Here is a 72,089-nt window from a genome sequence, read left to right on the forward strand (position 1 = left end):
TAGCAGAACAGTCACCTTAATTGTTATTATTTCCCCTACTGCAAAACACAGTTCTCTCTGTTTTCTCTTATACCTGATGTGCTGTTGAGAATTCTGAGCAGTGTTTTTATTGAAATCTTTAGTCTCCCATGACTGGCTTTCACTGCCTCACAGTACGTGTTCTTAGATATTACTAAAGTTGCTAGTTTAGAGTATCGCTTCTTCAAACACAAAGAATAAACATAGTTTCAGTCTGAATAACCCTTTTGCGCCCAAATGACACAAAAGAAAGAGCAAAAGTAGCCCAGAAAGCACCCTGTGTTTCTTCACAATAGTAGTCTGTATAGAGTCTAACAAAGAATGATTGTGCAAAAGCTAACTGCTTGGAAAAAACAGGAACGACAATGCTGAGAGTGATGCTTAAATTAATGAACTAGACTTTCCAGTTGCCCCTCTGTTTATCAAGCAGAGAGGGCATGAGCACAATATTCTCTTACTAGTAGGTTAGGCTGCCCCATGGTAGTTCAGATCAATCAAACCTCCAATTAGGGAATGATCACAGTGAACATTTGAAAAGGCTGAACTGTAGACCTCCACAGATAAGTACACAGTGCCTACAGTTTACATTAAATTGCCAGGGTTTTCTATCAGCTTCCTGTTCCTTTAGACTGGCCTTCAGGCAGTCCTACAAGAGTCTAAGTAAAATATATTTTTCACCAAAAAAATTAATATCCAAAATATGAATGGAAATTTGCAATCTCAGTATGAAAATGAGTTGGACAGAATTAATCGCAGAGGTTTAATTTCAATTTTTTTGTTGTTGTTGTTTTTTTTTTTTTTAGTTTAATTTATTACCAGTTCTGTTAGAGATAACATTCCCTCTAAGGACTTATTTGTCACATTGTATGTCAAATATTATATCAATATTTGTGTTATAAATATTGATTTATATCACAAATACAAATATTATTAGTTTTTGTATTTATTAATCTTTTTCCTTCTAAAAGCTGTAGTAATTTTGAAGGAAATAACATATATTCAAAGCTAAATGCAATTAACATTCTCCTACTGAAAATTCAGTTATCAGTCTAATTATCACAGACATAATTAGAAGACCTGGTGCTTTTTCCCCTCCCATATTCCTGGCCTTTTTCAGGAGAAAAAAGGCAAGTTTGCTGTAAAAAGGACATTATATAAACTTAAAGTAAAATGAATCATGCACTGAAACTTTCTGCCACTCAGGGCAAAAATTCACGAAATAGTTTAAAGTTGAATTCTGCAGTGACGTTTGGGTCTGTTAGTTAAGTCTTTATGAATCTCTTCCCCATAGTATGATTCTTCACCTTCTAACAGTTGCCTTAAATGGCATCCTCAGGCAAGTAAGAATCTTCCCTAATGCTTGGAAATCCTAAGCACTGTCTGCTTGATGTGAAAGTTAATGATTTATAATCTTTTTTTTAAACTCACTGCAATAGATGAGTTCAAAGAAATTAACATAGTATGTGGGTATCTAGCTCAAAAAGTACTTCAAAGAATAATGTATTTCCTGAAAATGTGTAAAGTATGAGGTTTTGGTTTTTTTTTTAATAGTGGAAGTTTATAAACTCCCATCTTATATTTTAAAATCACCCAGAAACCAGTGGCAAACTCAGGAACAGAAATGGGATCTCATCAAACCCTGTAAAAGTTCTGCATTTCAAGATTAGTTTGAAAATAAGTTAGTTTTAAAGTAAATAGAGGGTGAAGAACTTTTCAGTAATTGTAGAAATATAATTTCCTTTAGTTTTATCTCAGTTAGCAGAATGCCCAACCCATAAAAGCATCATTTATATTATATTAATGCACAAATAATTAATAATACATGTGTATTTAGAAAGTCTAGCTGGGACTGGAATACTGCTTGCTTGCACAATATATTGACGGTAAGGGAACTCAGAGGAGACATACTTGTGATGGAATTGGTAGTCTAAGTTACATATTTTAGCAAAGTATATCTTTTCGTGCATGCAAAGCTCCTACCACAATAACGAAATATAAGATTTCAGTTCTCAGCATGCAATTTTACACATGCAGAAAGACTTGCATGGGAAAACTGCATCCACACATGGTAAGGACATCTATGCAGAGGAAATTCTAAAATCAGACACTGCAAAAATAAAACTAAAAAAAAAAGAAGAATTAAAAAGTGTTTTAAAAAACAAAATAATTTTAAAGTTTAAATTATATAAGAAATTTTGCCTCTACTTAAACTTTTTATAGAACTGAATTATGTATAAATCTTTCTAGTTTAATTTTGTCCTTGATTTTTATTAATGACCCTTTCCCTGATTTTTAGTACTTTGGTTTTGCACTATGATATTTTAAATTATGCAACTACTTGTTTGATTTAGTTGCCTTGTGTTTTGGTTTGGCTTATTTTTTTGTTTGTTTGTTTTTTTGTTTTTATTTTAATTTACTATCCCTCCCTTAAGTAGACTCATTAAGTTTTCATTCTTTTCATTCTTTCTGAGTTTTTCCAATTGCTATTCAACAAAGACATCAATCTTGTCCATAAAATGTTTATGAAGCAACATTATAATACAAAACCAGAGAATCAGGTTTCCTTATTAGAACTGGTTTCTTAGTAAGGTTTCCTTATTAGGAATTAGGTTCATGATCTGCTAGAAAGAAACTAGACTGCATGAGCCTTCAGATACTCTTATCTGCTGTGGAGATGGAAACAGGAAGAGCAATGTTATGGCCTGAATCAATAAGACTGCAGGAAAAACAGGTAAGCAATGCTGATTTACATTAAGGCTGCAGCTGGATCACTAGCATCTGCATTCTGAACCATCAGAAAAAAAGCAGAGTGGTTATCCACTCCCTTTAAAGAGACTACATTCTTTCCTCTTTCCAGCTTGCACCATCATTGGAACACAACCCGCAAATTCCACGTGGTTTTGCAGCAGCTTAATGGGATCAATGTAACAAGACCTTTTATTATACACTTACCACATCTTCTAGGCTACTTACTAAATTAATTACTCTTATCTGTACAACTACCTTTTTTAATGAAATATACATAATAAATAACCTTCCTTTCTCTGCATTTTATTTCTTCTCTGAATAAAGCTTGAAATTAGATACTTCTTTTTTCTCTTTTTTCCCTCTTAAGTTTATGACTAGAGATTTTAAGCTTCAAAAGGCAACTTTTGTGCCTACAGGTACATTGCTGATAAAAGTAAATCTCTCCTGCCTCTTTTCCCCATGTCATCTGACTTTTGTAACTATAGGAATGCATCTCATTGCATAGTATATTCTACACTCCGTTGAAATGCACTAGCCAAAGCAGATTTTTTTCTTACACTTTTCTTCTATGATGATCACTTAATGTGAACTTATTTTAGGAGTAGGTATCTAGGCCTTTGAGGTTTTTTATCCTCCATAACATACAAATACTCCTACAGAGAGAAAAATCCAAATCCCTAGAAAAGCTAGGTTTGTTTGGTTTTCTTCTTTTTTTTTTTTACTTTTTTTTTTTTTTATTTGTTTGTTGTTTCCCTCTCCTGCCCTGCACATGGATAAAACAGCTCTTGCAAAAAAAATTATGAAATGCTCTTATAGAGTATCATTTTTACATGCATTCAGTTTACTGGGGTGCCGGATACACCATGAAAATCGTCTTGTAAAAGAAAAATTCAGGTAATTTTTAGGTGCTTGAATGGAGAAGCTTGCAACTGTGGGGTGAATTTTCATGCAATTTGTACAGGGAAGTGCAAATGCAACTCAACTCCAAATCACTCTCAAGACAAAAAATACAAATCTTTCCTTTCTTAGGAGTTCCACTGGTCAGGGTCAGTTTTAATTTAAACTGGAGCCTTGACAGCAGCGCTTGAGGCAAAGACTGTCAAAAGGTATGCACTGACTGAGTACAAGCACAGACTACTCCCTCTTTCTGGATAGCACTGCCTTCTGCAATTTTTCTCAAGGTAGAGAAGTGTTCTTCTTTTGACTGTTTTGGTCTTCCCCAGAGGACTTTCTGCAGGACTTTCCTATAGTCAGATTTATGTCAGTATAGGGAAATTACAGAAAGAATATGAAAAGCCTTATAGCAAGAGATTCTCACAAATTAACAGTAAATATTTCTATTAAAGATTAGACATGTCATGAAACCACTAAACCAACACCTTAATAGGAAATTACATGGCCCAAACAGAAATGGTTTTGGTTTATAGTTATTATCTATGACCTATTTTGCAACTGCTAAGGAAAACTTAATGTCTAGCTATGAATCTATACTGAAAAATTCTAAAATGCTGAGTGCATGCTCTCTGCATACTTTTCAGACAGAACTTGCACTGACATCACTTGGAAATTGGGTATAAATCTAGGTCAAGGAGCTAAAATGCGTATCAGAAATCAATGAGAAATGATTGTCTAGCTGTTGAATTTGAGAGTTTTAATGTTCCCATTACAGCAGTATCAAACCATTTCAAGTGCCATCACAGAACAGTCTAATGCTTAAAAATACTGAGACTGGAAGGACTAGCTTCACAAGCCTTGCTTTCAGCTCCTGAGCCAACTGCAGCACCACTCACCTTGCCCACCCCACTCTCTGTGGTGTCCTTCTGCCAGCAAAACTGATGCTGCAGTCACACGGATATCTACATTAGGAAAATACATACGCACACACACATCTATATTGCTTATACATATAAGCAATATGAATCCATTCCGTTACAGGGTTTAACCTGTGACCAGACAGCAGTTCTGTTGGTGTAACATCAGAAGTGGGAGAGGTACATAAAAGGTTGGTAGAAGATGCCAGGATGAGTTATGGTTTAAAACCTAAATGTGAATCAGGTGGAGAAGAAAAAAAAACCTTATGTATTCCACATAACTGTTTCAGTAATTTTCAGCTACTGAACTATTGGATTTATTGGTGTCTTATACTGCTAGAGCTAAGAAAGTTAGACTGAAATTAATGTATTTACAGGAAATTCTTCTGTCCTAGCAAATAGACATTTTCCAGCAAAAAGCAATCTCATCAATTAGCAAATTTGGTCTTTGTCTGGAAAGGAATGTTCTGCTTGTTTTGAGATTTTCAGTTTTTCATGCTATATAATCAGAATATTTAGATTAAATAAATTTATCTGAAACTATTTTATACAAAAATGACAAGTTTAAATAAAATGACAAGTTTAAATCACACAAAAGTGAAACTTCAACAAAACCAAAGTTTAATCTTTTCCTTGTCATTTTAATAAATGTAAACAATGTAGATTATGCACATTTCTAAGTTTTTATGAATATAAAAGTGTGAAAATATTTGAGGATAAATTTAAGAATTTCTCTATATGCTTTCAGAATAATTCATTCATTTAAATGTACTTTATTATCTATGAAAAAACACTAATGTAGCTATATAAGGGAAACTGTACATAATAAAAGGCTAACAACCTTCAGGATGTCCATTCACCATAAAACTAATTTCACACCTAGTCTATTATGTAATGTGCTATGAAAATATTCTTTGCTTCAAGGTACCTTTATATGAGTTTGAACCATACAAAAGTTGTATAGTTCAATGCTATACAGATAATCCCTGGAATAATTTTTAAAACAGTGAAATATTGATTTATATCTGTTGTCTCACAAACTGTAAGCTAATGTAGTTGGCATAAATTAAAAAAGAGTGTAATAACTATTTTCCCCTTTATATCCAAATATTTACCATAATTCACAATATGCACTGAAAATATTTGTACTGTTGATTACTTTTATGGTTTGTATGCTTTGATGGATCTTTCTAAGATTGATATTACTTAATGAATGAATTTTAAACATCCTATTAATAAATGTAATCAAATGAGTGGAAGAAGACACCACTTGTTGAAGCTGACTGAAAAAGCCAGATTGTCTGAACTCTCTTTTTCTCTTAAAACTCTGTTTCACCTCAGCTGGAGAAACAAAAAATTCAAATAGCTAATGAACAGGAAACTTCAAGACCTAGTGGCTGTTTAGTCTAATAGAAATATTCCCTCTGCACCACACCCTAAAATCCAGACCATACCTGTGAATTGGAGTTGCCAAGGACAAACTACTTTTTGGATCTGCCTTCACAAAGACACGGGATACAAACACAAGCTCCAACAAAATCCAACACCCATCCAGATCAGTAAGAAGCTTTCTGCTGATTTCTTAAGGAAACCAATAACTTCTTTGACAATGTGAAGTCCAAAAGGGAGCAAACTGATGTGGAAAATGTACAACCAAATGTAGTCATTCAAGAATTCTGAATTTTAAATTGTTTTACTACTGTTACTGATGGCTATTTCAATCCATTTCAAGTAATTCTGAAATGGTGATTCATGTTTTCTCTCTTTCTGAGTCTTCATGACCAGGTAACTGGTCATGAAGAAAAGTTCAGGATACACACAAATATCTGTTGTCATAACTTGATGTTCTTAGTAATTCCATTTGCTTAAAAGGGGATACTTTAGCAGAAAGTATAGTTTAGAATGAAGATATCCATTTATAAACTAAAAAACATTTTTCCACAGCAAATAACAGTATCTCTTAACACATGATTCAAAGGAAATAAGAATTTCTTTGTAACAAATTAGCCAATAAAAAAGCAAACAGATGGAGAATATATTTATAATACTTTCAAAATCTATAATGGGTCTCTCAAACAGTGTCACTTTTTCTTCTGTCAGCCTAAAATCCTGGTATTTCTCAGTTGCTAGGATACTCCAGCTGAATAATCTTTTTTCTTTCTCAATATTTTAATTGTCCACTATTCAAATGTTTGCATTATGTACAGAAAGGAAATAGTTCAACTGCAAAGTTTTTTCCAACAGCAGCTAGTTGATAATAACAGCATACATGCGTAATAAAACATGCTTTTCAAGAACTGATTTTTATACATTCATACTATAAAAAAGCTTATGACTGACATGAAACCATTGAGCCAGCTTTTCCTTAGATATTTGCATACCCTAATATTTGTCTGAAATAAAGAACACAACAGACCTTAGCTCTTCTGAGTATTTCTAATTTAAAGAAAAAAGCTAAAACATCAAAAGCTGAAATTTATATCACATTTCATTATATTGCAAAAAAACTTAAATCTATGCCTTATCATAGGAACTTTTCAAAAGTTCCAGTAATACATATGGATCTCAAGTTACCTGGAACTGGGAACTGTAGGTGGTTTTAATGATCTGTGATAAGATAAAATGTACTACACAAGATAAGTCTTCTTTCTTAAATATTCCAAAATTAATTAATTTTCAGAAGACTTAAAAATATACATATCAGAAACTTACTTGGGGGAGAAAAAAAAATCCAAACAGAATATTTGTAACATTTTTAGCCATCACTTATAATATTTTAACAACACTAACATGTATATAACAATATACACAGAAGACATACCGAATATAAATGTTTCTGGTGATTAGTATACTGCAGTTCTAGATTTATATTGTTATCAGTTTTTTACAAAGGAAAATTGTTTGGCAGAAATCTTTATTCAGTAAGCTTTCAACAACAGCCATTATTATAGATGCTACACCCTCATCTGTGTATGTCCATTCTGAAGGTCATGTCAAAATTACAAAGAAGCAGCTAAAAGAAATTCATAATTCTCACATGAAATAAACAAACAAAACAACAACAAAACAAGCAAAAAAAATCAACAAACCCCATAAACTATAAGAGTCATCACATGAATAAAATCCAACAAAGAAATCTCTGCTTGACTGAGAACTGCAATTTTAAGCAAGGGCAAAGAATAAGCTCTCCTCAGCAAAGTCTATAGAAAATGTAAGATAATAATACAATATGCTTGAGATAGATTTTTATCACTGTAATTGGTCCCAAGTAGAGTTTTAGGTGAAATATAAGTATGAGGGATATATTGCAACAGCGGCATTTATCAAAATCAATTCCAAAGTTTTCCTGGCACTGTCTGGTGACCTTCAGTGTTGCTTTGTACTATTACTAGCAAGAAGAGGACAAGGAATTCACAAGTAGATGATAAAGATTAGAGAACAAAGCTCAAACGATGCCTTCATCTGTGATTTGCCAGTCATGCCGGGATGCCTCCAAGTAAACAAAAGTTTCTGACTTCCTGAACAGAAGGCTTTTTGTGATGTCACCCCAGCTCAGTGAAGAGCAAACCCGAACAGCCTATACCTGTTTGTAGTTTGGCCAGCTGAATTCCAGCTGAACTGCTTTGAAACTTTAAAACTCACTTATTCAGGTAGTAAAAAAAAAACCACAAAAAACAGCTATGAAATGTAACGAAGTACAACAAAATTTTCACTGGGAAACTTTTGTGAACACATTAGATACCTAAATTTTTGTATATCGTATAACATACAAAAGTGATTTGCATTTCTAGAATATAATTAAGTTAGACATAAACACACAAACTGATCCAAAATATTTTGTAACATCAAAAAGGAAGAAAATTTGGCATAAATTGTTGACAAAGGGGGCATAAATTGTTGACAACTAGTCAAAGATGCAATACAGTCTATGTTAATTTGTCAATCTGGACAGAATCTTTAATTAAGTTCTTTCTGCTAATCACTAACTTCCTGAGAATGCTAAATTAAAGCCCTCAGGTAATGACTACCTTTTTTACACCTGACTATTTCAAGCTGTCAAACAGAGGTTGCTTTAAAAGCACCACCATGAACAAGCGCAAAAAATGTACTGGATACCCAAAATACAAAATTTGTTTATTGTTATTGTTTTAAAGTCAGCCTCTGAGTAAAAAGTTACTATGAATATATCCCTTTTTTATTTTACATACTTTCATTGTGGCTTTTCATTACTGTATTTAAAAATTCAGAAGAAAAGATAATATTATTTCACTGATATGCCACATGATAAATGACATTGTCTATATTGAAAAAAAAATTCATACATTGCTGCACAAGATCTAGAATCTTATTATGTCTTATCACTGCATTTTAGATCTTATGTTTCATGTGCTTTTCCATCTTTTCAGCTTGATACTGAGTGTATTATCTTTTGCAGCACTTAACACATAGTGTTTTTCTGTCTTTCTTAATCTCACAGTTGTTTCTAATGATGTTTTAGCAATTCAGTTATACTGCTCCATAGTAGAAACAGGTGGTATCTCAGAAGTAATGACAAGCATCTTTCTATAGTGAGATTAAAAGGGAGTGGGACAGTGGATTTCTCATCAAAGGTTTGTGTTTAGTTGAAGATAGAAGTTTTGAAAAATGTTTTTCTAGCAGCCATAAGACTACTGTCCTTGACAAACAACAGACAATTAATTCCATCAGCACTGCAGTGAAGCAATTTTTCCCTCAAAATTTGGGAGGAAAAAAAAAAAGAGAGAACTGAGGCTGAGAGCTCAATCTAATCCTATAAACTGCCTGACTACTTGATTGGGCACATACACAAACCAGTTGCTCACTCAAGTGCCCAATGACTCACTGGTAGAGACACGATAACATGTATAAATTCAGAATCCTCAGATTTCTTTACTTTCTTCAAGGCAATGCTGCCACCTTCTTTGAAGTACAGCCAAAACAGACTTCAAAAGTATTCCTGCATTAAAAATAGTCCTGGGAAAGAAAAACAACACAAGTCTGAAATAATAATTTTGCTGTAGAAAACATGGTAAAGATATTTAAGATTCTAAAGATACACCACCAAGGAAGCATATTTTTAATTCTGTATTCTTTTGTCAGTCACTGGTTCTGACAGGAATCAAAACTTAGTTTGAAGTCCAAGAAGTTCTGCTCCTATCTTTGCTGCAGCCAAATTCTGTTCTGTTTCTGTACCTATCAAACAGACAAAGACACAAGCCATCACCAGCTAGTGATGACAACATGCTCATCAAAATTTTTGAAATGCTGCTGAAGAGAATTTACAAAACACTATTCTTACTGTTTACAGAGTGACAGTTCTGCTGTCTCACCAATACCACAGTTTAGGATACTGTGGTCTTTTGTCACATTATGTTAATATACAGGGAACGACAGCCAGTAATATAATTTTTGATACTACTCTTGGAGAATGGTTGTTCCTTTAGAACAGAAAATATGCTGATGCACAAAGCTATTTTAACTGCTATTCTTTCACAAAAAGGAAAGACAAAAGGATCAAAGTACTTTCAACTTTATGCACTACTAACAGACATTTAGAAAAATCCTCCTACTCATATAGAAACATCCACCTATATTTTCTTGATCAAGAACAGAACATATTGTCAATATTTTTCAAGTAAATGGGAAAAAGTTACACTGTTTGAGAGAGAAGAGCCCTACTAGCAGTTCATCTATACAAGTCTCTCATAAATGAGGACAAATTCCAACTGTTGAATGCAATGGTTTGGAAGATAGCTGCTAAATGAGATAAACTCCTACAACTTATGCAAATTCCTAGGATCCTAGCAATTTCTTCACAAGGAAGGTGCTCTTGCCTGAATTTGCCTGAAGACAAATGAAGGTGCTCTTGCCTGTACTTTAGTCACATGTTACTGCATTAAAGGGAACACCACCTCATTCATCATGCTTCTTCAGTGTCTGATGTCACATCTAAACATTAGCAGTGATCTGAGCATGCCTAGAGGTTTTGAGGTCTTCAGCAGAAGAAACTTCCTTGCTGGGGTAAGGACTGACCTTTAGGTTAAAGAGTCTACACACAGTAAGACTGAAAAAAATAAATGAAAAAAATGGTGCAAAGTTTTTAACTTAGCTGTGTTTTGCCTGACAAAGGTTCACTGGAGTAGGTGGAGGTTTTCAAGACCTCAGCTTTGGCTCTTAAGGTATATATGTGCTTTATGTACATGTATCACTACCAGTGTAGTCCTTATCTTCTCTGCTAAGTCCTTGGTGAAAGAAGATGTCAATAGATGGGTAGCAGTATAAAATTTTTCAAAATCTAGGCCCACATTCATGTGCACATTATGTCCTTTCTACAGCTTGGTTTTCGTATGAGCAAATTTCAAATAGGAGTTTACTTGGTGTACTGGTGTACTCTGTGATATGAATGGGCAGATCTAGATCCAAAGAGACACCACAGAGCACCTCACTGCGTATTCCGGCCACACAATTGATTCTTAGTTCCCTGTTCTCAAAAGAGATATATCACAATAGTATTTTGAGGGAAATTGCATTATGCACTGAGTTGCTTAGCTAATATGGTAACAAGTATCAGAAATTAATAGGTAATGTACTCCTGTAATGGTGGAATTAATTTACAAGCACATTTACTGAAATGCCAGAAAAAAAAAAATGCTTTGAGATACCAAGGAAAAACATCATGTGTGTTATTTTGTGTATTTCACATTCTCACTATTATATGACCATCTACAACTTCAAGAACACTTTAAAAACAATAGGATTGCCATGAATTTTTTAGTATTTTAGAAGGTTTAGAGAGGTTCCCTGAATCACTATTTTTAAAATGAAAGGCTGTACAATTACTAGTGATATTGTTCTCCTATCACAAAATGCAATATAATCTTTAATTTAGAGTAGCTACTTTTTACTTTGTAAAGGTGTTAAACTATGTATATAAAGGTACACAACCAGCTGATGCCTACAAAACTAATCTTTTCTCCACTGCCAACTGTAATATGAAGAAATAAGAAATTTCAATGAGTTGTGGCAAATCTATCACTGCGATATTGCTTCTACTGTTGGGACACATTTTAATTGAAATCCTGCCTTAAAATTTGACCTTTATTAACAAAGTAAACAAAATCCAATCAATATAATAGTGGCATGGTATATTACCAAGTACAAAAGTTCACAGAAAGTTAAAATCAGAACTGTGAGCACCAAAATATTGAAAAGGAAGTATAAAGTGTTTTCTAAACATTAAAACTGTATTTATTCATATTCAAGTTATACATATTGATGATCTTACATTATATTGAATTGCTGAGGTGAGTAGCTCGAGAGAGTATGCCTTCAACACCGGAGCGGGGGGAGACCAGCGTCCAGGAGCCTCAAGTCAGAGCGACAAGAGCCACCGAGGCAGCCTCAAGTCCTCGACAGGACCTGCCCAGGAGCCGGCAGCTCAGCTGACGCGAGCGAGCAGCTGACTCACACGGGGCGGAGCCTGGAGCAGCGGCACCAGCCCTGGCTGGGTAAAAACCTGCCCGAGGGAGCGCGGGCGACCAGGAGAGCGGTGAACAGAGCGGTTTGCGTGGCAGTTCGAGCGGGATGGTGAGCACTCGGCGTATGATCAGGGCCCGGACCGGGAGCTCTGCTCTGGCTGCCCCGGCGGTGGCCAGCGTAGGCCCCCAGACAGAGCCGGTGAGAGGGGAGGCTGCAGTGCAGAGTTCAGGGTGTAGAGAGTGCCTGCACTGGTCTGGTGAGGGGAGGGTGCACAATGGGCAGGGCTGCACTCCGTGCTCCCTGGTGGAGGTCCTCCTGCAGCAGCTGGCTGAGCTGCGGGATGCTGTTAATAGGCTGCGAGATGTCAGGGAAGCTGAGAGGAAGCAGGAATGCTTGCTCCCGGCCCAAACTGTGCAGGGGCCTCAAGCTTCCCCTCCAGCTCATGAAGGAAAGAAGGAGGCCGTTAACATGGGAAGCTGGGAATTAGTGACAAAAAAAAAAAAAAAAAAAAAAAAAAAAGAAGGAAAAGGACAACCAAAAGCAAGGGGCTTCCCCCTAAATCCCCTGTCCCCACACAGAACTGCTTTGCTGTCCTGCAGCGGGCTAATGAGGAAGCACACTCAAGCCAGAAACAGCCGGCTGATGCACTGGTAAAGAAGATCTCTACTGGTGCTGCTAGGAAAAAGCGGTGGGAGACTCTACCCTGAAAGGGACAGAAGCACTTGTCTGCCTGCCAGACCCCGTCTCAAGGGAGGTGTGTTGCCTACTGGGGGCACGGATCAGGGATGTGGCAGAGAGGCTGCCGGCTCTAGTGAGTCCCACGGACTGTTACCCACTCCTGGTGATACATGTGGGTGCTAGGGATATAGATAGTAGTAGCCTGGGGAACATAAAGAAGGACTACAGAGCCCTGGGGGAGGTGGTTAGGGGCTCTGGAGCTCAGGTGGTCTTTTCATCAATTCTCCAGGGTACAGGGGAGGACATAAAAAAACCTAGGAGGATTAGCCAGGTTAATAACTGGTTAAAAGGGTGGTGTCATAGTCAGGGGTCTGGGTGTCTTGAACACGGGACCCAAGCTTGTAGGCCAGGTCTAGTGGGGGCTGGTGGAGCTGGTCTGATAAAGATGGGAAAGAGCAGTTTTGGTAGGAGGCTTGCCAGACTGGTCAAGGAGGCTTTAAACTAGATGTGCTGGGGGAGGGGGGCATCATTCCATTCCAACACACCCAGTCAGTTGCCAGAACCTATAATAAATGCTTGGAGCAATGTAGAGATATCCCAGCCGCTCCAGCCAATGAGCTGGCTTCAGTTGGAGCTCGCCTCAGATGCCTCTATACAAATGCCCGTAGCATGGGGAACAAAGAAGAGGAATTAGAGATGTGTGCATGTCTACAGGAGTATGATATAGTAGGCATCACAGAAACATGGTGGGATGGCTCCTATGACTGGAGTGTTGGAATGGAAAGTTACAGGCTCTTTAGGAAAGACAGGCCTGGCAGGCAGGGAGGGGTGTTGCCCTTTATGTTAGGGATAGGTTGGAGAGTATGGAACTCTGTCTGGGGACAGGTGAGCAGTCCACAGAGAGTTTGTGGGTCAGGGTTAAAGGGAATATAGCTATGGGAGACATTACTGTGGGGATCTGTTACAGACCACCTGATCAAGGAGAACCTGCTGATGAAGCACTCCATAGATAGGAAAAGCCTCAAACTCGCAGGCCCTTGTTCTCATGGCTGACTTCAACCACCCTGACATCTGTTGGAAGGACGGTACGGCCCGGCACAAGCAATCCAGGAGGTTCCTCAGTTGTGTAGAAGACAACTTCCTTCTGCAAGTAATAGAGGAGCCGACAAGGAGAGGTGCCATGCTTGACCTCATGCTCACCAACAGGGAAGGGCTCATTGGAAATGTGACTCTCCAGGGCAGCCTTGGATGCAGCGATCATGAGATGCTCGAATTTGAGATCCTCAGGACAGTGAGAAGAGCGTGCAGCAAGCTCACTGCCCTGGACTTCAAAAGAGCAGACTTTGGCTGGCTTCGGAAGGTTCCATGGGATACAGCCCTAGAGAGCAGAGGGGCCCAAGACTGTTGGTTGATATTCAAGGATCACCTGCTACAACCTCAGGAGTGTTGCATCCCAACCAGAAGGAAGTGCAGCAGCAGGGCCAGGAGACCTCCTTGGATGGCTAAGGAGCTCCTGAGGAAAATTCTATTGAAAAAAGAGGCTTATAATAAGTGGAAGCAAGAACAAGTGGCATGGGAAGAGTACAGGGATGTTGTCCGAGAAGCTAGGGACCAGGTTAGGAAAGCTAAGGCCCAGTTAGAATTAAACTTAGCTAGACTTATTAAAGATAACAGGAAGGGATTCTACAAGTACGTAGCAAATAAAAAACAGACTAAGGAGAACGTAGGCCCCCTCAGGAAGCTCTCAGGAGAACTGGCTACACAGGATTTGGAGAAGGCTGAGGTTCTGAATGACTTCTTTGCCTCGGTCTTCACTGCCAAAGGCTCTGACCAAACCACCCAAGTCTTGGAAGGCAGATGCAGGGCCTGTGAGAATGAAGACCTTGTGCCCACTGTAGGAGAGGAACTGGTTCGAGACCATCTTAAAAATCTGGACGTGCACAAGTCCATGGGTCCTGATGAGATCCATCTGCAGGTCCTGAAGGAGCTGGTGAATGAAGTTGCTAAGCCACTGGCCATCTTATTTGAGAAATCATGGCAGTCAGGTGAAGTTCCCGATGACTGGAAAAAAGGGAAATATAACCCCCATTTTCAAGAAGGGGAAAATGGATGACCCAGGGAATTACAGACCAGTCAGTCTCACCTCTGTGCCTGGCAAAATCTTGGAGCAGATTCTGCTGGAAGGCATGCTAAGGCACATGAAAAACAACAAGGTGCTTGGTGACAGCCAGCATGGCTTCACTAAGGGGAAATCCTGCCTGACCAATTTGGTGGCCTTCTATGATGGGGCTACAGAACTGATGGACGGGGTAGAGCAGTTGATGTCATCTACCTGGACTTGTGCAAAGCGTTCAACACTGTCCCACACGACATCCTTGTCTCTAAATTGGAGAGACATCAATTTGATGGATGGACCACTTGGTGGATAAAGAACTGGCTGGATGGCCGCACGCAAAGAGTTGTGGTCAATGGCTCAATATCCGGCTGGAGACCAGTAACGAGTGGTGTCCCTCAGGGATCGGTGTTGGGACCGGTCTTGTTTAACATCTTTGTTGGTGACATGGACAGTGGGATTGAGTGCGCCCTCAGCAAGTTTGCCGATGACACCAAGCTATGTGGTTCAGTTGATACCCTGGAGGGAAGGAATGCCATCCAGAGGGACCTAGACATGCTTGTGAGGTGGGCTGATGCCAACCTCATGAAATTTAACCATGCCAAGTGCAAGGTCCTACACCTGGGTCAGAGCAATCCCAGGCACAGCTACAGGTTGGGCAGAGAAGAGATTCAGAGCAGCCCTGTGGAGAAGGATTTGGGGGTGTTGGTTAATGAGAAAATGAACATGAGCTGGCTTCAGTGTGCGCTTGCAGCCCAGAAAGCCAACCATATCCTGGGCTGCATCAAAAGGAGCGTGACCAGCAGGTCGAAGGAGGTGATCCTGACCCTCTACTCTGCTCTTGTGAGACCTCACCTGGAGTATTGTGTGCAGTTCTGGTGTCCTCAGCATAAAAAGGACATGGAACTGTTGGAACAAGTCCAGAGGAGAGCCACGAGGATGATCAGGGGACTGGAGCACTTCCCGTATGAAGACAGGCTGAGGAAGTTGGGGCTGTTCAGCCTGGAGAAGAGAAGGCTGCGTCGAGACCTCATAGCAGCCTTCCAGTATCTGAAGGGGGCCTGTGGGGATGCTGGGGAGGGACTCTTCATTAGAGACTGTAGTGACAGGACAAGGGGTAACGGGTTAAAACTTAAACAAGGGGAAGTTTAGATTGGATATAAGGAGGAAATTCTTTCCTGTTAGGGTGGTGAGGCACTGGAATGGGTTGCCCAGGGAGGTTGTGAATGCTCCATCCCTGGCAGTGTCCAAGGCCAGGCTGGACGAGGCCTTGGGTGATACAATTTAGCGTTAGGTGTCCCTGCCCACGGCAGGGGCATTGGAGCTAGATGATCTTAAGGTCCTTTACAACCCTAACGATTCTATGATTCTGTGATTCTATAATTTTATATTCTTATGCTTCTTTTTGTAAAAAAAGTATTCCAATTTCAGTTAAGAAACTTTTCCACACCTATTAGCAGGTGTTATAACAGCCAGCTGGAATGCATACAATTTAATTTTCATTTTCTCTTTCTGCATCTGTCTTTTTATGCTTTAGTATTTGCCTTTTTATGCCTTTTTAATGTTATATGTTATAATTTGAGAACTTTTTTTTTGTTTATCCGTTATATTCAACATAATTAGTCATAGATCAGGCAAAATTTGCATGTCCCTAAAACTGCTGTGTCTAGTTTTCAACATACAAAGAAAATACTATTTTTTCAAGGAACAATTTCATACAACACTAATGTTCTCCAGTGGCCACTAAGTAATAAGACTGATTCTGCTAAATACGCTTTTGCTGAAGAGTGACCTGAATAGTTATTTTAATTTTAATGATTGCAAGAGTAGTAAACATAAGAGTTTAGAGATGAGCACATGGTGAAGAACCTTCTGTAAGACACAGTGAAGAAATGAGCTGTTCCTACAGACAGGTCCAAGCAAGACAACTTGCTAATAAATACATCACTGCCATTCTCTACTGACAGCTGACAACACACCATAGTTTTTGAAGTAATGGATCATGTACCTGATGCATAATAAGTAAAACAGCAACTGCCACTTCAGTGTGTAGAGTGTGAAATGGATATTCCAGGCTACAGGCAGAGTAGCAGAACACCAGTCATCAGGGCACTTGCAAAAGTGTCTCGCACATATGAACACTAGTATGGGCAAGAAAGGCATAATAGCATCTGAATGGCTGAGTCCTTTACCAAACAATGATGTTATTTTTACCACCCCACCGTTAAAATCCAAGGATAGTGAAAATCTTAGTAATAAAACTACACCAGATGTTCCAAAATTTAAAAAAAAAGAGCCTGAAAAAAGTATCTAGAACTGAGGAGACTGTAGCAGGGTTGCTGTATATGAAAATGAAGTAATAGACTGAAAGCTTAAGATACAACTGAAGAAGAAGAAGAAGAAAAGAAAACAAGGAACTTGAATAGTTTCTCTATAGCTACAGCAACGGCAGATCATAACAGACCACGGAGAACTAGGCAGATAGGCTTTCCAGGCTTTCTTTAGGTTTATAGAATATGTTTCTACAACCTTTCTGATGAATCTAACACTATATTATTTTTTCTTTAATTGGAATGCAAATTAAGCAATTAATAAGCAACTAGAGTCCAGCTGTACAACTAACCTTTTGCTTTCAATTCTGTAATGTGAACGTTGACCTTAAGCCCTACTGTATAAACATATCATACTATAAATCTTATATTTTTCAGACAGATGAGATGAGCAACATTGGACACCTTAGCTTTTTAGAGAAAGAAAACTCAAGAAAGGTGTGCTGTCACTCTGAGGGATACATTTAGCCACCAAATGTCATACAAAGTGCTTTAGGCCAAGCTGAACATAGACATGATGACAATCTGCTAATACGATGAGAAACTGCAAACAACACATATCTACAAAAAGGCCCACTGCTCACTTGAGACCAACAAATATTATTATAGGATTGAAACTTCATTGTTTATTGTGCTGAATTCATTTCTCGTTTAGGAACATTTAGATTTGTGTCCCTTTATCCCTTCTGTAATAACTCTCTACTCTGTGTACCTTCACATTATTCTCATTTAATATGAGTTAATGGTGGATAAAAGTCACAGAATCATAGAGTTATAAAATCGTTTAGGTTGGAAAAAAACATTTAATATTAAGTCCAACTATTGTTTCCAGTTTCAGGGGTTTTAGGGTTGTTTCTGTTTTGTTTTGATTTTTTCCAGCTGAGGCAAAGCAGCTGAATGATGAATTACATCAGCTCTTCTGTTCACTGGCAGGGAACTCTGCACATAACTTATCCTCCCCTTATAGGTTGTTCCATTATCACTCTCTGGGAGATGGGTCATTCAACTAATTAAATATTTGAGGAGGACGGGTAGTAATGGGACAGGAATAGAGTAACAGGTGACACCACTATTGCAAGTGTTCTACAAAGTGAAGCCCTGTTAAGCAGATCTATGGGCTTCTTATCTTCAACACTTTTCTCTCTCAACTTTTCTGTTTTTTTCATCAAAACAAAATGATTCTTTTTTCTGTTGTTTGAATTCTGGAACTGACTGATTACCGTTAAAATATGTTACCATAGAATATAAATGCAACATATAAGTAAGTTTTATTGTTTCATTCTTCTCACGAGTAATTATTTACTATAAAATGTACTTAGCAATGAAACAGTTCATTTTTCTTCTGATCCCCCAATTTAAAAACTGAGGTGGGTAGTAGAACTCCTTGATTTAGTTGCAAATTAGTGCAAAAATAATTTCCTCAGGAGGCTGAGACATAGTGCTGTGAAAGTATATGAATCTTATAATCTACTTCTTGATTATATTGCAGGAGTGACAATTATCCTACTATCAACCTGAATACAGATAAGTGGTGGTCAAATTAGCCTGATCATTTTTTCTTTCCTACCTCTGGGGGGAATTGATCACTGTCGGTTTATAACAACTTTCTTTGAAGAATTCAGCAGGACTTGTTGAATTAGAGCTATCCTATCTTCTGCCTTTGCAATTCACTGAGCCAGTTCTATCATGACTAACAGACATGGCTGTTTCTTATCAACTTGAACTTACTTCCCTCAAGGTGTTTACAACCTGCATGTTTCTCAGTTTGCTTTGGAACCTTTCTTGTTAGTAAAGTGAGGCTCACAGGCCTACAATTCCCCATGGCCTCTCTTCCTTTCTAAGGTAGCGATTTGTCTTTTCCCATCCTCTCTCTTCCTAGATCCTCCTTGTCCTGTAAAACCTCACTGAGAAAACTGCTAATGGCCCTAACATTATTTCTTCTAGTTAAATGTTTATGTACTGTAGGAAGAATGTCATCAGGCTCTGCCTACGTAAAACCTAAAAGTTTTCTCTTTTTCTTGGCAGTTGCCCTTGTTAAAAATCCTTTGTTGTGGGACTGTATTAATACAGTTGACTCTCGGGTTTTGGATAATTTTGAAAAGGTATTGATTCATGATGATATACTACTTATTCACTGATAGTATGACAGCAAATCTTGATTCTGCAAGTCCTATCAAAGATCACTGACTGGCTTAAGGCATTTTTTAGTGCATCTTCTTTTTTTTTCTCTTCCTGCAGTGCTTGCTGCAGAAAATATTATGCACCTTATAAAGGCATAGTTACTCTTTCCATATTCTGCTGGGGGAAAGCATCCAGACTTTGTACAGGAGAGTCAGCAATTACTTAGAAATAAGGATATCTGACTGCAAGTAATATTAGATGCAATTGTGAACAACGGTCACGTAAACACGAAGTACGGCCTTGATATTTTCCCAGTCACTTATATTTTGAATTATGAATTGTTTGCGTAAGGATGGTTAAAATGAATGTGGATTTTGTTTTGTTTTGTTTTTTTTCATTTGTATGTCTTCTTCCTTTTATGATTCTTAAAGCTTCCTAGTTTTTACTCTTATAGCATCACCACCACAGAAAATAAACAATGTGGTTTAGATTTTTTCCAAAATATTTTGTGTGTACCAGCCTACTGGTCTTCTTTTGGCAATGAATTGTTAAGGGCATGTTTTGTCTCCATTGTTTTCCCCTAAATATTTCAAAAATTACAGCATAGCTCTTAGAAGGTGCTGTTCACATGAATTGTTAATGTTTAACTGTTGTCTTTCAAGGCTTTCCTAAGCAACCTAAATTGGCCTTGGGGTGTATTACACCGCAAGTCACAGTGGAGACTGAGAAAGGATTGTATCTGGGGGAATATTAAAACAACATCAGAGCTTTGACCAAATCCCTTTGCAGCATTCCTTAATTCATAGCTATTGAGCAAGTACAGATGTAACAAAGCAGATTGTTAGAGATTAGAATATTTGGAACCTGAAGTTCAAGAAGCTTTGCATATATGACAGACTATAAAAGCAAAGCCAATTTAAGCAGGTCCCACTGCAATAGTATCTACCTTGCTGAGAAGTAAAACAAACTAATAAAGGAAGAAAGGTCACAGAGAGAGCAGCCTTCTGCTGACTCTAATGTGAAGAATACAAATCTTTATGAGAATTCAAGCCTCTGACTCTCTCTATTCCTCACATGCTAGGTCATTTGAAAGGAACAGAATAACCAAGAGGGAAAGGTTAATAATAGGTTTCAAAACCCCATCAAGCCAAAATCAGAAGTCAAGCAAAGTAGACATGAAATGCAGAGATAAAGACAGGCGTATTCAGGAACTGGTAGAGTAGTAGTGAAAGCTGATTCAGATAAGAAAATACCAAATTTCTTGCTATCTGAAATACGTATGTTCACTCTAAGGCTATTTTATCATTCAAACAAATATGGACATACAAAAATAAAGCATGTGGATATTTGCAGTCAGAGAAAAGGATGATGCTTTGATATTAAAGCATTAATCTATGCTAGGTAACATAATGTTCCATGATCACATAATGAAAGAGTATTTAGAAGAGTCACAGGGAAGAGAGCAGTATACACCTAGCTGATAGAACCTTAAATGAGGAGAAAATTCTCTGCTGGCAGAAATTGGCACTATGCCTGGTACATCAATGAAGTTGAATTAATCTATAGAGAACTTGATCTTGAATAACCCAAGCTTAATTCTGCTAAAAAGTCTATGGGGCTTACCAGACTCCTACATATTTTATTCATAAACAGACCAGAAATCCAGAATAAACAGGGAAAACTATGTCAGTACAGTCAAAATATAACAGAACTCTCCAAAATAAATTTTAAAGGTACCACATTATAAATTTTAATACAATTGATATACAAAAAGATCTGCCACTTATAAGATGACAGTGCCTTACCATTAGTTGGTGTCTGAGGTTCTGAATTTCATTGCAAAGAGTAAAAAAAACACTAATATTTTTGAGATTCATTGTAACATTAATATCAGTTTTGAAAATCTGAACAAAAAAATTCTTTCTGAAAAGGTTATTTTCCTACTTTTCTTTTTAAACACTTCCCCTCCCCCTCATCCTTCTCCACCATCCCGGGGCAGGGCGGGGGGGGGGAATAACATGTTCTGTTGCTAAATCCTGAATTGTGAATAAGCATTCTTTTCCTGCCTTGACAAAAGCACAAAATTAAAAAAAAAAAAAAAATCTTCTTTCTGTCTTCTCAGGCCACTGTGTAGCTTTACTCAAGCAATATGGTTAGGCTGTCTGTCTAGTAATGATTTTTTCTAGGCAGTTCTTTTGGTTTCACAATTAAATGAAGAACAGGAAAGAAAAAGATACATGGAGAGAAAGGGGAAAAAAAAAAGAAGGAACATCATGGAAATTAAGAGTTGTATAAATTCAAATATGTATGGAACACTACTGTGAGACAAAGATGGGGTCAGACATCCCTATAGGTGTAAAAGTATCTGCCACAGTAATAGAACAAGTTGAAAGGCACAAGCAATGTACACAGGTTCTGGAGAGAAAGAGATGCCAGACAATCCATAATCATATCATCATCTGCAGGAGGAACTCAAACATAATGCCCAAAGAGATCACAGGAGAACCACAACAGGACCTCATAATAGGCAAAAAAAAGTTCAAGAGCCATTATTTCTATTCTTTTTTTACCAGGAAGAAAACTTCTGGACAATTTCCAATCCCTTTAATTTCTTACTTTCTAAAACACAGTCGAAAAGATATTCCCTGATTAGACCATCTTTTAGTTGACCATCAGAATGCAGTCTGTCTCCCTTTTAACATTTTCCTTAAATATTTATTTTCTTTGGCTGATTGAAATGTGAAGAAATCTTAATTTACTTTCCACAACTGAAGAACAAAATACAGTCAGCAGAGTCATATCCTCTGTTTGTAAATTAACTCAAAGTTAATTTATTGCTATAAATTACTGTAGTAATATCCTCTGTTTGTAAATTAAAGAAAAGTATCCAAACTACTACTTCAAGTTGTACCAACATTATATATGTTTTGGGTTTTTTTTTAATGAATAAAGGACACCAACTGAACCATTTATTCACACTTGTCTTCATATTAGCAGGTGCCCAAAATTGCCAATTCTTTATTTGTAAGCAAAATTAAATGAGATTTTAGTGTAAACAGAATAAATTCCAGAACCTTCCCCAGAAAGCTGAGGCTGATCTACCAAGAACTGGAATAATAACAGTAATATAGTGAATGATAGTAAAAATCACTATAGTATGGCTACTTATTGAAAACATCTTTCCTTATTGAAGACTTTAATGAGCAAAATTCTATAGTCAGTGACATGATTGAGGTCAGACTGGCCTTAAAATCTGTTAAACAAATCTCTTAAGGACCATTACTGAATTTTTGTTCTGTACTGCTGTTCATTACCTAGAAGTAGCCCTTTCAAGGAGGCTTTTAATTTATGTTGAGCACTGTTTTCAATTTATATGTTGAGCACTATAGACAACACTTGCAGCCTAATGAGTTCTCCCCTTTAAGGAGGAGCTACTGGATTTTAGATCCCTACTGTGTTACTTACAGCATGAATATATGAAAAAGGGTGGCTGTATCTACTGCTTAATGAAAGGTGGCAAAACTGAAACAATAAATTCAACCATCTAAAATTCATCTGTACAGAGACAGCTATACATGGAAGATTCAGGTTTTAAAGAATTAATTTAAAAATAAACTTCCTTAATTCTAAAATCAGATATGCAAATTAATGATCTCTATGTTCAGTTTAATGATCTATAAAGATTTCATAGCTCATTATCACCCACAGTCCTTGATACCCATGGCAAACATACACTTTTCCACAAGATGAGACGGGATATACAGGACATCTTATTTGGACATAGTTTAGTCAGATCTTACTTTCTTCTTTTAATAAAAGTAAAAATAATCCATGTACTATTCTGTATCTCAAAAACATTCTAACCTTGCTACAGCTTATATGTAAATGGAGATTTAACCAAATATAAATGCAGTAACATCAGTAAATAAAAGATTATCACAACATCTCTATTAACTTATACCCAGAATTATTTTGACAATAAAAATACCATTTTTGTAATGATTATGCCAACAGACCTTATGCTGATTCACAAAAAAACACATATATTTTCATCTACCTTCACATGGGTCATAGAAGCATCTGACAACAGAGTTATCAAATCCCTGTCTAAAGTTTCCACTTCAGATAAGAAATGTGAGTAAAAAACGTGTATATCTTCTATCTAAGCTAGGCCAGAGAAGAAATGTATACTGTGGAAGACCACTGATATGTTTCTGTTTCTGTACCTGACAGTCCAATTCTGTAAGTGTCAAATAGAACAATGTAAGAAGCCATCTGTGACACTGATCAGGGTCATATCTACCAATGTAATGTGAAATATTAATTCTAGTTCTGTGTGTTTTGCTTCCAGTGCACTTGTAAACCTATAAGTCTCTTAAAAAAACTCTTATGTGAAGTGATAGAACAATTTTGGTCCATAACCACTAATTTTGCTTATAGAAGTTAAAAGCAGGGTTTCCTCTTTGAAACATTGCTTCAAACACATTTTCTGTTTTTTTTTTTTTTTTAAAGACAAGCAATCTTTTCTCTGCTGTCAAATTCCTGGTTTCATTAAAAACCCTGATGCTTATCGTAACTTTAGTTCTTAAACTCTGAGAGGATTGTTGAGCACATTAATAATATTCAATAAAAAAATCTGCATTAATACAGTTATGAACATAGAATTATAATAAGAAAACTGTTAGCCAAGGTACCATATCAAAGGCTTTTAAAGAAACTAAGAATTATGGGACTGGAAGAAAGGCTTTTGTAGAGACTGAAAGCTAGTTAAGGGGTAAGATGCAAAGGGCAGAGCTAGTGGTCACTTTCCAGAATGCAGAAGGGTTAGCTGTAGTGTCCAGAAGTTGGTCCTGGGACTAGTTTTATTCAATGTCTCATCAATAATCTGGAAGAGGAAGTAAATAAAAAAAACCTGCCTGGCAGAAAGGAACCTGAAGTTGTTGGTCATTGGCTGGCTGAATATGAGCTGGTAGTGTGCGTGGGTGGCCAAGAGGCCAGTTCCATTCTGAGTTGTATCAGAAACAGTGTGACCAACAGAACCAGGGCAGTGATCATCCTCCTGAACTCAGCGCTGGTGGGGCTGCACCTTGAATACTGTGTTCAGTTTTGGGCCCCTCAGTAGAAGAAAGACATCAAGGGTTAGGGAGTGTGTCCAAAGAAGGGCAGGAAAGCTGATGAAGGTTCTATAGCACAAGACTTATGAGGAGCAGCTGAGGCAACTGGGGTTGTTTAGCCTGGAGAAAAGGAGGCTGAGGAGAGAACTTATTGCTCTACAACTACCTGAGAGAAGGTTATAGCAAAGGGGGGGGGGGGAACGGGACGGGACAGGACTGTGCTCAGGGGTTGGTCTCTTGTCCCAAGTAAGAAGTGACATCCTCAAGTTGCACCAGGGGAGGTTTAGACTGGGTATTAGGAAAAAAATTCTTCACTGAGAGAAATACCAAGCACTGGAACAGGCTGCCCAAGAAAATGGCCACCATCCCTGAAGGTACTTGAAAGTAGTGTAGATATGGAGCTTAAGGATGTGGTGGACCTGGCAGTGTTAGGTTTACATTGGTCTTGATGATCTCGAAGATCTTTTCCAACCTAAATGATTCAATGAAATCTCAAGACTTGTGAATGGATAATCAAATGTAATTCAAATGATGACTAACCTTACAAAACTGAATGAACAGACAAAAAGGTGATATATCAGCTTCAGTAGTGAAAAATAAACTGATCCATACCTCTGCAATGCTGACCTCAGAACTAGCTGTTACAGTTCAGGAGAGATTTTTTTAATCACTTTTTAAAGTTCTTGGAAATCATCAGCTTGGTGTTCATCATCTAGCAAGGAAACCAATGACATATTGCATATCAAAATGACAGGTATTGAGGAAAACACAAAAAACTGTCATTCTGTTACTATATAAAGACTTAGTGAACACACATTATGAACACCACATGCAGTTCTGCTTTTTGCATCTCTGGAAGAGAATACTAGAATTAAGGGAGGTGACCAAAGGCAAGGAGCAGCTTCAGTACAAGACTCATATGTCTGGGGCTTCTATGTTTAGAGAGAAAATGTTGGTCAATAGTTACAATATCATGAAGAAAAGAGGCAATTTGTACACAGCTGGTGCTCACATACAAGACCTAGTGAGTCCTTGATAAAAGTTGTAGAGAACCAGATGAAAAGAAATAAAGGAAGATATTTCTTAACATAGCAGGCAGTAGAATTTGCAGGCAAAAGCATGTGGAGGCAGATACTACCAGCAGATAGACGTATGAATTAGATTATTGGAAAACAGGCATGCAAAAGGATTAGTCAGTGACAGTCCCTCAAATATTCCTAACACAACAGTTGTTGATACTGGCAGAGTATGAGGGCAATGGTGTCCCTGTGGTTCTTCTGGACACAAAATACTGTACTAGATGGATGAGTGGTCTGGCTAGTTAGGGCATTTACAATATGTCCATGTTAAGCAAAACAAAAGTGATGAGCACTAGTATCACTTTTTAAAATAATAGAAAATGCTTACCACTTTCAGGAAATAGCTTTTTGGCCTTAGAAGAGACCAAGAAATAAACCAGTAATTAAAACCTTTTGTGGAAGTTGCAGTAATGACATTAATTTAATGATAAAAACTTGGATTTCCTCCATTGAGCTACAGACCAAAAGTCTCAGAAAGTCTTTTCTTTACCACATAGAGCAATGTAGGAACTGACTGTGGTCTGGAAAGATGTTTCTACCTGCACTACATTTTTCTTGAACCATTTTTGAGAGAAGCATTTTAGAGTTGTGCTAACATGACTATAGTTACAATGGTGAACCCTAGCTAATAAATCTTGTCTATTGCTAATTAATTGGAAACACTGTTAACGGGAATTTGTCTTAAACCCTAGCCAAAATTAGGCACTTTGCTACTGTCTTGAATTCAGTATTCATAGCAATGAACCCTCTACTAAAAATAGACTTTGAAAGAATGATTTCATATTGGAAGTGCAACACTTTAAAAATACATCTGAAAGTAGAACATTCATTTCCCCTCAGGCTAATGGTTATAGTACTCTGAAAAGCAGGAGAAACTTACTCAGTTTCCTTTACAGCCTCAGGGAAGACTTTTAGAACATATTTTGTATATCCACACTTTCTTTCTAAGTGGCTTTGGTTTTGGTTTTTTTTTAAATGCTTGCACTGGACATAGGTGACAAGGTGTTTGTAGCAGGGGTACTGCAAGGGTGGCCTCTATGAGGAGAAATCAAGGGATGGTCTGTGATGTATACAGCTGACTCTGCAACAGGCACGCTCTAGGACACAGCTGAGCCAGTCAACCATGCTGGTGGTGGCTCTGTGAAAACATATTTAAGAAAAGGCAGAAAACAATGAACAAAGGGTGGAAGAGGGAAAAAAAAGGGTGAGAAACAGCAGAGGGAACAGCAAGGTCATGGGAGGGGGAAGTGCTCCATTGCAGAATAGGCCAATCCCCATTTCCAGAAACGGACTGCAGCCTATGGAGGGCCCATGCTGGAGTCGGTACACCTCTGAAAAGACTGTAGTGCATGGACAAGTCCACACCAAAGCATGTATTTCCTGAAGGAACTATAGCCTGTGGAGAACCCACACTGAAGCAGGTACTCCCTGAAGAGTCTGCAGCCTCTGGAGGACCTATACGGGAGCCGAATGGAAAGAAGGAAGGAGGCAGCAGAGTCTGCTGGTCCTGACTACATTCCCCGCTCCTGTGCTGTCCATTGCCTCAGTGAAGGGACTGAGCACAATAACGAGATGAAAGATATTTTCCTTTAGTATGCAAATGTTTTAGTTTATTTCTCACTACTCAGTAATTAAATATTTATTTTAATTCTCAATAAATTAATTTCCCCAAGTTGCGCATTGTTTACCTGTGACAGTAATTAATAAGTGATCTCCGTGTCTTTAACTCAACCCACAATTTTTCTTATTCTTGTTCTTCCTATTTCTCCTACCCCTGTCCGACTGAGAGAGCGAGTGAGCAAGCAGTTAAGTGCATGTTTGGCTGCTATCCCTGGCTAACCTGCTATGTATTATTATACCCTTCTTAAAGACATATTGGAAACACTCCTAAGGACAAGAAGATCCAGTTTGTCTTCCAAAAGCAGAAGAATCAGTTCAGCATAACGGTAACATGACTTCCTTTTACACAGAAGGTAGTGGTTGATTGACTTAAATTTCAGTTATACGCTTATAAGATCTTGTATTAACACCTGAATATAGAAAGTTTTTTGCACTCTTCTGAAAAAAAAAAAGACTTTTGATCACATTTTTTCTTAAAAAAAGGAAGTAAGACATAAAACAAAAGTAAGGTTCTAAACAAACTGAAGGATTACAGGGAATACAAAATATCATAACCATTTAAAATTAGGCAAGCATCTGTCAGTGCAAATTGATATTGTAGGTGAAGCGAATACTCTTACTCATCTTTGTAAGAATTAGGTTGATACTCTGGTTATTAGTAATCTGTTTGCTCTCTTCTATTTTGTGGCTTTTTACAAAAGGCTACTATGAATCTTTTTAACCTAGTTGCAAGATAAGTAAAAAACCTTCTGATAAAACTTCAATTAGAAAGGAACAAAAAAAAAAAAAAAGGTTGTAATTTGTTTGTGCAAGGACTAGTTTGTCTTCATTTAGAGAAAATCTTTTTAATCACAAAAATTTGCTGACACTAAGCCTAGTTTCATAACTCCACAGAAACCATATGTCAGTAGAAAATCATTTATAACTTAATTAACCTAAATTTCAGGATCACTCAGCTGGTTTAGTTGAATCAGGTGAAAAAATACTGCATATATTCTTTGTAATTGAAGATGATAAATCTCCATAAAATGTAGAGATCATCCTACTTTACTGTAAAATGTCTAAAGATCGTAAAGCATTGACTACTCTATCACAGCAGTGATTAATTGCATCTGGATTTTTAAGGGGATACTACCTGTTATTTAATTAATTGTTATCAGAGCTTATTCAAGATTAGGTTTAGGATACCCATGTAATAATCCTAAAATGTATATATTCAGAACAATATGGTTCTGAGGATTAAATTTAAGAAAATTAAAATTAATTGCTACTATTAAGAAACTTTACTGAAAGAGTACTGAAAAAGAGGTTTTGTACAAACTTTGACTCCATAAAGTCATAAAAGTTACCTCTCATATTCTTATTATTACAAGTATTTCATCTTATGGTAGCAAAACTGATATTATAATGGATTTGTGTTGCTTTAGCAAATTATATCTATATTGTTGAGGCAAATATTCCTAATATTCTGGAAACACTAGTGGGGAAAATAACAGTTGATAATTTGGAAAACTGGAAGTTAGGAATCTGCTCTTTGTTTACCATTAAATGGTCTTATCAGAGTACCTGTATTATGTATTTAATTGCTGGGATTGAAGAGAACCTTTCAGCCTCTCTCTTTGCAAATACAACTCTAAATACTTGAATGGAAATTTTAACTTTAAACTCCACAGAATAAATCAATAAGAAAGATTAAATCACTTTGTCTTATTGAATTTACTTTTGTACATGAAAACTACTTCTTTCACATTATCCAGAAAATATCAGAGAAAACAATGAAAAATAACTGATCATGGAGCTGCACATTCTACTGTATAAACAATCTACAAGGTGCCAACTAATTTAGCCTATTATGCCCATATGCATATATCTGGATAAGAGCACCTGAGCTAATATTTCAACTCTGTTTAAATTTTCATTGCAAAAAACTATGCCCCCAAATGACTCAAGACCATACAGTTTTTCTGCAACGCATTCAAACTTACTACTGTTTCTAGTTGATGTATTTCAGATTTCGTGTTTATACTATATATTGGACAAAGACTGTCAGCTTTCCTGCATACAGAAGGCAATGTTCTTCCCTCCCCCTGCACCCACATCAGCAGGGAATTTTCTGTGCACATTACCACTGACAGGCAACTGTGGCAGAAACCCACATTACAGAAACTGCACTATTGCACCTGCTTCTAGAATACACAAAGATAGAGAGCTGAATATATCCTCAGAGTCGACTGAATGAGTCTGCCTTCTTAACTCAACATGCACAGATTAATCTAACAGAGATGTTTCTTACAATCACAACTTCAATACTATCCTTAGAGACTGTTGCTCTGATAGAAGAAAAAACTGTGCACTATTTGGGGAATGCATCATCTCTCATGCACCCGAGAGGACTTGCAGAATTTATGTTTGCAAAAGCATGACTTATGATACCAGCTTGTCGTAAGAATTTCCCTATTAGATGAATGAACCAGCTAATTGCAAAGTCAAAACAACAGATACAAAGCATTGGCAATGGGAAAGTTTGGGGTTGCAGTTGATTTTTAGTTGATGGGTCAGGGTAGACATAACTCACCCAATATTTTTTATGATTGGATATATAATAATAATCTTAAAAATCATATTAAGATACTTGATTGGTGTTAAAAGGGCTCTGAGTTCTAAGTTTCATGTTCTGGGCTTTCTTCAATACTGACAATGGATTCCCTGGAACAACTCTCTCCGTCAAACAGGCTATTGAGAAAACTTTTTTGTGCCAGTTCACCAGGTTGAATACTAGGAAAAAGTTCTTCACTGGGAAGGTGGTCAAGCACTGGAACAAGTTCTCCAGGGGGTTGTTCACAACCCCAGTCCTGGAGTGCCTGACCAACACTGGAATCAGGAGTTTGATTCAATGATCCTTGATGGTGCCTTCCAACTCAAGATATTCCATGAATACACAGTCACAGATTTATACAAGAAACAGATAAAAACTTCCTCCTTTCAGGTGAACGGAATAACAGAATGCTGTACTGGAATAATTTGTAAGGTTTGAGTTCCAAGTGAATACAGATAAGATGTTTGCTATATCAGCTGTCAACACAGAATCATTGAATCATGGAATAGTTAGTGTAATAGTTCGTGTTGGAAAGGACCTTAAGATCAGCATCACAGTGCACTGCTTTAAATCACTTTTAAGGAGTTTAATTTCAGCTATTCATCTCTGCCATATAAAATCCAACTTGGAAGGATATCATTGGACAAGTTACTCTATTGTAAAGCTATATGGAAAGCAACAACCCCCTCCAATGGAATTTAAGATCTTTACGTGTTTTAAGGAACATTTTACCCTCCAGCTGGAACTTCAATTTAGAGAGATTATTACTTTCTTATTAGATCATTAACACCTTACAGCACATCATTCTACTTCAAAAGCATAAATATAATCATTTTTAATGTTCAATTCCAACTATATCAGATTGCTTCTTCAGTCTCAACCTATTATACATGAAAAAGACACTTTTCTACTTGACTTTTTTCTTTTTTTTTTCCTCAGAAAATACAGTTGTGTCTATTATTTCTTTGAAAGAAAGTCATCATTGGCATTAAGACTTTCCTCTTGCTTGAGTAGAGGGACTCAAATCTGGACTACAGAGGATTCATTGGGATTTTATATTATCTCTTCAGCTCTCATATCGCTTAAAAAATAATAACAAAAAGTTCTCTCTGTCATTTAAGGCTCATAGTTTAAATAAACTGTTTCTTTCTGGTCTAGGTTTAACACATACCTTACGTGAAATACAAAGATACTAATCCTTTTCCATGTGTGTATATATGTATTTTTACCAGCCTATTATCTGTAATTTTAATCAATGCTCATTTCCCCATATCTGTCAGTCCAAATATTTAATTTTGCCAGCAGATATTGGTTTTGTGGCACAGAATGTTATTTTTATTAACAGGTTAGGATTGTCAGGAATTTTTAAAGTTGCATTTAGTATTATACTTCTTTTTTTACTTTTGACACATCTGTTCATTTATTCATCCTTCACACTGAACAGTAACTGGTTCAGTTCTATGTATTACACATCTTGCAACATTATTAAACTATCTCTTATCTCTTTTTGCAGTGGAAGCTGAAATATATTTTTTGTACACATACATACACTTACGTAAGTCTAACAGGCTGTCCGATACATACACCTGTTAAAGCTATTAAGTTACATCTCCTTCCAGAATGAAAAAAAATCATCAGAATATTTCTTTGGTATAGTAACAGAACCAAAACCAGTTTTAAATGCAACTATTTTATTTCAGGGTTTCAGAAGAAATATTAGACTTGAGAGCCTTACCAAATGACCTGTTAAAACTTCATGGTGTTTTAGATCAAGTATTGGTGAGTCTTCCTTCTCTCCATAATACTGTTCAATTCACATATCCTTGTCAAACAAGAAACTGGTTATCGTAGTATTTCAAATTGAATGAGAAACCTGCTTGTCATGTGAAAATTAGATGCACAGATAATACATGTATGTTTCAATTAAACATAGGGTGCTCACTGCAGTAATGCATGTATTGCAAAAAAAAAAAAAACAAACAACCCAAATGCACACAAACAAACAAACAATCAAAACCAACCTAACTATGATGTTTGGACTTTGAGCCAATATTACCAAACTGGCAATAATCTAAAAACTGGCACATACCAGCCTGTAGACTTCTTCTGTCTGGGAAAAGTGCTGCTTGAACTTTTCTGTAGTCGTATTATCCTCAAACTTGCTTCTCAGAGAGCCCCTCATCACTTCTTCAGGAAAAAGACCTGGTTTAGAAAAGAATGTTCAAACATGCCATGCAGCATCTCTCTAAAAGCACATCGGTGCTAGTAGGATTAAATAAATTCATATACAACTCTCAGTTACTGTTGAGCTTTTGCTTCTGTTTCCATATAAGAGAGCAGGAGGGTGCTGTCTTAGGAGGATGTGAATTTTGCTGCTTATTCAAGTAAGTGCCAGTAGTATAGCCAAGTGAAAATTTTTCAAAAGATCAAAGGAAATTTTGGGAGGCTGGGGGTACAAGGAGGGAACAATAGTTGCCTTCAGAACAATGTCTGTTTCGGTTTAAATAGAGGAAATAGATTAAATAAATGAGGTTATAGGAAGATCTTCAACACTGCTCTCCATATTTGCCAACAAAAAATGGAATAGTGAAGCTAAGAAGTTGAAATTATTTTGTAAAAGAAGGTATGATTCAAGCACAACCAGTTTGCCTTGTAAGATAAAACACATGTATGCATATATACTTGTATGGATGTTACAGAAAAAAAATGTACATGATCCTATTTAGAACTGAAGCAGGTTGGTGATGGTTCAAAATGTAACACACTGTCAGTACCAAGATGTCCCTTGCAATATAATTGGAGGAAAAAAACAAAACAAAATTCACCCCACCCGTCCTCCATTCAAATGGAGAAAAGGGTACCATGAAGATTATAAAACCATATTAATACTGCAAATGAATCTAGAAAGACACAGCTGGACTAACCATTTCTGCAATCCAGACACAGAGACCATGCCCAGGCAACGCCAATAACCTTGTAGAATTTGTAATTGCAAAGTTATGTAGTCTAATTTAAAAAAAAAAAAAAAACAAGAAACAACAAAAAACAATTATTACCAGACAGGGATCTCAGGCTAATGCTACTACCATTATGCAGCAAGTTCAACATTACTGCCACTGGAACTTACAAAAAAGTCCCAAATACAGTAAGGGTAAAGAGTTCAACAGCCTTCATTGCAACTGGCAGAGATCCTGTGGCAGGCAAACCATCACAGATGACTTCAATGTGTTGCTTTGGCAGCTGACATCTGGTATACAGCAATTGATCGCAACAAAGCTGGCAAGATAAACAACAGTGAACTTATGTTGTTCAATAATTTGCTGGATTATAAGAAAGAGCTTGTACTCATCACCAATCCGACAAGTCATATTGGGAACATCAATATTTATAAGCAGGTGGATTTCACTGTGAGTGACTTTTTGTCTCAGATCAAGACATGGCACCATATAGTAAAATCTACAGGATAATTACCTACAGTTCTAATTTTGACATGACTGTCAACATGAGTGCATTGTCGCTGTCACAAAAATCTTGCCAAATTTAATTTGCATAACTATAGAGAAAGCTCACCAACTGGAAAGTATTTTTAAATAGGCAACCCATGTTTTGTTTTGTCTCTGTATTGGATTGTTTATTTTTTTTTTTCTAACACACATCTCCACTGAGCTGAACATGTTGTTTATAAAGATGCATGACATACTTTCCCAGAGAGATCCAACTGACTGGAAAAAAGGAAGTGTTATGGATTTTCAGTGAATTCTGAAGCTGCATAATGTTGACTTCTACAACAGCTAATTTCAAGATAACATTTGACATGGATCGAAAATAGGAAAATGTGAATGTAATAATAATAGCCCTCCTCGCCCCATATACAAAAAACATGTTGTCAGTATCAGGTTAGCATGTTGTCATGTAATCACTAATGACATGTTTTAAACACAGAAGTTGCAGAACGATGTAACGGCAATCATAGATGAGCCTTCTGAAAAACAAAATCCAATGTGTTTGTCTACCCAAGCTAATTTATTTACTGGAGAGCAATCTCTCTCCCTTCCTTGCCAAGCTCACTGCCTTATAAACCATTTTACTTGTGTGGGCCAATAAATTTTATATATATATATATATGTGTGTGTATATGTGTGTGTGTGTGTGTGTTTATGTCAGTTGCTTTAGGTGCTGTTACATGATTTGCTACATCTTAAATGACTTGGTCAGCTCATTCTCAGTAATCTAACCAGTTTGCTTGTCCAAGCTTATTTTTCCATGACATAAAAAACATCATCTACAAAAATTCTGTTTCACCGTAAGTAGGAAGAATGCTGCAAAATAAAAGATTTTAAGTAGCAGATTTAGTTTTGATCAATTCAGTTTTTTTCCTAAGTTAGCACCATTTACTAAATTCCTGTTATTATTAGAACAGATTTTTCCATAAAGAATTTTAAAAAATCTGCTTCTATTACTTAAAGAAATAATACATAGACAAAGTCCTTTAATTGATCTTAAAATCTAAGTTAAAAATATCTTTACTATGCAGGTATTCAGTATCAGATACATGTAAAAAAGCTTCAGGAATAGTAAGATCTCCAGGTAAAATATACTAATCAGTCATTACTCAAACCCATCAATTAGGCTAATCTTTTCCTGTTTTACCACAGTCTTTTCATAATTCTGGAGAAAATGTCATATAAAATATAAAGTAATAAGTTAGAATCTTTTAAAAATTGTATTATGTTTCAGTCTTTAATTTTACACCCATCATACCTTTTTGTCGTGGTTTAAACCCTAGCCAGACAGCTTGTTCACTCACTCCCAGTGAGTGGTGCCGGGCTGAGAGCAATCGAGCCCCACCCCGGGGCTCTCCCCTTCCCCGCTCCCGGAGGGATGGGTTGGGGAGGATCGAAAGAGTGCAATTCCCATGGATTGAGACAAGAACAGTCCAGCAACCAATGTAAAACACAAATCACCACCGCTACCACCAACGACAACAATGATAAGAGAAAATAACAAGGGAAGAGAATACAATACCACCGGCCAAGAAATGAGTCCCACCCAGAAGCCCCTGTCCTTCCGGGTAACTCCCAGTTACTCCCCACCCCGGACATGATGTGCTGTGGTATGGAATACATCTTTGGCGAGTCTGGGTCAGGCGCCCCATCTCTGCTTCCTCCTGGCTTCCCCTCCTCCCTGGTAGAGCATGAGCCTCACAAAGTCCTTGGTCAGGGTAAACATCACTTAGCAACAACCGAAAACATCGGTTTCACCAACACTGTTCCCAGGCTGGAAGTCAAAACACAGCACTGCACCAGCTACCAAGGAGAAACATGACTGCTACTGCTGAACCCAGGACACTTTTAAAAAGAAAAGCAAAGCCAAGGATCCAAGTATCCAAGGAGGAAAGGACAGCATGTTAGCTAGCAAATTTCACATTTAAAACATAGATGAGTAATCTTAATTTCCTGCTTAAAAGTAAATGGCACGGCCACCCAAGTTAGAAAAGGCTAAACTTATTTATTCTGTCTGACAAGTCTTTATTCAGATTCATAATAACTATGGAAGAAACCCCTTGTATGGAGAGCCACCAGTAAGATATTTTGCAAGTCCATATTTCACATTAAAACATCATTCTGTTCTTATTCATTACTCTTGTGTAGCAGCACTTTTCATCAGAAAAATGATTCCAAGAATTAATATGGAGTTACCATGTAAGTAAAAAGATTGGGTCAGATTTTCCCTTTTTTTTTCTGTAATAGTTTTGAAAAGACAGTATGATGCAGAAACAATGAGGCAAATTTTAGGTACTTGGTACCATAAAAGCTTGGAAAACAAATACTTAAAAAAATTTTCCTTGTGTATAAGTTAAGACAAGTATCTGAACTAGTGCATCCTCTAAAAAAATGGGGAATGAAAGCTGTAGAAAAGTTAGAAATTAATTCAAGGTAGGACATTCCACTTAAAACAGTTAAGGAGTGGGGAAAAAGCAACAAAACCCAATTAATTCACCAGATGACATCCTTGTCTCTAAATTGGAGAGACATCAATTTGATAGGTGGACCACTCGGTGGATAAAGAACTGGCTGGATGGTCGCACACAAAGAGTTGTAGTCAATGGCTCAATGTCCGTCTGGAGACCCGCAACAAGTGGTGTCCTTCAGGGATCGGTGTTGGGACTGATCTTGTTTAACATCTTTGTCGGTGACATGGACAGTGGGATTGAGTGAGCCCCCAGCAAGTTTGCCGATGACACCGAGCTGTGTGGTTCGGTTGATATTCTGGACCTTGACAAGCTTGTGAGGTGGGCTGATGCCAACCTTATGAAGTTTAACCATGACAAGTGCAACGTCCTTCACCTGGATTGGAACAATCCCAGGCACAGCTACAAGTTGGGCAGAGAAGAGATTCAGAGCAGCCCTGTGGAGAAGGACTTGGGGGTGTTGGTTGATGAGAAAATTACCATGAGCCGGCAGTGTGCTCTCGCAGCCCAGAAAGCCAACCATATCCTGGACTGCATCAAAAGGAGCATGACCAGCAGGTCGAAGGAGGTGATCCTGCCCCTCTACTCTGCTCTTGTGAGACCTCACCTGGAGTATTGTGTGCAGTTCTGGTGTCCTCAGCATAAAAGGGACATGGAACTGTTGGAACAAGTCCAGAGGAGAGCCACGAGGATGATCAGGGGACTGGAACATCTCCCGTATGAAGACAGGCTGAGAAAGTTGAGGCTGTTCAGCTTGGAGAAGAGAAAGCTGCGTGGAGACCTCATAGCAGCCTTCCAGTATCTGAAAGGGGGCCTACAATGATGCTGGAGAAGGACTCTTCATTAGGGACTATAATGATACAACAAGGGGTAATGGGTTAAAACTTAAACAGGGGAAGTTTAGATTGGATATAAGGAAGAAGTTCTTTACTGTGAGGGTGGTGAGGCACTGGAATGGGTTGCCCAAGGTAGTTGTGAATGCTCCATCCCTGGCAGTGTTCAAGGCCATGTTGGACAGAGCCTTGGGTAACATGGTTTAGTGTGAGGTGTCCCTGCCCATGGCAGGAGGGTTGGACCTAGATGATATTAAGGTCCTTTCCAACCCTAACTATTCTATGATTCTATGATTTATTTTTTTCCCAAGTCTGCAATCTCTAATTCAAAGTCTGTAATCCAGTCATATTCTTGTTTCAAGTAACTGAGAATATGAAATTACTCCTCAACTTCCAAAATCTGGAACAGAGCTAAAGATATTTTCCAGTCAGATTACTGCAGGTCATTCAAAATGTACAGAACTTCAACTGGTCAGGAATTGCATACTGTTTTTTACAAAGTATAGTCTTTAATTAAGCTTTTAATCTAGGGATGAAAATAAATGTTTAATAGTACTTTAAACACACTGCTTACAGTAGACTCCTTATTACTAAAGTGTTTTAAGTGATATACTCACAGTAAAATAATCAAAGGCAATTAACCATTGGGACAATAAATTACTGTCATAACATTTGCTAACACTCTATGTCACAACCCTCCTTTATGACTTCTGAGTACAGGAATGCATGCTATCTTATCTGCAAATGCAAGGAACTTGAGACCAATATGTTTCAAACCATCAATCAATGAGAAGATTGGAAAACAGCTTAGTAAAAGACCTGTATAAATCTCCTAGGTTTATCTTCTTGATACTGTTACTGTTGAATGAAAAATGGATATGATTTTTTTTTTGTTAATCTTACAAAAAATGATTCAGTTCTGAAGCCATTTGGGATTTATTGAGCTTGCAAAAAAGGTACAATCCAAATATAAAGTGAAATTCAGTTACAATGTCATAATTGTCCTAAGGCTAGCAAAGTAGCAACAGGTTCAAGAGGTAACAAGGGTTTTCTACAGAATATGACAGAGTCTGAATCACTGGTCTGTTATTAGATGACTAGTTCAAATACATTAATTTTGGTGAATTAATCAGTTGATTATAAAAAGTGGCATACATTTCTGGTTCATCCTCCCTATCAGAGATCAGTTAGAGCCCCAGATCAGATTTACCTAGATCTTTTTCAAGCAATACCTGTCCACTGAGTATTCATTGAAAAGCCTTCTTATTGGGCTATGTTAAAGTTGTATATTTGGTGCTGGATGTTTCTGTGCAGTGCATGGTGTTCTGAACATTTAGCACCTGAAGGCTCGAGCAAATGCAGTGAAAGACTGTACTGTATTTAGAAGCATTGCACTGAAACACAGCCAGAATTAGTTGATTGAGAGAGGAGTGTTTGCACACATTCAGGCTAAACTACCTACAAATTATATAGGAAATATGAGCCAATAAGGCAGTCTTTCTAAATCTGTGATTCCTTGAGCACCTGCAGATCCCTAATACACAGAAATCCACTTTAGCTCTGGTTAAGGTGCCGTATATGCAGCTTTATATGTGCCGTATATGCAGTCCAGTAGAGAGCCAGAAATTATATAGGTAATTATCTGCACCCCTGAGCTTACAGTAAGCCCAAACCATCTCACCAGGTACGGGCCAGTCACAAAATGCATTCTCAATACCTTTTGTCTTTTAACACAGACATGAAAAGAGATGCTGTCATTTGCCTTATTCAATATCTCAGAAGCAAACTGACTCATTCTGAAAATGGAAGATGTGCCATCTTGGGCAGTATTTAAATTTATTGAATATACCCTGCTAGGGAAGTTTGTAACTGGCAAGTTAAAGGTTTGAACTACTGGACAGCCTTTTTTATCCAAATTGGCTCATTGCATAGCAAATAATGCAAAATTCCTGCTATTATAAAAGAGCGTGGATAAAACAGCATAGGGCACACAACAGGGAAAAGTATCTTTAAGTAAAGATCCTCCTCTCAGATTTAATTCAGATTTTTATCTGTAAGAAGTTGAATGTGAACGATCCACTGGCTGTGCAAATGCTCTGGCCTCTAGGTTTTTAAACAGTGAAGTGCACATCATTTCCTACTCCTCTTAAATAGGAATTTTTTAGCCGTAAGTTATCACATCTATCAAACGTTATTACTGCATGAATTCATAGTCATAGGCTGGACATGGGTGAAACCTGATTTAGATGCCAAAATCTCAGAGTACAATAGAATGCAGACATGTCTTTGTTAAGAAAATGTATGCAAACTTCTGCCACTTCATGGCATTGCCTTGCTATCATTGTCTCCATGCATAAATTAAGGATGCTGAACTTTTGAGTTTTAAGATCTTTTCCGGGAGCCAGGCATTAAACATGTTGATGACAATTTAAATTTTATGTGTCAGCAAACCTTTCTGGAACATGCAGTTACTGTTCAGTGGACATTATATTTAAAGAGTTCACCCTTTTCAATTAGCAGGGGAAAGAAAAAAAAAATAGTAGGAAAAAAAGCAGCCAACGTTTGTTCATTATCAGGACATTGCACAGAAAAAATTATAGCCAACAATCACTATGCAGTGATCTATATTTCATGGGAAAAAATCCATTATAAAGATTTTCATACTTTATCTGCAGCAGTACTTCAGATATGGACCTTCACATTGCATTTGGAAACATGGAAAACAGCAAAACTTAATTATGAGACAAAGATATTTTTCTCTTAATTATTTAATGTATAATATGTGCCTGACATTTATCATTCCCTAAAATAATTGATCTTGGGATTATCTAAAATAATTAAAACTTTTTTTTTTTTTTTGCCTAAGCACATAGACTGTAGAAATATTGTTCGGATTTTTCAGATGTGTCTATCACATATCACAAAATCAGAGACTTTTACATTAAGAATCGCATGAGAAAATATTTTATACCTCACTAAATAGAATGAATTTTTTTGTTTGGAGCGATACAAAAGATCACACTATTTGATTTAATTTTGTTTTTATGCCACAATAGCTACATGATTTTTGATGTGAGCTTACCTCACAGCCGGTCTGTCTGTAGCTACTTCAAAACTACTATCTACTGTGTGACTGCATACATCAATATTAATTGCTCATAAGGAAGAAAATAACAAAGCAAACCAAGTCCTAAAGAGCAAAAGAAAAGTAGTTTCTCTAAAACAATGTGTTTACCTTTCCTGTAGGAACAAACTTCTTTGAAAATGTGCCTCCCTTTCTAGCATTTCTGGGTCAAAAGCATGAAGAACATGGCAGAATGCCAGGAATGTCAGAGCACTGAAAATAACATGCCAATGATATCAAAGAAGGCTGAATAATAATGCAAGAAAAGAGAAAGGTCATACGCCTTGTCATAAGAGAAGAATTTTAATACTTTATATCAAGTGAAGCTGGGATACCCAATCAAAATCAAACTGAAATGAAAGAGAACACAGTTATTACAGTTCACTCGTGTTTCTAAAATTTAGCAGAAAACTTGAAAGAATTATGGGAGATTTTACCCATCACAGAAAAATCATATTCATACATAGAGGAAACCTGTCATTGACAATTTTAGAATTAACAACTTACTGGAAAAAATAAAACACTGGGAAAAAAAATGAAAAAAATGAAAATCTCTTGAAAATTCCCTTGAACTTAAGACAAAACCTCAAGGTCATGAATCAGTTATAACAGAAGGAACATTACTGACCTCAGTGTAATGAACTTACTTATAATTCAGAGAAAATAGGTTCTTTAGCCATACTGAGGGGAAAAATAAGAATATTAAAATCTGAAATGAATTTTGACCAAACTAAAAAGTGACAAGTTGGGCAATAAATGTATATATTCAGATTACCTTAACTTTAAAACCAAGAAAAGTCTTAGGAGTTAAATGCTTTTTCTTTCTTCAGTGGCACCCTATCAAGATATATCAATTTGGAAGCTCTTTCAGCATATAGCAATATTTACTGAAGTAGCTAATTTACCTTGGAAAAGGAAAATGAAAAGAGTATCCACATTTCTCTATTTTTCTATAATGAAAATTAAAAAATACGCAAAACGAAAAAATAAAACAACAACAACTCATTAACATTTCCTTTTTCTGTTATTTTCTGGTGAAATGATCTTGAGTGTAAGAAAAATGTCAGTTGAAAATAGTGTCCAAAGCATGTATACACACGTGACCACCTGGCGGAAAACTAGGATATTTATTTACACACCAGAAATTTTTAAACTTGCCAGACTTAGAAAATCAGGCATATTTTCACACTATATTCACGAGAAGAACAGCCAGAGGGATGATTTTCTGGAAACTTACCATGTAAAGACATGATGTAAAAAGCTTGTATTTGTAAAACCATTATATATATTAAATTTCATAAACATCTTGGAAATCTTCCTTAAAATGCTCAAATTCAAAATCTTCAGGTGAAAATAATATTTTAGATAAGAAATAAATTTAGAAAGCCACTTCAAAATTCAAAGACAGATTTGGAGAAATTAATTGGAATATGGAAGAAAAACTATTTGCCTGCTGACAACATCAAGTATTCATTCATGAAATAGCAGGAATGGCTTTCAAAACTAATTCACTTGTTTCTACAACAGATAATGAAGAATTTAATGGAAAATGCCCTTTTCAGTTCTAATCATTTTTAATTTTATAATACTAAAGATACCAGAGAAAGCACTGTTATTCTGGTAATATTTTAATATTAGCTGTTACATACAGATTGACTGAAATTAATTGACTAGGAATGATACAGCAAAAGAAACAGCTGAAAATACTCTCAGCCCCTTCTGCCAAAATGCTACTCCAGCTATTTAGCAATTAAAGAATAACAGCTAATTATGATGAAGACAGCTAAATGTAATATTTCTGAAGCTGTACTGTCTTGTGCATCAGCTAAATAACAAGTGAGAAATTCAATATTTTTTCTGCCCTCTTTCTTCTCCCTCCATGCACAAAAGGACCCAAGTTCACTGCAGTTTCTGATCACAACTGAGCTCTTTAGCCCAATCCCTTAGGTATTTTCTGAAATCTGTGTAATTTTTGAAAGGTAGGCAATGGGCAGAGGAGTTAAATCCTGCGCAATGTACATGCTGCCAGGACAAGCCACTCATTTTGCTCCTAGGTGGTGGCTACTCAGAGCTGAAACATTTTGATTTCCCCTGGTGCATGCAAGGTAATGGGACACCTTGAAGACAACGCCAAGCCCTTTGCAAGAAAACTCTGGTACAAAAGATACTATGCCGCCATTTTCCATGTTGCCTGGGGCTTGTCCAGCTTTCTTATCAGCCACTTCTCCAGAGACAAGGCAACACAGGCAGGAGGCAGTTATGTGGCTGCTGACAGAAACAAAGACCTCCACTCCCTGTGCCTTGCTTCCCCAGGGCACTGTGACAGCTCAGCAGACCACCTACAGTGTGCTAGGTTGGATCCCGAAACCCCAGTGATGGCAGTGGCTGTGTCCGCAGACCCTGGGCTGATGCAGAATGTGTGTGACAGCTGGGAGGCTGCAGGCCAGGATCCAGGACAGCTTCAGGCCATGGACCCATCAACAGCCCCTGTTGCCTCACTGCTGCACCAGGACCTGGGCCCAGCTCCTGGCTGCAAGGCTGGCATGTGCCCAGTCTGTCCTCAGACGTGGGGCCCATCAAGGGAGGGTTGGTGCTATCTCAGGCCATCCTGAGATGGCATGGGCAACTTGATGAATCAAAAGGTGCCCAGAAGTACGTTACAGAAATCCATGCCTGGAGCTGTGCTGCTCAGAAAAGAGCGGTGGCAAAGCATGTGGGTGCTTACAATGCTGTATCCATCATCTGGGAACAGCACCTGAAACATCACAGTCTGCCTGTCTCTCTGTCGGCAAAGGAGCAGCAAAGTGACAACATTTAGGCGGCGGGTTGCCAGGTTTTCTCCCTTTACCAGTCAGCAACCCACAGACCCCATCTTCCTGCGGTTTCTCTTTCAGGCACTCGTGCACAGATGTGTTGGCAGGGACAGCCCAGGACCCTGCAAGGTCTCCTTCCTCTCCGCAGGGTTGGGAGCCCTCATCTGCGGCTGTTCCATTGTCAGCAGACCCCTGTTGCACCACACAAGCCATGAAGCAATGCCTCCATGTCCTCATCTAAACTTGGAAGAATCTGTCCTTGGAAAACCTCTGGAGGGCCATTTCAGGCTGCAATGTAATGATTCTCCCTGTTTCACACTTGCCTAATTGATCTCATCCTGCTTAATATGGGTCCGTTTGATTGAAGATAATGCTGTTGATCATCAAGGTGTTATGTGGAACAAGCATCCTGGCAAAGTCTACTCTGTTAATGCAGTTATGCCTGTCATTCAAAGCCATGATCAAAGAAAGAAGCACTTTGGGCAAGATATATTTTCCAGAGCACCACAGCTTTAATGGTGCTATTATACCTTGCTTACTTACACAAGTTCTTGAGCAGAGGCACTTGAACTGGACCTGGACACTGAGGCCCCTCTTGGAGGAAGCTGAACCAGGCAGCATCAGCTACTGAGAGCTTACTTCATCCTGGATGGTGTGGACAAAGGGCACATTCAACCCTGCCAACCATATCCGGCTCAAAAAACCTGACTCTTGAAGCCCCTAAAGGAGTCCTCAAACAGGGAGCACAGTCTTCATGATGAAAAAATGTATTTGACTATGTGAAACAGTGCCACCTGGTGAACTTCCCCCAAACAACCTAAAATACATCTCCATTTTAAAAATCTTTCCTGTTCCTCCTTCTTTTCAGCTATTCTCTCCAAGAATTTGAAGTGCCCTTGCTGGGAAAAGAAAGAAATATATTTCAGGTGGCACTTTTACTCCTATTGCTGCAGTCTACTCCAGTCTTCTTATAAGGCAGACTACACATAAAGTGGGAAAGAGAATAAAAAAGTAGAAGATGAAAAGAAATGTGCCTCTCTCACTTACAGTTCTTTTCCTAGAAGGTCACAGTTGCAGCTGACAGCACAGACTCTATTAGCTATTCTAGGAACTTTAGCTCCTAGTCCTGGTAAAATGTTTGGCTCTCCTTCACCCTATTTCAGCCTTTGAAGAAAAACTTTCCATTACTAATATCAAGATATCAAGTGGCTTTGTTTTTCTACCCACAGTTGTTATACCAAATTCTTGTAAAGAGCAAGTATCTGTGTCTTGGAAGGAAAGCATATAAGCAAGTATATCAGGATGGAACCAGGTTATCTAAAGAAGAAATGAGTATTTTGCATAGATATAACAAGACTTTTTTTTTTTCTCCCTTCCTCCTTTCCTTCCTTTCTTTTTCTAGGCCACAAAGGGTATAAGAATAACGAGACAAAAGGGGTATTATAAACTCCTTGAGGATCTGATAGAAAAGGTTGATCATAAATAATGAGTTATTCAATAAGTTATTTTGTGCTTTATTCCACTGTAATTATCAACTTTGAAATCAAAGACTTTAATGTTTTAATTAACCTTGATTTCATCCTTTAGTCTCTTCAGCATTTATCCTGCATTTAACTTAATCTAAAAAAGTGAATACTTTTCAGAAAGGAAAATCCTAATGAAGTAATGCCCACATCAAATTCTGAGGGTTTTTATGTCCTAAGATAATTTTGAAACTTTCAGTGTTGGTCTTTCTTTTCAGCTATCTGAGTGATTTCTTCTTCCCCACAAAGCCAAATACTTAAGTCCATGACATCTTCCTCTTCCCCATTCTAGCCTCTGTCCAGGAGAGACAGTGTCTACCAGTGTTCCCTCTAATAAGAAGTATGCGGAGGACAGCCTGCAATTTCAAATAAATCCAGATTGTTATAATCAGAACTGCACAGTTCTCTTTTTCCAACTTGCTTTTAAGGAAAGAGAGTGACTGAAATCATGCTAATTCCAAGCAGTGAAAGAGGTTGGTATGCTAGATGACTCAAGTAATGTGCATGGTTATTCAGAAACAAAGACATAATGCTTTGTTAGAGTTATTGATCTGAGGAGCTTGGCTCTTGTTATTGCACCCTTATTAACACCAAAGTTAAATGATTGGGAGAAATTTGTGAAGATACTTATTTTCAGGCCTTTTCTGGGTAAAATAATTTGGAAAGAGAATAAAAAAAAAATCCCCTGTTTTAGATTAAAAGAAAGAAAACTGCGTCTCAGGGTATCTTTCTAAATCTAAATAATGTAGCCCTGATGTATAATTAAAAACATCTTCTTTTGATAAACATGACTTTACTACAGCTCTGATAAAGCAAGATCTGTACCTGTGGGAAATGATTCCATTGAGGGGCTACTTCCAGGAGCAGTGTTACAGTTGACCTCTGGCAATGTTATAGGAAAGCATACAAGAAAATTTGTCTCTTATTTTTTGAGGTGTAAAACAGATAAAGAATGCTAATATCATTAAAATGGGAAAAACTTTCTGTATATGTCCTCTGCCTCAACCTTGTCTAGAGCTCATTCCCACCTGTGACACTTGAAAAGCAGTCACGAAGAAGTGTTTATGAAAATCTTCAACTAGTTTAAATGTAAGAAATTATTTTTCACCATACTCTTGCCCTTTGTTGCCTTAATCTTTCTTCTAATGCAAAATTTATCAGATTTGGGATTTTGTTGATCTCTGCAGAATATTATCTGTAACATTTTTATTTCTCTAGTAAGCTCATGCGTTTATTCTGGGTGTTTATTTTCATATCTACAGTAAGCTTTACAAGGCATATATTTTTTCCTGTTCCTGCTGACTGTAAAGAATATCTTATTTTTTTAATATGGTAGCTTTATAAATATCTGAAGTGCTATAACAATGTGATTTTCCAGAACAATAGAAATAGTAATAATTTGTCATATCTTTCTTACAATAATGTAGCTATCCAATGGGTGACTTCTTTGAGAAGGAAGGGAAAGGAGGGAGAGATTAAGCATCTTAGACACTGTTTATTATAAAATTCTCAAAAGGCATAGGTTTCTATTTAAAAGCTCTATCTTTATTAAAAAGGAACAGAGTGCATGTCTGTAGCATTAAGGTGACTGCATTTTGAAATCCACAATAACATTATGATACTTTGTGCTGATATATTTAGGGTTATGAAGAGGTCACAAAAAAAAAAAAAGAGAAGGAAAAAAAAAGCATATTTTAAAATGTCACTGCTCCTGGCTTGTGACTCAACAGTGTGTGAATCTGTGGAATTGGATTACTGTTTACATTATTTTACTCCCTGCTAGAAAAGGAATATTGCAAACTTGAAACTCTACTGATGTATCCATGTTAATTGATGCTTCTACTATGAGCTTATGAAAAAGATGTAATGAAAATCTTAAGCAGATGTCATTGAAACTTATTTACTGTAAAATTCCTCCTTACAGTTATATATTTTAATAAAGGCGCATTTCCATGCATTGTATTGTAATCAAATCAATGTACATCTCTATAGAGTTCAGAAGTCTCTCTCTGATGTGAGAAACAAGTTGACAATGAACAAAAGAGAAGTAAGGATAATTTCAATATTCACCTGATTTAGCTCTTCACATTGAAGATGACTCAGTGTTCACTCCACCAGTTTACTTGTACCTGTTTAAAAAAAAATTTAAAGTCCAGCTAACTTACAAATATGTTTAGAACCAAAAACCTGGCAACACATGCCCTGGTTATCCCATAGAGACTGTCCATTAAAGTTTGGAATTCTATTATAGCTCTTATCTCCACACTATTTTAATACCATTGTACAATAATATTTATCCTTGTAGCTTCACAGTGAGGCAGGGAAGCCATATTGTGTTTTATGGTCATTAAGTGGCAGGAATATTAAAAAACTAATCCATAAAAGGATCTTTCTGTCTATTGACAACTGATATTACCATGCTGTATCCCCATGAACAAAACTTATCACCAACACAAGGTACTATCTGACCAAAAGAATGCACAATAAATGCATAAATGATCCTCAAATTCTCTCCTAATCATTGCACCCATAAACTTGAGTCAGAACAGTTGTGATTTGTTTTGGTTTTATTTTTCTCAACAGTTTTCAAATATGGCAATACAATTTGATGCAAAAAAAATTATCTTTGAGGAAATAATTTTATGTTTTGGGAGGATTTGCCTACTTTCCGAACAGCTTACATGTCGCTATGCACTTTTTTTCACAGTTCATTGCCAGACAGCATGTCAGCTTGCCATGAAATTAGGACATAGCAGTCTCCTGTTCACCACACACTTTGGCAATGCTGCCATAGACACAGAGCTTCTAAGCTCCCTAGCAACTAGGAAAATCATCTTGTAGCTGCCACAAAGTCATTGTTCTCAAGTTCCCTGGATCCTAACACTTTTAATGTGGATATTTAGTGGGAACTGAACGCTACTGAAATTAATTCTCTCAGCAATTAAATTCAATGTAAACGTTCTGGTCTGGGATTTTGGATTTTTTATTTCCACTAAAAGTATAAACTGTATTGTATAAGTGAAATCAATTCCTCCTATAAAGGGAATTAATTATAATATCCAGTCATTGGAAGATCCAAGAAAATTCAGATGTTCTGGCATGTTGGTATTTTCAGCTCTGAATTAGAAGATGAAAAACCTCTTTTATATAAAACATTTATTTAGTAGTAGTACATAAAATATATCACCCCAAACCTCTTACAATTTAGGATGTGCATGCTGTGCATCTTGAGATGGAGAGCAATGGAATGCTTTCACAGGAGTGAAGAAAAGGGCTTAAAAGAACGCTAATAGTATCAAGCAAGACATCAGCAGCACAAGGACAGGTTGAGATCCAACAACTCATTCTGATTTCTTAATGTTGTTGGAGCAACAGGTAGCTATTACACCTTGATGGGCTGAGATGAAAACACTACATCTTGCATATTAAGATAGAGAGAGGTGGGAGTATGTTTTTTTTTTTCCTGTCTTTGGTAGGCATCCAAAAGCGTCAGCAGTGATTTCATCAAGTATCCAGCACTTTACAAAAAAAAAAACAAAGAAAAAACCACAAAACAACAAACCCTCAAAGAGTATTCACATGAACCAACTGGTAAAACAATGATAAACGATCTAGTGAGTGATGTGTATTAAAAAATAATTTTTAAATGAAAGAAAAAGAAACCCCAAACTGTGTGAAAAGCCATCTGTATTTCCTCAAGCTTTCTCTGTGTGGCATGCTGCTTATTGTTTATTATTTCCCAGGCCCAACTGTACTGGGACGAGAAGTACAAACGCTAAAATACTATAGCTGAAACCTACTGGAAAGCAGAACATACAGAAATGTCATAATAAAATTCTCATTGTTCTCATGAGATGCTCAGTCATGTTCTGCAGAAAAGGAATAAGAACAGCTGTGATATGTTTATATTTTAAGATAATAAAAAACAATGAAGTCATTACCAAGCATACACTAAGTCATCCCTCACTCTTTTTTATACCACCATTGTTCTGCTGTGAAGCCTATTTCAGCCAAGATTCAGGATAACTTTCTCTTTTGTAGTAGCAGGATCATTTCCTCAAATAACCCAAGAAGCATATATGCAAGATGTGTAAATCCATCTGCTCTGAGGGTAAAACCCACAAATTTTATTTTTGCCTAAGAACTGAAGTAGTTAGAAGAGTAAATCATCTAGCAGATATATTGTTACTAATCAATGAATGGGAGTTAAATTTTACTACATTCTTTTAATCATTAGGTTTCACTACTATTCTCACATGGGCTTCACAATTATCAACTTCAGTTTCTAGTATTAGAGATCGAAAACTGTCTGAGATGGGTTTCAGAAAAGAAAAAGAAAAATGGAAACAAGTGGAATAAAAAAACCCAAAGCCAAACCCAAACACCACTCCCCCCCCAAAAAAAAAAGAACAAACACAAAAAAAAAAACAAACAACAAACCACCCTAAGCATAGCTGGATTGCCCTCCAAAAAAGCAATCACAAAGGTGTGCACTGCTATAAGAGCATCCCAGGAAATAAACTGTTCTTCAGAGACTTACCCTAGGCAAGGAATGATCAGAAGCATCCCAAAAGATATGTCAGAACTCATTAAGCAGGAGGCTCATAAATACCAACAGATTATTCTAACCATAAAGTTACAATACTAAAACCAAATTATTTCTATGGGCTTTGAAATCAGGTATTAATAGCATCTATCCAGATCCTCAAAAGGTGTAAACCAGTGTAGCTCCATTGGCTTCCAACACAGAAAGACACTGATCTGCTTGAAAGAATCTCCCTTTAGGGAGCTGTTTCCAAGTTGTGAGATTTGTATCCAATTCTTTGTTTTTATTCTTTCATGTTCCTCTGTACATTCATCAAATTTTACACAGAACCAAATTAAACCCTTTGAGAATGAGTTCCATGCAGAAACAATTTAAAAGACCAGAAATGTCAATTAAAATAATGTAAAACATTCATAAATTGAAAACAAAACTACCATTATTGGCCAACTAGCAATTTATTGGCCATAAATTAGACAACGTAGAATTAAACCACCAAGGGTTTAAGTTAAAAAACTCAAAGCAAACAAGTAGTTCAATGAAACTGTAGAACTGGAACTAATGAAGCCTGTCCTCTGATTTGTGTCCTGTGGTAGGATGTTTTTTGAGTCAAGAAAGTGTGAGCACAAACTGAAGCTTTTTTCTGCAGTACACTTAAGATCTATTTTCTGTAAGAATTTGCTGAAATATCTAATAACAGGAGCTTCTTGTTTTTTTCTTTTACCTGAGGCATTTTAATCAAGTGTATACCAAGTACTCATTTTTATTAATGTGTAAGAGTTAGCTGTCCCTGGAAAGTCTCTACTTCTGTCAGTCTAGAGGGCTCATCAAATGTGCAAAAATGGGATAATTCTTTAGATGTTTTTTTTTCCCAGGAAATCAACCCTCTGATCCTAAATTTCTGTGGAATTGTGTGAAAATACAAAGAACTATTATCATCTATATATTCTTAGAGAAGCTATATCTTTTATACTTTTACCTTCTTATACCTGTTAATCAAAAAGGATATTATTCACATCTGGATATTTTCTGAATTTTGCATTTCAGTGTGTGTTATTTAATAAACAAAACAAAGCAAAACTCTGCACTTACACTGTATCAGGTTGTAACAATCCAGATTACAGACTAGGAGTATTTACTGATTCCTGTGAGAATCATAGAATGGTTTGGGTTGGAAGGGATCTTCAAAGGTCATCTAGTCCACCCCCTCTGTAATGAACAAGGATATCTTCAACTAGATCAGGTTGACCAGAACCGCACCCAGCATGGCCCTGAATGTCTCCAGGGATGGCACATCCACCACCTCTCCCGGCAACATGTTCAGATGGTTTACCATCCTCATTGTAAAAAATTTTTCCTCATGTCCAGCCTGAATCACCCCTCTTTTAGTTTAAAACCATCACCCCTTGTCCTGTCACAACAGGCCCTGCTAAGAAGTCTCTCCTCATCTTTCTGAAAGGTACCTTTTAAGAACTGAAAGCCACAGTAAGATCTCCTAAGAGTCTTATCTTCAGAATCTTGCAGTATATGTTCAGCCCACATCTACCTTTGGTATGTTACTACTCACACATCAAAGCTCCCTCTCAGTTCACTAGATCTTGAAGTCTGAGCATGTAACTGCTCTATAAGAATTTTTTTGATTGAATATAATCTTGTCAGCAAATTCTGGTTAAAACCTGGGTTTTATACTTCATCAAAAAGCATGAAAATAGCGTTGAACTATCATGCACTCATATCACTTTGGCTGTTAATTTCCAAAATATTCATGCACTTATTGTACATGACAGCTGGATCAATTTGTTAGTTTATGTATGTCATTAATTATTCATTTCTAATTAATTATACTGAAGATTTTGCTTCTTGTAGTGCTGCTCATTATATAAACTGACCATCTTACAGTTACTTGACTGATGCAAAATCCCAAATGAACACGGTTAATACATGCCACTAATAAGATGGGTACACCTCAGCTGAAAGGAAGAACACTTTGATAGGTGCAGTGTGTTGGCTGGTAATAAGTCTCTGATGAATCTGCTCTATTATTCACTTTCTGAAGGTGCCTATGTGAGCTTTAAATGCTTAAATAGTACTTGTGATCTTCACTGAAAAAATACAGCCATTTCAAAAATAAGTTACTGTTTTTTTAGTAATCCTTGTAGCTCAAGTATTACACCAGCTTGGTAGTTGCCCTGAACATGTATCTATTCATATAGATCAGAAATTATCTAAAGCTATTACTAATCTAGGAATTATAGACAATACTACAATAGTTATTAGCAAATATTCATTATTCTGTGGTCACTTGAGTATATTCAAAAGCATTTCTATCATTAAATAAAATAATATACTCTCGAGTTGATATGACTTTTTCCAAAGGAGAAAATGGAGATAGAGAGCAAGTAGACATATTACATAATTAAAACTACTAAATTCCTCTGTACATCAGCTGAAGGCTTTAAGCACACTGCAAGCAAATTAGAAGAGGATTATCTCAATGCAGAATAGTGAAGATTTACCAGTACAGGAGCACACCAGTCCTTCAGAAAAGACTACATGTGAAATGGCAAAAAGTTCTGCTGCCTAATATGCACAATGACAATACAAGTGAATTGACAAAGAAGTGTTTCTTACTTTGCTTTCATATGATGATTAAGCAAAAAAGACATTTAACACAATTCTTCACAAGGAAGAGAACAGGTTGTGTTTGGTGGTTTTCCCTATTTTGTGGGTTGCCCTTACAAGGCTTTTCTGGAGTCCTAGGTGGGAGCCCACTAGCAGACATCTCTTAATCCAGTGCTGTGAAGTGCCAAGATGCAAGTGAGTTGGATCTTCAGGAAATTCAGACCCAAGACTCACAGTTGTTAGGGTTTTTTCCTTATCCTTCCACATCATTCCCCAGCAATACATTATGAATAGAAACCCAAGAACATAAATGCAAATCGAAGTAGCAGAATGTCGGTAGGAATAAAGTAAATCTCTTTACCTGCCCCTTCACAGCCCTCCAAAAAAGCAAAAACACCCCTCTTTAATTTCCATAACTTGAAAATATTTTTAATACTTTTACAACTCACTGAATGGTGGGTTCATAAGTGCTTTATCCTCCCATTAAATTGTTAATTTACTTAGAGTGGTTTTGATAACACATCATTGGATATTGTGTCTTTTCCTTTGTGCATGTATCCTGAAACTTACCTTGCAATCAACGCTTCCAATTAAAAGATGATTGCAGAGCATTGTACTTCTATCATATGAACTTTACATCTGCGAAAAACAAGTTTCTGCTCTCCCTGAAAGATACAGATTCTTGTTAGAGGCTTCCTATTCTTCCTAGGGATAAAAATCTCCTATTTTATTAACCTCAGTGGATGTTTTCATAATCCAAAGATCTTGTGTTAACCTTATCAAAATTGGTTGTCAATAAGGGGTTGAAGAAAATACTGTGTTGCAATTTAGGTTGGCACCCCCCCCAACTCCTACCTCAGATATGCCCCTTGAGAACCCCAAAACACCCCTTGTCTGCAGCCCCTGCCAAATACCGTCACAATATTCCCAATGACTGTTTCCTCCAATTATCTGAATACGTCTCTATAGAAAAAAAAGTCTATTTAAAAAGAATTAATACTTCACCTTTACTTTTTATAACTAAGGCAATGACTGCATTGTTTTTTTAAGTGAGTAAAGTATGATATTTATATGTGTGTTTATAACTAAGGCAATGACTGCATTTTTTTTTAAGTGAGTAAAGTATGATATTTATATGTGTGTTTAGAAACAACGTTTTTCATTTTGTCTATTAGAAAGGCAATAACTAATAGTAACTAATTTTTACTTCATTATAAAAAAATCTTCCATTTTACAGTCTTTAGCAGCTGTCAGGGAGAACTGTATCTCAAGTCTGAATCAGTATAGGAACTGTTAACATGGTTAGTTTACATAATGAGCAGCTATAGAGGATGCAAAAAGCAGCAGCATAATTACTTACAAATGAATAATTAATAGCTTGCATGCAAGTTAAGAGGCTCATCAGAGTGACACAAATTCATGAACATTTATGAGCAATTAATAACCAGAAAGTCATTGATAGATGGGACACAAAGCTTACACAGAATCTTCAAACAGAAAAAAATCACATTTCCAAGCCATGAGGTTGCCAATGGTGTGCGTCAGAGAGGTGGAAGTCTAAGTTTCAGGACCGAAGTGCCTACTGTGGGGGAATGGAGGGTCCTGGCACTTGTACATTAATAGTTCATGTGTAAGGATCCAGCAGAGACATAAACCTTCCAAGAGCAAAATTACTTGCAATGATTAACATGCTTTAGAGGACGAAGCAGAAACGGAGGAGAGGGAAGAAGTGGGTAGAGGGAGAACAGTAAAAAATGGCTTTCTTCAGAATCCACAGATGTACAAAACTAGCAAGTTCTGAACCATGGCACTGTAAATGTCCTCTCTAATAGGTATAAGTAATAAAAGATTTAATGACTTTTTCATTTCTACCCAAAGGTGACTAATCACAGCAAGAAAAAAGCAGAGCTCCTGCAGTGCTGTGTAAGGTTTGCTGCAAATGCTTTGGTTTCCTACATGTTCCTGATGTCCCACTGGAGGCACCTGAAGAATGAAATCCTGCTGACTGTAATAAAAGTCTGTAAAATTATTAGATACTTAATGACAATATACAGTATGAGGGAATGTCAGCAGTTTAGCATTACCAATAATGTATTTAGCATTACCAATAAAGACCCTACATGCAAACTTCTACTTTAACATATTTTTAATAATATTCATACTAAATTGCATCTAACATTATTAGACTTAGTAACAAGGTGAGATTTTATTGGGTTTTAAGTGCAACCTCCTAGGGAATTAAAATTCCTATTATTTTTTTAATCATTTTTAATAACAAAAACACCAAACTGTCACAAGATAGGAAAGTTGTTGTAACAAAGTTTTAATAACTTATCATTTCGCAGGGTTTGTAAAGCATAGAAGCATAGCACACAAACTACGACGGTGTATGTGTCTGTGTGTAACACCTGTAAAGAGATGGTTAAAGGACAACTACTTCTGAAAAAGAGAAGTCTAAGTCACAGCCTATCTTCTATTTTACCAAGACAAACACAAGTAGTAAAGGAAGCAAGGATAGAGATGGCACACTCCCAAATTATAGGGAGAAAGAAAAGGAGCCTTTGTTTAACATCTCATGTCCATAGTTGGATGCCAAGTAGCTTGATTTTCATCTGACATATTAAATAATAATAGTTACCAATTGAAACCAGGCATTTGTCCTTCACTAAAGTAAAACATCTTCTCTTTTAAATCACCCCCTCTTCTTTTTAATCTATTCTCCTCATGAACACTTTTTCATTTTCTGTTTTTTAAATCCACCAAGTAGTTTCCAGTGAAATGCCTCAGATGGGATTTTATGACTTTGGGAGCACTAGACAGAGAGGGAAAGCTTTTCTGGTGAAAAGGTGAGGGAAAGATTTGAGGCAAATCAAGTAGCTTTCACAGGCTGCAACCTTCTCATAAGGAAACACACTTAACAGACACAGGTTCTTACCTGGCCTAAAGAAAATGTGCAAGTATAAAGAAAATCTGCCTCTATATCAGAGTCAGAATAACAGATAAATTGCCTAACCTTTTTTTTTTTCTGTGATCACAGAAGCAACTGATTTTTTATTTTTTTTTTTTGTTCACCGGGTACTGGGTTATTGTCTTTAAATTATTCCTGTATTTGCTCTTGTGGTTACTGCAATATGCACTGGGTAACTTTTAGTTAAATAAAGTGTTCTTAAACATTATCATCTAAAACAAATACCCTTTAAAATATTACTCATTTTTAAAAAAGATAATCAAAGAACTAGATGAGTACAAGCACTTCTTTCAAGCTATTTCATCCCCTAAACAGAGGCTTACTCTTCCTCTTTAGTATACTTTCCTCTGGTCTGAAGTTTGGTCTTTTGTGCATTAAAAGTGCATCAAGAATCATACACAGAATGTCTCAATCACTCCCCTGCTTTCTGTAATTTATTCAAAAGGTAACAATTAAGCTCAAAAATATGTTCCCCTTTTTGGAGTTACATATATTTTAGAATATGATGAGCCTAGAATCTGAAAGAATGACAGCCCTAGATTACGCTTCCCAAAATGAAGTCCCATAAACCTTACATTAAAAAGAAAAATCAAACCCCATTATTAGAATCCAAGACAAGGTACAGAAAGTTTTGAAAGCTTTTTGACTTTTATGTTAGGCAAAGTTTTAACTCAGCAATGTATGTGAACAAAACACTGTGATATTTCTTCATGTGTCCATTTACAAGAATGATATGAAAAACAGTCTTGTTATATTTTTTAACTGTTCTATTAATATTTCCTGATTATAAGTTATCCAATTGTTGTTGAACTTTAAGAAGAGCTCATTCAAAATAAGCTAACTGAAAGGTCATAAATGAAAAATATATATTACAGTACATACCAATTCATCAAATTTTTGTCTGTGACTTGTTCATAAAAGAAATTGTTTAGAATTAATTCCTGCTTATTTAAATATACAGTGTTTTAATTTTCAGCAGGGTGACCATTTCTATAGGGTATATTATTGTGCGACAATTTTTTAATCTTGGAAAACCAGTGAAGCAACGGCTACCCTTAAGTTCCAGTAGTATTTACCAGTCTAACATAAGTCAGTTTTCCCAAGCCAGAATGAACCAAAGCCTAGCCAAGAAAGATATATCAAATGAGAATTAGCTCTAATGTAAATATTGCCAGTGTGAGTTATATTAGTAATTCTTACCAGTTCTCTAAATCAGTTTCGTAAAATCATCAGGTTTATCAAATAAGTGAAAAAGGTTCTATTATTCACACCAGTGTAATTCCACAGACTGAGTATATTCATCTTGATATATACCAGTGCAACAGAACAATCAAACAAAAACCTGCTAATGTAGGAAACTGGAACAAATCTTGATATCTGCAGAAATGTATCTCTTAAATAACTGTAATATTTTACAATTCTGCTTTTCAGGATATTAAAAATAATAACTAAATGCAACTATTCTTTAGAGAAAGGTAAATACTTTTTTAATTGTCCTTGATAAATGGGAAAGAAGTTAAAATGGTTCAATGATTTGCCACAAAACAGAGTGCTACTCAGCAACAGAGACACTTTTGTGATTTTAATACTATTTTCCCATGACTTCTTTATTAACCTAAAATATCTTATAATTTCTGCCTAGATTTCAAAATGTGGATTAGCCCAGCAGTTTACCCAACATGTGCCAAGACAAAGGGCACCTGTCCTGGGTAAGCTACATCTCCTCCAAAATCCCACCCAGTTTTTCTTCAAAGATAATGTAAGTTGCACTGATTATTCCATAGTAGTCGTACATTAATATGGCTGGACAAAATAGGTCATGAATGCCTTCTTCCTCAAAGAGGATTGGGTTTGGGGCTGTCTCTGCGCAGCTATGTAGCAAGAAAATCAAACATATGCTTGGTTTTGGTTTTTAGCTCTTATTACATTAGATTTGCGTGTTCTTCAGAACCCACTGTTTTCTCTCCTGGAAAGTTATTGTGCAGAATAAACAAGTTAGCTCTAAGTCTTTTGAGACTGAGTTCTCTAAAGCTTTCATATTAAGACATGTTTACTACTTCCTGAATAATTCATAGGTCTTTTCTGGAACCTTCTCAAACTTTTTAACAGCCTTTTAAAAATTTAGTTGGCAGGAGTATAGTCCAGTGTTAGAGTATTTGACTCATTAGCATCTAATTACAACTAATATAATTTGTAAAAAGGAAGGATCCTGAAGAAAAAGTTTCCCTTTTCTACTCGCTACCACCCTGATGAAACTCCTTAGGATGGCATAAGCCCTTTCTGTGAGGTATCAATGCAGGAGACCAGATCAAGGCACAAAACTAGTTAGACAGCTGCACTACCTTCAGTTACATACTGGCTTGCTCTGTGCTGGCAAATAGCACAGGTCAGCGTGAACCAAAGCACACATGTAGGACAGTCACACAAAGATCACTCCGCATGTGATAACATAGATTCACCTATTGCCTGCCATTCCAAAGTCATGGCTTGCAGTCTTTATGGCTGCCTGTAAAAAGCATTTTGTTTCAGTGGGTTTACATGAGCTGGGAATATGAGACAGCTCTAATTCTTACAATTTCACCAACCTTGGTGTCATTTACAGATTTAATTGCAATGTGGTTTACATGCAGTTTAATATTAATATCCCCGTCACTGATGAAAATGCTGAGTCTTGCAAGGTGCAGATTCCTGTGGTACCCTTCACGCTAACTGTATGATATTACTGATCCTTTCTTTTTGCTAAGATATTTTTCCATCTCTGAGTAGGCAAATTCACAGTCATTTTAATAAGTGTTTTAGACTGGGGGTGGGGGTGGGGGTGGGGTGTCATCCTCTTTTTGCCTGTTAAGTATCAATAGAATAGGTACCCCAAGCCCCAAGTTGCTTTGCCAGCCAGATTTAGAAATTCCAGAAATGCAGTAAATTTATCTTGATGCGACACACTTTCTATTTAATAAAATACATTAATAAAAGTAGTTATGCAAATTAATTTAACTGTTTGTAAAACAGTATTCCATCTGAATATTTTCCATTATCTTGCCTAGGATGCTAAGCAACTCTTTATTTCTACTTACACTTTACTGTCTTCTTCCCTTCAACTGTGCTTGTAATTTCACAAAGCCATTTGAATTAGCACATCAACTTAACAGATAAACACATGAGTATATATATGGTATGAAACACACATTTGACATTATGGATAGAGACCAATTTTTCTATGGCAGTGTTGTCAGATACTGATTTTTGTTCTCCAGGCTATCCTGTTTCCACTTATCTTTGTGCAACATACTATGTTCCAAATCTAAAATGATTTTGAATACAACACTATGTTAGAAAGTTTTGCACTGCCTCTAGAAACACTTGTTAATTTTGCTGATGCCTGCATGTGCTATCTGATGTGCATTATTTCATTAAAATACAGTTTTGCTTAATGCATTTTGGAGAGATTTTGAAAGACATAGCTCAGGCATTTCTCTTGCATGACTCAGTGCTCTTTAACAAACTTACACCTCTACTCTGTCTTTGATTTCTTTATTTCCCTATAGGTACCTGAGATTATGTAGCTCTTAACTATCCAAACTTGATCTAGTAATTGTGGCAACTGTTCTCTTTTAGCCAGATACCTTACACAGTAACCACCAGAAAGTGAGACATCTTCAGTTAATTCAGTAACAATTGGATACATTTGAGCCTTTGATTTCTGACAAACAGATGACATATTTTCTCTGGGGGAAATATACTGCAATAGTAAATTATTTTAAGTTTGGAAAGTGATTTAAGATATACAGGAATTAAGTGTACTGTGATGAAAAAAACTGTTGTAGTTATATTCTTCATAGAAATTCAAGTTGAATGACAGATATTTTTACTTTCTAGTGCTAAAAAGATCCATGGAACATTTAAGCTTGCAGCTTTTTTTTTTTTTTTGACAAATACAAAAGTCCTTCCAATTATTTAAGCCATACAAACAAACAAACACTTTTTTTGAAACTTGAATGTAATTTTGTTAAAATTGCACTTCTGTACCCAAAGCTCCATTTGGATCAACATTCATAGAAATGTAATACAACCCAAAATCTCAGAACAATGACAGCAAAATGTTAGATAATGATGGAGAAGGAGAGAAGTCATATTTTGTTAAAGCTGTTGAAAATAGAATTGCTATACTATCACTTAAGTACTAGGGATCTTTTAAAGTACTACTAAGAATACATGGAAAAAAATAGTTTCTGTTATTTATTTCACCCTGAACTTTTGCAGTTTTGCCAAGCTGTGCACTACTAATACAAGCAGTGAATGGCAAATCGGTTTTGTCTAAAGTTTATAGTTATAAAAATAGTTCAGCTTCACACTATACAGTTCTTTCATCAATTGTTTTAAGAAAAGCCACATTTCCTTACCTGGAGATCATACCTTCAGACACTTTAGAACTAAAGCCAAAAATCTGCCTCAAAAAAAAACCCTATTTAAATACTAGTAATGAGGCTTAAAGAATTTAGACATTTGAGCCTACATCTAAAATCTTTAAAAAGTACACCTTTAGGCATTTTTATCAGTAAAATTCCCTGAGCATTAAAAGTTTAGCAAATATAGAAGACAGTCTTAGTTTTGAGGAACACCAAGATAATATTCACCTTTGAAATCAGATCCTCCTTTACCTATTTGTTAGGCATGTCCAAGGGAGAAAATAGGACAGGCAGCTGATGACAGGTTTGTTTTGGCTCTATGCTGTTCTTAACACTGTAGATAAAGCAGTGCTGGGGGTTGTTTAATTTGATTCTAGAAGAAGCTATGAAAAAGTAAGATTCTCTCTTAAATCTCTTCAAGCTTTTACTGGGATAGTGCATTTATGCTAAGTCTCATAGGCTAAGGCTATAGAGGAAAAGCTAGGCGAGTCTCATATGTACTCAAGACTCAATATCCTTTCAGAATAAGCACTTCTATATGCTCAGTACAGATTCAGGTATAATCATCTTTCTCTCCATTTACTTCAAACTATTTAATCTGACAACAGAACAGACTAAGGTGAAACATTTAATCCTTCTCAAATGTCAGAAGATCTAACCAGAAAGCACTGCTTACTTGCAACAGATAAAACTAAACCTAAAAGAACTGAACATGTAGGGTGAAAAAAAGGTCAGGCTTTGCATCAGAGCCAACCTGGTAACATGAAACATTGATACGTCAAGTTTAGGGTGTTACACTTTCCTTTCACTTTATAATTCATATAAAAGATTATACTTTTCCTAATGAGTTACAGTCTGCATGTTAAAGAGATGTTCACTTCTGGAACAGTTGTGTTAAATCTTTTTTTGACTTAGGTGTCAGAATCTGGACTGCAAAGTATGAACACCTGTGTTCAGTACACATTGCCCCAGATGCTTTCCATGTTCTGGACTGCCTCTTTCAAAACACAGCTGAAAGAGATCATTGAAACAGTTTTCTTGCCGAGCTATTTGATGAAGTAGCTATACATGGAAAGCAAAGTACATTTAGACACATGAAAATAAAGGGCAGCAATTATTTTAATAACATTTTATTTTCATAACATTTTACTTTGTTTTGACAAAAAAAAAATCCGTGGTATCCTGTCTTACCAGATATAGGAAAAATCTGTCTAAAGTTGACAGCATAGTTTAGTTTCTTCTGATAATTAAAAGGTAATATGCAACTTGTTATATTTCATTCAGAAAAAAAAATCACATATGCTCTGGCTTCTCAGTATTGAAGCTTTCTTGTTACTAAAGGAGATCTTTTCTTATAGCCACATTAAAGTACTTTGTTGAAAGTATTAATCCAATCCTATTTCCAACCAGTCTTTTCTTTCACCTTCACTTTTTTAAATAAAGGGCAGAAGGAAGGAGAAAAAGAAAGGCAGAGTGTAAGTAAACTAGAAAATCCTTATGTAAACTAAAAGACCCTTAGAAACAAAAATGGGTGACTAACTAAATTTTCTACTCTTTTGATCATATTTCTTAGATTGAAAATCTAATTTTAGTATAATCACTAAACACTGCCAACTTGACAGCACCTGTCTCCTTTCCAATGTAATCTGCTATGACATGCACATGACTGATGAAAATGCTGTGTAGCTCTCGCTTCCTTCAAACCCTTTGTGATATCGAGTACTCATCATTCTGCCATTTTCTTTTTCCAATATACCTTAACAAGCTGGGAAAGATAGATGAGTTAACAAAAATAATATATTTTCTTATTATTTTTCACATACCTGGACTAGCTACCTTTCGTTCAGGAGTTTGTTGCTATGAAATTAGCAACTTGGCAACCAAACTTTTCCACAGCAAACCATACTGGATCCATAATAATATATTAACTGTTTGCTTTTATGATAAATGCATAGCTTTTATTTGAAAATATGTTCACTGATGCTTTGTTTGGGTTTGGGTTTTGTTTGGTTGTGTTTTTTTTTATTTCTGACCTCTTAAAGCAACTACAATAGAAGCAGTGACCAACATAGCCACTGAAAATGTGCTTAAATACACTCTCTTCCCTCTAAAGCACAGATAGTAAAATCAAGCTGATGTTCTGGTATACAGTATGTCCAGGAAGACTGTTGTCTGAGATTATTCACAGTCTCGGTCTTTAAGATCTAAAGACTCAGAGGCCTGCAGAAGCTGTAGCTGTAGCTAAGTCAGTAGGCACAAGGGAAGAGGCACCTCAGCTATCCTGAGCACATGGCTCCCCAGGTCCTTAACGGGAGTCAGTCGTGCCTGCCCCACAGATTGACTGCAGCAATTGCCAAGCTCCTAAATCAAAGTTTAAAATCAGCAGATTTTTCTGCAAGTGTGTGAGTTCTTCAGTTTTCAGGTTTTCACTGGATTTAATTAATTCATTTAATTCAATGAATGCAAAGTTTCTTAAAAAAAAAAAAATACAACCTACTAATTTTATGTAATTTTGAATTCATTGGTTTGGGAAATTTGATTTGTTTTAAACCACACAGTCTCCTAAATGTTTCTCAACAAAGGACCTGCAAGTTTCCTGGAAAATTTTACAGGATATTTTTGTTCTGTGACATCCAGTGCACTCAAAAGTTTAGTGGAAACTAGCATGGGCTATGCTAAGGCCAAAATTTGGACTTTGATTTCACATTCTTTTCTCTGTAGAACTGGGTAAAGAGATTTAAAGCATGATGAAATTTTCTGATAAAAAGTCTGATAAAATGCTGCTGTTTTTTTCTTATTTTCCTGCCATTCTGATATTTCATGTTTGTTCTGAATTTGGACTCCCTTTGACACCATGGTTGCTAAAACAGTGACAAACATATTAACTTAATTTCACTGTTCGGTGTTTTGGGGGGATGCCAGAAGCTACCACACAGTCCATTACAGAAGGGGCTAACTTAGTTATTTACTATATATTTCTGTCCTGTTTATTTCAGTGTTACTATCAAATTTCAAAGCTATCATGTTTTTAAACCAAATACTACCAAATAAAGGTATCATTTCATGCATGATAATTTTCCAGTACCCTTTCACATTTGAGACAATAGAGAAAATTACAGTAACACATCATATTTATTCTGGGTAAACTAATGGTTTAAATATTCTTAAAAACATAGAAATAAAAAAAGCTTCTTTGGTCTCATTGACAAAGAAAAAAAAACAACAAACTAAAGTGTAGCATTCAAGCCTGGGAAGGAGCTACAACAGAGAAATCTATAACTTTTGAAGGATCCAGATCTGCTGCACAGTTTGGTTGGCATGTGGCAAATTAAATGCAATGTTAATTCGTGCAAATTTATTAGACTCTTTACAGTCCCCCATGTTTTCATTGTGCATTGTATTTCAGTACAGATGATAAACTCATACAGATGCCACCAGTCATCAGTGTAACATTAATTACAGACTTGCTCGGGAGGTATTTACAGCAAAAATTGGAACTTGCTGCTCAGTGTTGGCAATGCTAAGTTACATTTACCTAGAAAACCAGAAAATTGCTGCTTCAGATCACTTGGGTGGGAAGATGGAGGGAAAGAAGAAGAGAGGAGGGAAGCTGAGAAGGCCACATCGGAGGTATTCTCTGGAATTTTAATTATCAACTCTAAACTACAAAGCTGATAAATGTTCTCTCTGCTAGTCTCAAAACTCGCATTCCAAATGCAAAATAAGGCCCAGAAAAGGTCTGAGGCTTAAAAAGCTGTTTTGTGATGTCAGCTTAGAGACATTCATATTAAACCTACCAATCAGGTTCCACTGGGAAGATCAAACATAAACCTTTAAGGTTAGGATCCAGGTGAAAAAAGTAGAAGGTGGAAAGGATAAAGGCACCTAACATCCGACAAAGCTGACCCAGAAGTCTTAGGGTTGTATAACAAATGACTAATAGCTTGTGTTTTCAGAGCACACTAGGCAGATACCAGTAGGACTGGGCTCCCTACAAATGCAGGGATGCAGCTTATTTTATAAGCTGTCAGTGGGATGACCATGTCTACTTTATGGAACAGAGAAATCTGCTCAAATGGAAATTGGGTTTCCAGGCTGCAGTCAACCTGAGAGGCTTCAAATATGAAAGAATGCTTGAAGCAGTCAGGAGACTGTAGAACATGCTAGGTAAAGCCATTTTACATCCTTACCACTCAGTTGAAGTGAGGTAATCAAGATTAATTAAGAAAGAATTTAACATTTTTTCCATATATTATCTCAACTTTAGTGAAATAACACTATTATATACTGTAACTCTCTCCATATATATATTTAAATATAAGAACTACAGAAATGAGATCAACATGCTTATTGCCATTTTACCAGTGAAAATGGTTATTTTGCAGAACAAAGACAGAGTTTAATAAAGTATTAGATCAATAAACCATCCGATTTCCCTTCGGGGAATTTAACACCAACAGAGATGTTGCAGTTCACTGTCTTGGTTTGTATCTTAACAGGCATAAGTCCACATCATGAAAATATATCACAAAATTTATTGTCAGCTTACTTTATCTTCTCAGTAGAAGAAAACACAGATTGGAAATAGATAAAGAACTCAAGTGCAGGAACCTGAACACACTCGTGTAAGGGAAACATGAAAATTTACATTTCTCTTGCTTGAAATCTGTCTTGCTTGGACAGAATTTCTTCTTTATATTGAACCCACGAAAACAGTCAGACTGACAATAGACTTTTTTTTTTCCTCCTGTTTACTGTCTTTATACAAAGCAGTAATCTGGAGTTTTCCTATGTTTCAATTACATTATTAAGTAAGGATATTCTCACATCCTCACATCCACATGGCTACCAGTCTACTAAGTAATTCCAGCGTCAATAAGATTGATTTGTAAATAAAACATTCCTTGCTGTTTCCTTGATGAAAGAATAAAGGTTAGGACAAAAAAATGGAGGAAACTAGGAAAGAAAGGAATGCAATTGTCTGTTAAAAAAAAACCTCTAGACATTATCAAGAATCCCTATGTCTGACTAATTAGTCATAACATTTGGCAAATCTATTTCCAGGTGTGGTAGCATGTATAATGTTGAAATGACAATGGCAATATTGACAGTGTTTAAATTTTGTATTATATTAAACCAAAACACAACAGTAAACAAAAACCTGGTACTTTACCACTTTCTGCCTCATAAAAAACTGAATCATTTGCAGTCACTTCCTTATGCTGTTGCATATATTTGCTACCTGTCATAGTTCATAGGGTGGTGCCATTGTACTCTGTGATACACAGACCCGGAAATACCTTTGGACCTAGTGAGTTAAACTCAACTTGAATGCAGTCATAAAGGATTTACCATTTACTTTGGGAAAGAGAAGCTGTACAGACAAGGTAACTACTGCAAAATGATAGTTGAAAATATTTCAAGAAGACAAGCACTCCTCACCCAATAGAAACAAAGCCCAGAAATACACAGCCATACCTGCCTTGAGGAACACAGCATAACACCTTATTCTTGGTGCCATCTTAAGGCATATCAAGGATAAGAGGGTTATGAAGGGCAGTCAACATGGCTTCACCAAGGGGAAATCATGTTTGACCAATCTCTTAGCCTTTTATGAGGAAATAACACGATGGATGGATGATGGCAGAGCGGTGGATGTGGTCTACCTTGACTTCAGCAAAGCATTTGACACAGTCTCCCACAGCATCCTCACAGCTAAATTGAGGAAGTGTGGTCTGGATGATCAGGTAGTGAGGTGGTCTGTGAACTGGCTGAAGGAGAGAAGCCAGAGAGTTGTAGTCTATGGGGCGGAGTCTAGTTGGAGGCCTGTAACTAGTGGAGTGCCTCAAGGGTCAGTACTGGGACCGGTATTATTTAATATATTCATCAACGATTTAGATGAGGGAATTGAGTGTACTATCAGCAAGTTTGCTGATGACACTAAGCTGGGAGGAGTGGCTAACACACCAGAAGGCTGTGCTGCCATCCAGCGAGACCTGGACAGGCTGGAGAGTTGGGCAGGGAATAACTTGATGAAATATAACAAGGGAAAGTGTAGAGTCCTGCATCTGGGCAGGAACAACCCCAGGGTCCAGTATAGGTTGGGGAACGACCTGTTAGAGAGCAGTGTAGGGGAGAAGGACCTGGGGGTCCTAGTGGACGACAGGATGACCATGAGCCAACACTGTGCCCTTGTGGCCAAGAAGGCCAATGGCATCCTGGGGTGTATTAGAAGGGCGGTGGTTAGTAGGTCGAGAGAGGTCCTCCTTCCCCTCTACTCTGCCCTGGTGGGACTGCATCTGGAATATTGTGTCCAGTTCTGGGCCCCTCAGTTCAAGAAGGACAGGGAGCTGCTGGAGAGAGTCCAGCGCAGGGCAACTAAGATGATTAAGGGAGTGGAGCATCTCCCTTATGAGGAAAGACTGAGGGAGCTGGGTCTCTATAGTTTGGAGAAGAGGAGACTGAGGGGTGACTTTATTAGTGTATATAAATATATAAAGGGGGAGTGTCACGAGGATGGAGCCAGGCTCTACTCAGTGGCAAACAATGATAGGACAAGGGGTAATGGGTACAAACTGGAACACAAGAGGTTCCACTTAAACTTGAGAAGAAACTTCTTCTCAGTGAGGGTGATGGAACACTGGAACAGGCTGCCCAGGGAGGTTGTGGAGTCTCCTTCCCTGGAGACATTCAAAACCCGCCTGGACACATTCCTGTGTAACATTATCTAGGTGTTCCTGCTCCGGCAGGGGGATTGGACTAGATGATCTTTTGAGGTCCCTTCCAATCTCTAGCATACTGTGATACTGTGATACTGTGATATAGGAAACAAAACGTTTGTATGTAGATTGTGTAACAATGGCAAAACTTCCTCAGAGCTCGAACCCCATGTTGGCATTCTACTCTCCCACTGAAGCTCTGTGGGAGCAGCATGCTATTGCCATTAAATCTATAAAGGGTTTAGAATCACATTCTAATAGTTCTTATTAAAAATCATCATTCCCTATAACTCTATTAATCCATAATTCAAGGCTACAGTATCATTCCACTGAATTGAGAATTCATTAGATTTTCAATTTTCTTTCTTTAACTAGTGTTTTGTAAAATGACTGAGTGAACCAGATGTCTGACAATTCTCCCCCACCCTCCTCTGGCCCCCAAACTGGGAACATTGATGCTGTGAAGCCACAAAGGGTGACATTATCTCATTTGCGTTATGTCATTTCATTCACATGTCATTCTATATATAGTTTTATTGAACTTTTATGAATAAAATAAGGAACAGGATAAGTATATTAATGGGATAATTCTATAATTATGGTAGAACCAACAGTTTAGCGTTGTTAATGCAATCTGCTGCTTGTCAGAGTAGACTGTGAAGCAATATATTTGTTGCATAGACTGTTTTGATACTACTATGATTATCCTAAAAACATATAGTGCTTTTTAAAACCCCAAAGATAGCAAAGAGAGTTGTTGCATTTTTCAAGAAAACTTTTTTCCCAGTTGTGTATTCTCCATAGAATACTACAAGAGGCAGAGATTCAAGCCTCTCTTCTGCGTGAAGGAAATATAACTACAGTTTTTCCAAAAATTTTTGAGTTATCCTTGCTAGGTTTTTTAGGATGAGATGGACTGCAAAATTAAGACTTGACACCAAGGAAGGAAACTTGCAATCTCTTTCTGGACCCAACGAATAATTATGACTCAAATTCTTAAATACAACAATTTATTTTGTATTTAAAGAATTAAGTATACAAGAGCTTTACACAATTTTTATACAGTTTCATACAGATACCTAAGGCTAGAAAGGTAACAAATCTTTCACGCCATTACAGATTTTGAGTTTTGTAATCATTTATTGTAAGTACACCAAAATGAGTTTGGAACTTCTTTTTTTTTGCACGAAGAAGATGTTAGGCAGAAATAGGAATAGCAATAAGATTCCCACTTGGTACTGTAGCCTTGTGCCCTAATCTGTGGGCTGTAGGCTTTTTTATTCTTCATACGCTTCTTTTTAGAATGTTACCCTCCTTCACCCTTCTGTATCTATGCTACATTCTGCAAACCAAAATGCTTCTCTCCTGAACTCAAGTTTTTCATTTGTTTGCTTTTTTATCACTAAGTAAAATTGCATTTTAAATGGCATGCTTATATGGAAGAAATAAGAAATGGTAAGAATAGTTTATATTATGACGGTTGTTTTCAAATCTTAAACATTAAAGAATGCAACGCATGCAGTTAAAGGTGTGTTAGACAATAAGATTCATATAGCTCCAACGGAAACAACTTCCTTGTATACATAGCAGTAAAATACCATTATCTATATAATTTGCCAAACTGCCTCAAAGTCAGGAAGAGCAGGGGGACTATTATCTTGCACAAAGCATTTGCTTTCATTGCAATTGCTTCTTATATTCTATTATGATGACAGACACACAAGTGCTCAAATGTCAAGTAATGATTATAAATAAGATGGTAATTATATCCTAAAGTAGAATGTCTGAGACAGCTTTCAGCCAATGCTGTTACCGTCTAATCAATAACTGTTCAGAAAAGCCTTTTCTGTCCACATTCTATCTCAACAAACATGATTCAGTTAAATAATTTGATTTTTTCTCTGTTGTCACCTAACGTGATGACATATTTCTAATAAAGGTAGGAGCCATTCAAATAAAATCCGATAAGTAGGACTATAGATAATTTCAACATGAGAGTACAAGGTACAAATAAGAAGTAATGAAAAAAATAATTGTATTACATCTACAAGGATTTGTCTCCCAGAAAATATGAGGAGATGTCCATTCAGCAGTTTTATAATATCTTCAGGAAAAATGGAAAGGGAGAGCAGGAGACTAGGGACACTGATTTCTCAGCATTCCTAAATATCAGCAGCAGCATTAATATGAATAAATTTAGAAATGGGTAATAAAGCTGATTTCTAGTGCAAATCTATTAGCATAAATAACTTAAATCAAACTAATGAAACTACGTTATTTAGAAATAACTGTTAGAAATGCAAAGACAATACAAATCTGCCAATTTACCCCCTGAGTACATAATTCAAATGAATGTTGACAATCAAATTCAAAACTTTAATTGTTATCCAGGGGAAAGTCACATTTATAAAAATTACAGCATTAGAATGTATTTAAAACCTCTCACATTCTGTGAATGAAAGAATGTGCTATTCTCTCTATGTGGTTGAGTCAATCGGTAGAGGGATCATTACCCCATTAGTGACTGAAAGAATCAAAGACCTTTTGGGGTGTATGAAGTAAAGAACTTAGAGGTTTGAAAACCAGGGTGCTTCTGGACCTGCCAAAATCAGATCTTAAGAAGTGTTAGTAATGCAAGAAGTAGGTAGCATGTCAGTGCAAGTTAATAAGTTCTAGACTACTTATTGGAATGGACATGCTTTTGTCTACTTGGCCCTTAAAATGAGTTAACAGTTACCTTTACATTGTTGTCTAAATCACCTTAAATAATCCTTTTGATCTTGCGAGTCTTTAAACAAATTGTCATGGCACTGAGAAGCAGAAAAAAAAAAAAAATCTGGCATGTCTAGGGTTCACAAGCAAGAGAGAAAAATATTTTCCAGGGGCCTATTGTTCCACACTGAAGAGGGTCAGGCTGAAAATGTTTCTGAGCTCCAGAATAACTTCATGATACACGACTTTTATCTGCCCTTGATAAATTATTTCTTTGCACGGACTGAGAGTCAACAAGTAGGCCTTTTGCCAGTACTGACCCACTAGCATATTGCTGGCATGACCATGGCCACTCTGAGACCACTTGATACACCTTTAGATGTTATGCATTTTTACATGCAAAATTCTGATTAGTATCAGTTTAAATTTTACCTAAAAAATTCACAAACTGGCCACCAAACCTCTATGACATACTGATGTTAAAAAAGCCACCTCTGTTTACATAGAGCTAAAAAAAATTATTTCGCTCAATCACACTATATATAAAGTTTATTGGAAGTATAAACTAACTTTTTGTGGAAATGGATGCAAAGTACAAAAAGGTGGATGTGAGAAAGGGATCACAGGACTGTTCTTGATAGTGACATTTGCAGATATTGAACTTCCCTCACAGACATCCTTCAACATTCTAAGCTAGAGTCCTTAGGTGGTTCAAATATGGTAATACAGAATATACTGTAGTTTGTTCTAATAAGCTCAGCCTCTACTATTTGGGGATTCATATTGTGAAGCAAGAGCTACTGCCATATGCTTCAGCATTATGGGAAGTTACATAAAGTTTTCAATCAGCACTTCAAATATTTTCAAATACATAACAAATATAGAATACTCATTTACACCCAGTCCTTTTCTCTCATCTGCCAAGTCTGATACTTTTTGATCTCTGCTTCTAAATTATCTTTTGTACCACCTGCTCCTCTACGTATACTGGTTTTGTTGAATATCTCCCCATTACTCGTTCTCCTATTAAAAATACAGATACATTTATTACAGTGATATTTCTCTCTTGTACTTTACCACATCATCCATTTTTATATCTCCTATAAGCTATTTATAATTCTTGAAAAGCTGCTTTTATATTTGAGATACTCTTTATTATGCAAGGTATTTATTTTAATGTTATTGCTTTTATAATATGCTACTGATAGCATTTATGTTCAGCATTCAGTGAGGAAAATATATCTATACAAGCATTTCAAAACCTAGCATAGTCAGTATCAATTTCCATGTTTCTGTAAATTTCAAAATGTCTAGTATTTTTCTAAAACTAAATATTAAGATGATGACTTATAACTGTTTAGAGCAATGCAGAGTTTTAGATCAGAATTGTGATTTTTTTTTAATGGTAAAAATATAGACAATTTCCATTGTAATCATTAGCACCAAGTATTTCCCAGTGATTGCTAAATGGAAAGATCAGATTTTTATTTTTTTCTTAGAGGTAAGCAGCAAGAACTTGTATGTCATTTTTGAAATAGAATAAACTTGTGGATTTTGAGTGTCTTCTCAAGGTGAATACTGGAGCTCTGAACTGGAACTTTGAACAATTGACTGCATCAAACAGGCAGCTTGTTCCATTAAGCGAACTTGGTAGGTGCAACCAGAAAGCTACTCTGACATGCATAAGCAACTGATGTTACAAAGTTAGCATAAGGATAAAATCTCTAGAATGGGTAAAAGTTATGAATCAAGTGCCTGACTCTCTCCCAGCCCAAAATTCCACATGGATGTTAGGGAGAATATTTATTTTCTCTGTTCCTCACATCTACATGACGATAATACTTATAATACTTCTCTTTATGAAAAGGATCAGATTATTCAGAGACTGAGAGAACAGGGAATAATAATTCTAGCAGATGGTTCATAACCTAGGGTTAAGGATGCCCAGCACTAAATTCTTCAGAGGAGAGACCTTCTTTCAATGTGGATATGCATTGCAGATAGCATAAAGGTCTCTGATATTAATGGAAAATATCATAACAAAAAAGACTTAAAAAAAAGAAAAAAAAAACAAACCAAATTTAATTGCTAGCAACAAAGTAAACTGTCAAAGGCTTCAAGTACCAAATCCAACATTAGATAGGTTAAACCCTGCTCTGCATTTGCTTAAGCATGGAGTAGCAGAGTTTTCCATACTCAGAGCTCTCTAGGCAACACAGTTCTTATTACAAGCCTGTATAGCTGGTCATCTGAGTGGCACAGGAAGCCTTTGAGAATGCAGACCATGCCTTTCACTTGCATTGCCCAACATACCTGTTTTCACTGGCCTTCTCCCATCATGTCTGCTGGATCATGTTCCATGCTGGTCTTGGGTAGTTATGATCCTCCAAGGCATCACAGAAGTGGAAGGAAGCACACTGCCCTTTGCTCCACAGTTCTCAACTGAAAGGACTCATCAAGGCTAAGGAGGACTCAACTTCATTCTTCTTGTTTCTCCATAAACTCATATCTTCATCACACTAACTAGACAAAAAGCTAGTCAGCCTGTTGAAGTATAAGGGGATGTCTCACTCTCTCATTTATCCTTCACTTTTAATACACTGGAAAAGCAGGACTTAGTGGCCTTACACTTAAGGCACTCTTCCAGGAGCTAGGCTGTTTTGGTTTCTGCTCTGAAGACTATGTATGTTTTTTTTAACCAGTGACTGCCTTATGTAAACGTTGTGAGTTGTTGTTCATCACACCCTGATGTGCCAAACTCCCTATGCGTCACATAGGGTGTACACAATGGAATTGTTTCTGCTGCAGAAGCCCAGAAAGAATACCACGAGTCACTAAATCCCTTTATGGATTTGTGCCCAAGATTTTTAAGATGTAGCAGCTAGGCCTTGTAACTGAATCAGTACCTGAGTAATTGTTTAGAAGGCTGTGTTCAGAAGAACCAACAATGTCAAGACATGAACTGAACTAATGATATTTGTTCTATCCTATACCTCCTTCTCTTTTTGCACATAACTTTGTTGCAGTTAAAGCAAAATTGGAAAGAATGTGATCCTACAGTTGAGATGAGAAAGGAGGAATGGCCCAAGTACATCCACTGTGATCCAGTTAGGAAGTATTTGCATTTTGCATTTTCACTTTTTGATTTAAGGTATTCCTATTTGTTGAAAACTTATTTGCAAAAACCTTTTCTGTGAGTACCCAAACAAAATCTATTTACCTAATACAGAAAAATAAATTTATTATATTTTCTCTGAAAATTTCTATTTTATCTAATGAATACTTTAAAGTAAGAAAGTTATCTTATATAAACCATTTTTCCTTTGTCTGGATATGCTCTGATGCACTGCAAAAATAGTAGCTTATTCACCTCTTTAGATTTGGCTCAGTGCAGAACTCCCAAGCTTTGAAAGGGATGTGCACAGTGTTTGAAGCCCACTCAGAAATCTGCTATACATGACGTGTTGAGCTGCAGACATTTCTTTTCCTCTTTGTACAGAGCATCTGATTGTTGATGACAACTGACATTTTTTATCATGAGTTCAACAGTTTAGTCTGAAAACATTTACCATGACTTAGGGAATTTATTTTGATAAGAGAACACTGGTAGGCTGAGCCCAGCTTTGACCTTTAAAAATGTATGTATTAAAAAAGAGGAGGAGAGGAAGAAAAAAAGATAAAAAGCTCTATGTGCCTTATAGACAAGCAGGTTTTTTGTATTGCTGACCAGATTACCACTTGCAGCTGAGTATCAAGGTAGGCAGGCTTTCTCTAGAGCAGGAAGCTGCTTTTGAAAAAAATCTTTGCAATGTTCTTTTCAATTTTTTAATAGAGAGAGAACATGCAAAGCTCTCATTGTGCAACCTTGGAGAGTTATGTTCCATAATTTTGGGTATGTATTTCTGGAGAAAGTTATGCTACGTTCCAGGAAACGTACTCATGTTTCAGATACCCTGCTTGATTCTGTATTCAGTATTTTGTTTACAAAGCCTTTGTTTTCAATTAATCTTTTTTAATAACTTGTCGTGGTTTAAACCCAGTCAGGTAACTCGTTCACTCACTTCCCCCCCTTCTTGCCCTCCCCCTACTCCCGGAGTGACGGAGAGGAGAATCGAAAAGAATGCAACTCC

At 36.8% G+C, this 72,089-nt stretch overlaps 1 long non-coding RNA gene across 1 annotated transcript; it reads left to right on the forward strand.

Moving 5' to 3' along the window:
• The first annotated feature begins 18,396 nt into the window (after window positions 1–18,396).
• Window positions 18,397–47,325, forward strand: LOC134173329 (uncharacterized). Its single transcript, XR_009968206.1, has 3 exons — window positions 18,397–18,456; window positions 27,380–27,482; window positions 47,198–47,325. It is a non-coding gene; the product is annotated as an uncharacterized LOC134173329 (long non-coding RNA).
• The last annotated feature ends 24,764 nt before the right edge of the window (window positions 47,326–72,089 follow it).

The sequence above is a fragment of the Pezoporus occidentalis genome, unplaced genomic scaffold (genome assembly GCF_034315485.1).
Source record: "Pezoporus occidentalis ecotype Australia unplaced genomic scaffold, CSIRO_AGI_Poc_V1 ctg51, whole genome shotgun sequence".
Taxonomy (NCBI): domain Eukaryota; kingdom Metazoa; phylum Chordata; class Aves; order Psittaciformes; family Psittacidae; genus Pezoporus; species Pezoporus occidentalis.